Source organism: Rosa rugosa, chromosome 6 (assembly GCF_958449725.1).
Source record: "Rosa rugosa chromosome 6, drRosRugo1.1, whole genome shotgun sequence".
NCBI lineage: Eukaryota > Viridiplantae > Streptophyta > Magnoliopsida > Rosales > Rosaceae > Rosa > Rosa rugosa.
The window spans coordinates 29,352,366-29,417,501 of NC_084825.1; the positions used below are offsets into that span (position 1 = coordinate 29,352,366).

The window sequence follows — 65,136 nt, forward strand, 5'->3', positions numbered from 1 at the left end:
GTGCCTCTTGAGTGAGCATTCAGTTCAAGTCTAGACGAACAAATTGAACCTAGCGATTCAAGGATTTTCACCTCAAAAATATTGGTAGCTTCCGCTGTGTTTTACGAAAAGTTTTTCAAACTAAATGCCTAGCGGTTCTCTAGAATGTAAATCGAGCGTTCGGTTTATGTTTTAGAGGCTCGCGGCACTGTGACGTGCTTAAGCTGGTGAGGTGCAGCTTGGGGCGTTACAGGGGGCATAGGCAATTTTAGGCATAAAGTCCAAGGCGGTAAAATGAATTTATCTCTTTACATTTCTATAAGACTATAACCCTTCTTTTCTTTTCTAATTTATGAAAAAAACTTCTTGACCTAGCGCGGCGTTGCTAGGGTTTACTTTCTAGAGATGTAGAAAGCAAAATTTCTACTACCATGGATTTGGAAATTCTTAGTTGGAATTGTAGAGGGATCTGCAATGACACAACAACGAGAGCATTGAAAGATTTGATTGCTCAGAACCGTCCTCAAGTTGTTTTCATCTGTGAAACAAAAATCAGTCGTCTCTCTGATTTTAACGCTTTGTCTACTGCCTTAGGGTTTCCCAATTCACGGGAAGTCTTGAGTGATGGGCAGGCTGGGGGTTTGGGTATGTTTTGGAGTGACGAAGTCCAGGCGAAGATTGGAACAGTCTCACAACATCATATGGATCTGTTTATTGACAGCGGTGTTGGCAATCCACACTGGAGATTGACTGGCTTTTACGGCTATGCCCGGACGTCAGAGCGTGATCGTTCCTGGCAGCTGTTACGGGATTTGAGAGATTAGGATGTACTGCCATGGGTTGTTATTGGGGATTTCAACGAGATCCTCAATAATGATGAGAAGAAAGACGGTCCGACAAGGGCAGAGAGACAAATGCGGGGGTTTCGTGATGCTCTAGGTTATGGGGATTTAATAGACCTAGGGTTTCATGGCCCTCAATCTACATGGTGGAACTCGGAAACCCAGCTCCGTCTGGACAGAGCAGTTTGCACACCTTCCTGGTTTGATATCTATGGCCATGCGAGACTACAACATCTGCCGCCTAGCGATTCAGATCACGTCCCTATCCTGCTTCATGCCAGCACGGTCCCATTGCCTAAGAGAAGGATCCATCGTAGATTCAAGTTTGAATCTCACTGGTTGCAGAATAGTGAGTGTGATGATGTTGTGAAGACGGCATGGGCTATTGATGTTCCTGGTTCACCCATGTTTCGTGTAACGCAGAAGATTACCTATACAAGGTTAGAGCTAGATAAATGGCAGAAAAGGGCGTATAAGGGTAGACAATTGCAGATGCTTGGCATTAGAGCGAGAATGGAGGAATTGCTTGATGTTCAGTTGTCTGAGGCTGTGACGAGGGAGAAGAAACAATTGACGGAAAAGCTGCAGTGTCTTCTTTCACAAGAAGAAAGCTTTTGGAAGCAACGTTCCAAAGTGCATTGGTTGAAAGAGGGAGACCGAAATACAAGTTATTTTCATAGGAAGACTGCTAATAGAAGGAGAAAAAATACTCTTTGTGGTTTGTATAATGAAGATGGCGAATGGTGTGAGGAGGATGAGGAAGTGGAGAAGGTGATAACTTCTTATTTCTCTACTATGTTTACTGCCTCCGAGATTGATATGGAAGCTATGAACACTACCTTGGAAGCAATCCAGCCTTGCGTTTCTCAATAGATGAATATTCAGTTATGTGCACAATATTCTCAGGAAGAGGTGAGGTGTGCTTTATTTCAGATGTATCCAACCAAGTCCCCTGGGCCGGATGGTATGCCTCCCCTATTTTTCCAACACTATTGGGAAACTATTGGAAGCGACATTACTGCGGCAGTACAAAATTGTTTACAAACAGGTCAGTTTTTGAAGCAGATTAATTTTACACACATATGCCTTATTCCAAAAGTGCCTAATCCGGAACATATGGCTGATTTGAGGCCTATTGCATTATGTAATGTAATCTACAAGATATGTTCGAAGGTTATTGCCAACAGATTGAAGCTTTTTCTCCCAAATTTGATATCTCCATTTCAAAGTGCATTTGTACCAGGCAGGCTGATTACAGACAATATACTTGTCGCTAACGAAGTAGCTCATTTTGTGCATAATAAAAGGGATGGAAATGAGGGCTTTATGGCTCTAAAGCTCGACTTTAGTAAGGCCTATGACAGGATGGAGTGGACTTTCCTTCGGAGGGTGATGGAGAGATTTGGTTTTGCTTCTAGCTGGATTGATACGGTAATGCAGTGTGTTTGCTATGTAAGGTACTCTTTCTTGATCCGTGGTAAACCTCGGGGGTTGGTTATCCCTAGCAGAGGACTAAGGCAAGGTGATCCTTTATCACCTTATTTATTTCTCATTGGAGCAGAGGGTTTTTCTGCTTTACTTCGACAAAAACAGGAGTTAGGGGCTCTATCCGGCATTGAGGTTTGTCATGAAGCCCCAGCAATTAACCATTTATTGTTTGCTGATGACAGCATGCTTTATGGCCACGCCTCTTTAGAGGATTGTTATCAGATTCAAGAAATGCTTGAGACTTATGGTAGAGCCTCTGGTCGATCAGTTGGTTAATTTTAACAAGAGTTCTGTTGTTTTTAGCAAAAATGTTTCAGAGTTCATGAGAGATGAAATTGCTAGCCTTTTGGGGGTTGAGGAAGTGGAGTCTCATGAGAAATATTTGGGTTTGCCAACTTACGTGGGTAGGAACAAAACTTCTACCTTTCATTACATCAAAGATAATTTGTCAAGGAAGCTAGCAAATTGGCAAGGAAAGTTGTTGAGTGGAGCTGGGAAGGACATTCTTATTCGGGTGGTTGCTCAAGCTCTACCTACTTATGCTATGAGTGTTTTCCAACTCACTAAGAATTTTTGTGATGATCTTGAGCAAATGTGTGCTCGGTTTTGGTGGGGTAGTACACTGAATGAGAGAAAAATTCATTGGAAATCTTGGAAAGCTTTATGCAACCCTAAGGAGGAAGGGGGTCTAGGGTTTCGAAGTTTATCTAATTTCAACTCTGCATTGTTAGCCAAACAAGCTTGGCGTGTGGTAAACAATCCGGATTCATTGGTAGCTCGGATCTACAAAGCAAAATACTTTCCAGATTCTAACTTCTGGTTGGCTGAACCTTCTACTTCTCCTTCTTACTCATGGAGAAGTTTGTTTTCTACTAGGGAGTTTCTACGACGGAGCTCTTATTGGCAAATTGGTAATGGCTTGTCTGTAAACATATGGTCAGATTGTTGGGTGCCTGGGGTTGCAGACTACAAACCGGCTGCTAATGATACTACTTCGTTGGAAGTTAATCAGGTTAGCGATTTGCTTGATCATGCAGGGCAGTGGAATGCTAGCTTGATTAGAAGGGTGTTTACAAGGGAAGAGGCAGAAGCTATTATGAGTATTCCTCTGAGTACACGAGTAGTTGATGATAGAGTAGTGTGGAGGGTGGAGAAGAGCGGTAAATTTACAGTTAAGTCTGCTTATCGTCTTGAGTTTTCCCTCTCACATTCGAGAAGTCCTTTCCAGTTATCCGTGGGTGTGAGTTTTTGGAAGAAGCTTTGGGCAGTTGTCATTCCTAATTCTGCTAAAGTTCACATTTGGAGAGTTTGTCACAATATTTTACCTTCTGTAGAAAGGCTTGCTTCGAAAAGGGTGATCTTGGACTCATATATATGCGTTCTATGCTCTTTTGACTTGGAGACTACAATTCATTTATGCCGAGATTGTCCATTTACCAAACAGGTGCTTCAATCCAATGGTGTGCTATCACAGGTTTGTTATAACCCTCACTCTGCTCATCTTGATATTATTGAGTGGATTAGTTTTTGTGCTCATGAGCTTTCAGTTAAAGACCTGGGTGATTTGATTTATCTACTTTGGGGCATTTGGAAGGAACGGAATTGTCGGATTTGGGACAACAAAAGTGTTACAGCTACTGAGGTACTTATTATGACAATGTCTAGGCTGCATGCTTTTAGGTTTCACAATCTGAAACCATTGGTTGGTCGTGCTGTGAGGACAGTACGCTGGTCTTCTCCTCCTATGGGATGGTGCAAGATCAATATAGATGGTTCATATAATCATGCTACCAAATGTGGGGGTGTTGGCTTTGTAGTAAGAGACATTTTGGGCAGATTTCTTGCTGGTGGATGTAGACCGTTTCAGGGTTTACTTTGCCCAGAGCATGTTGAGTTGTTAGGATGCAAACTGGCCTTGCATTTTGCTGTGGAGCAAGGACTTGCTCCTGCTATATTAGAAACTGATGCACAAGTAGTCCAGAGACAATTGATGCAGCGTGATGACCCTAATACTTCTGCTTTGGGTCGAATATATGATGATCTAGGTTTGATACTTGAATCTCATCCAAACTTAAAGATTGTGCATGTTCATAGAAGTGCAAATAGGGTGGCTCATCTCATGGCTGCACATGCTTGTACTGAAACCCAGGAATGTTTTTATTTTTCTTCTCCCTCCTTTATGCTTGCTGCATTAGCAGCTGAAGCTACCTCTATGTAATACTTTTTCAGATGCAATAAATTTCTGACCTCCTTTCCCTCAAAAAAAAAAAAAAAGTAGTTATAATTTCAAAGCATTCTTATTTTCGTACCAAAACTTCAAATTTTGACAAACTCCTTTAGTGTTTGCAAATTGCCAATAGATTCCTTGTTTTTGTGTTTGCTGAGCAACTTGACTAGGTTACGTTATCAAGGATTAGGCCTTTAATATCTTGGTACGACTTCTTATGTCATAATACTTCCACCATCAAGAACATGCATACAATTGCGCAGTTTGATGCACAACACATGGTCCAATTAAGGGAGAATGTTTATCCATATGCATGTTGGTTCAGTTGTTCTGTTGGTGGTGTATTACGATATGTGAAGCGTGAGTTAGTCATGGTGTCTCTATGAGCTGGTGGAGGCCTGTACTGGTATGATTGAGCTACTTTTTGTAGAGATATGGTTTTTCTTCGCAAAGACTATAGATGTTGAGCTATTTTTGGGTAATTGGTTTTGGTTGTTGCAAATTAAGATTGACGAAAAGCCTTTTTTCATGGGGGATTACTCATGATATGGGTTCTCTCTACATCCGAGGTTGATTGCGACAAGTTATCTCATGTCCTTGTAACCTTCGGACCAATATTTTAGACTTCCTTGATCGGTCATACTTTGCAAATCATAGCCCGAAGCATTCAGGTCAAACTCTCAAAACCTGCATTCTTCTTGAGCATGTATGACCTCGTGAAAATAAGATTCAAGGGCTAGCTCTTGGAGATATTTATTTTTGAATTTAGATATGTGGGAGATGAGCTCTTATAGCTTATCTTCTATGTTTAGTTGATAGCGACACATAAAAATCCACACTTTGAGTTCACGGTTTTTTAACTGTCTGTTCTAGGCATTTTAAACCGTTCTATATTAGTGAAAACTTCACATAAAGTTATGTCTATTTTTGTAGTATTAAAAAATGATGAGACTTGTAATCTTTCAATTCCCCTTAATATATTGTCGTTTTTCACTCGAAAAAAAATTGTCTTTGACTTTGTAAGCTCCATTCCAACTAAGTCTCGTAGTGGATAATACAAATAATCTAATTGATTTTGTTTTATGTAATTAGATTCACATTATATTTTGACCGCATATGAATATACTAGCGAAATAGTAAAATTCAGCAATGACCAGCTACCTAGATTAGCTAGAATTTGTTCACTTCAATCAACTTGCTTTGAACTTTAGTTTCAGTTACAAATAGGTTCTTTTGTTATCTAAATTAATATTCCGACCATATGACATGAAATTCTTATCAAAAGCTTACATTGAGCAACAACATTGCAGCTTGCTTAAAAAAAAAATACATAAAGGATTAAATACTCGTTACTCCTCATACTTTTGTATGAAAAACAGTTTAGTTCAAATTTTTAAAATTAAACAGTTTAGTCCTTATTCTTTCTAATTCTCACACAACATGTCCTAAAATGACTATTATACCCCTCACTTTTTATTTCTCTCTCTCTCTACATATATATATATATATACACACACACACACACACACACTATATATATATATATATATATGTAGAGAGAGAGAGAGAGAGAGAGAGAGAGAAATAAAAAGTGAGGGGTATAATATATATATATATCTCTCTCTCTCTCTATATATATATATATACACACACACACACACACACACATATATATATATACACACACACACTAGAGGTGGCAAACGGGCCGGCCCGGCCCATTTTAAGCGGGCCTAGTCGTGTTTCGTGCCGTGCTTGGACCGGCCCATTTATTATCGTGCCGGGCTCGTGCCGGCCCATTTACTTAAACATTAAGCCCGGCCCGGCCCATGGCCCGAGCCCATATCGTGCCGGGTCGTGCTCGTGCCGGGTCAATAACGGGCCGTGATCGTGCCTACCCACTATAAAGCACGATTTTAAAATCTTAATTTGAACAAATAAAAATTAATTTTATTTAACTATTTAGAAAATTAAAATAAATTAAGTTCTACAACGTTTTTCTTAATCTTAGCTTTTTAAGATTAGATTTCTAATAATTTTTTATATTCCACTATAAGAAAGAAAGAAAAAAAAAACTCAAAATATATTGTTTTTAGTATATTATTGTGAGATTAATCTTTATTAATATAATGAAGATTTAGTATCTATTATTCTTTCCTTCATTCTATAGTTGTATTATTATGAGATTAGTCTTTATTAATAAACATATATTTAATATTTAGAAAAAATGCTTATGTCAAAATAAGGATATAATGTTTTGTTTCATTATTTTGACAATATAAAAGAAAGCATTGGTGGAATTGTCATGAGATTTTAAATAAAAAGGTCTCATATTCAAATCTTATCATTGTAGTTTTTTAATATTTTTAAAAACAAAATGAAAATTTGTGTTTGTAACGGGCCGGCCCACAATATGTCATGCTCGGGCCGTGCCGGGCCCATTACGGGCTCCGGCCGGGCCGGGCCAATGGGTCAATATTCTTAGGCTCAGCCCGACCCGTTATTCTAACGTGCTCGGGTAGTGCCAGGCCACTAACAGGCTTGGGCCGTGCCGGGCCGCTTTTAAGCTTGCCGGGCCCGTGCCGTGCTCGTGCTTAGTGGCCCGTTTGCCACCTCTAACACACACACACACACACACATATATATATATATATGTGTGTGTGTGTGTGTGTGTGTAGAGAGAGAGAGAGGCAGAAAAAATAAAAAATAAAAAATAAAAAGAGAGAAAAATAAAAAAAATAAAAAGTGAGGGGTATAATAGTTTTTTTGGGACCTGTTGTGTGAGAATTAGAAAGAATAAGGACTAAACTGTTTAATTTTAAAATTTTGGACTAAACTGTTTTTCATGCAAAAGTATGAGAAGTAACGAGTATTTAGTCCATACATAAATTAGCTTAGGCTTCGCTCTACAGCTTTAGGGTTTAGAAAATTTATCCTCTCTCCATTCGACGACGCGCCTTAGAGGTGTTGTCATCGGATGGGCTGTGTTCTCTGAACTTTTTGTGAGGTAGTGTTGTCCTCAGTCATAAGGGATTCGTCCTGAACTGTTGCGATTTGAGGGAGGTGGTGGAGGAGGGTGTGGTCGTTGTTGGGTGATGGTCCGATTCACGTTGGTGGGATTGGAGACTGGCGCCGTAGCGGGTCTACCTAAGTCGTCAGATTTTGCTTGGTGGGTTGGTGGAACATTGCTCTGATTTGGTGTCGTCGAGGGTTAACCTGTGTTTTTCGGTTGCGGATCCAGATCCAATTTGGATCTGGTGGACACCGGCCGTGAAGCGCTGAAGGTGGACATGGGCGGTGGAGCGTTAGAAGTGGTGCGGCAGGGATCGGAGAACGCCGGTGGTGGAGAAACCTGACGCAGTTGATGCCTGGCATGTGCAATGCGATAGGGATAGTGGGTTGGTCACTAGTGTATATGAATTGGGCTAGGCCATATGTGGCTGTGATCTTCTCTTGAGGTTGGGCTCACCTCTTGGGCCCTTCCTTGACTTTTACTTTATTTATACTTATTTCTTTATGTTATTTAGTTTTATTGCGCACTTTGCTTGGAATTAGTCCCTGCATTAGTATTTAGCTGTGTAGGGCTAGTCAGGCTTTTTGCCGGTGTGTGCACTCTAAGTGCATTGTCTGCTCTATATAGGCGGCTAGTTCCTTGTTTCGTCAAATGGTCATTGCTGCCTAGTGGCAGGGTGAAGCTAAGTATTGTCGGATTTACCCTCTGGCGGCAACATAGTAGGAAAGCTGTGCGTATGGTAATTATGCTACATTATAATCGAGTTACATATCAAGTTATGTTTCCGTTATGTCACCTCTATGTCAAAGCAAATAGAGTCATCAATGGAGCGCACTTTGCTAGTTGTGTCTAGTTGAATACAGTTATTTGGTAGAGACTCATGATAGTATTTCAGGACGTTTTCTAGATGTTTATTGTAATCAGAGGTTTAGGTTTAATGTCCCCCCTTGCATTCAACAGTTTCATTAATTAAGACTTGAGGGCAGCTGCACAAGCCCTTAATTCAAAAAAAAAAAAAAAAAGTAAAAACACATGGAAATCATGGGTTCCCCTTGAGTGCCTTAATGTATTACTACATTAAAATTTGTAATTGCATATGGACCGTCTGTTTTACATGAATAGTTTCAACGGACGCGCATATGCGGATGCAGATGCGCATCCACCGTACGTGATTGCGGGGTACTGTGTATAACAGGTTTCAACGATGCGATTTCAAAATTTTGAAATCAAACACTGTTCCTTCACCTCTTCTTCTTAATTTAACAAAATCATCTAAAAAAGTTGTCTTATTCACAACCTCATTCTCACCACATTCCAATTCATACCTAACATAAACCTAACTCAATTGAATTTCTCTACTAACAAATGATTCTTCTACCTTCTTGAAAACCCCTCGAAGTCTCTCACAAAACCCATTCAAATTTCCCAAACAATCATCACCCACTCCGACATTCAAGAACCCAGTCACAAAATTCAAAAGAATCCATACACAAAATTCAACGACCCACACACCGCCGGAAACATAACAATCAAATTAGACCTCAAAGCATCATAATTCGAAAACGTAGTCGTGCACGAGCTGGGTTATATTCAAATCGGGTTCTTCTGAATATAATCGTTAGATTCATAACGATAATATTACCTACATAGCAGGTAGCTAGTCTATTATGTAATTGCTTTGGTCTTTTTACAACCGTTAAATTTACCCGTGTAAAACCGACGATTGAAATGCGATTACAAATTTTAATGTACGGATACACTAATGCATGTCAAAACTTTCCGAAAATCGTAATGAAAAGAGAAAACGTGACGCCAGTCTATTGTGTAATTGCTTTGATCTTTTTACAACTATTAAATTTACTCATACAAAACCGACTTACAAATTTTAATGTACTGATGCACTAATGCACGTCGGATCTTTTCGGAATTCGTATTTCATTACGAAAAACGTGAGATAAAAACCCAATGGTCCAACCATTGCTCTAAGCCAAAACGGACTTGTTGTTTGTCAAAAAACCCAAGTATTGCATATAAAGGGCGATTGTTGCTCCCTTTGATGAGTTGTAGTTCCACACCATTCTTCTCCTCTCAGCTTCCTTACACCTCAATGCTGTAAATCTTTTCTCCTCTTTTTTTTATCTCCTCATTTAGTGCACAAAAACAAGAAGAAGAAGCAAAGCCTTGATAGGGGAGAGGGGTAGACATAGGCTTTGAGGGTTTGGCTTTGCTCTCCTCTCTCTCTCTCTCTTTTGTCTCCCCATCAAAACACACCAGAATTCTCTTCCCTACCTTCCTCAGCTTTGTCTCCTCTCTCCCTCTCCCCCACTCTCTCTCTCTCCTCAATTCAAAAGCTTCAATTTTGAGCAAGAGGCCTGTGATTTAGTCCCAAAAGCTTGAAGATTTTAAGGCTCTCGGCTATCAGGTTTGGCAAAACCCCGTTTGATTTCATCCCCCCCTAATGCATTTGTGGTTGGGTATTTGAAATCGCTGGACTTGGATTCGTGTGATTGTGCTTGATGTGGGTGTTCAATTTTGTAGCTTGTTCTGTGCATTAGGGTTTTTGGGTGGGATTAGTATTGGTTTGCTGGGCTTGTTGCGTTGGGTTTACTGGTTTTAGGACTTGGGCATTTGAGTTCAGAGGCTTTATGTTCATCGCTGATTGTAAGGATTGTGTGTGTGTGTTCTGAAGTTGGATGCTTTTGGAGTATTGAATTTGTGGGTCTGTGTATATTGATTAGATATGAGTCGTAGGGTAAGGAGGAAGGTGGGTAGGAAGGGGAAGGAGAAGGTGGTTTTGCCGAGTTATCCTGAGATTGAGGATGAAGTTTCGGGTTCAGTGTACAATGGGTTTGTTGATTGGACTGGTTTGCCTGATGATACAGTAATTCAGTTGTTTTCGTGTCTGAATGATCGGGACCGGGCGAGTCTAGCATCAACTTGCAAGACATGGAGGGTTCTTGGGATTTCTCCTTGTTTGTGGACCTCTTTGGATCTTCGCGCGCACAAATGTAATGATGCCATGGCAACTTCACTTGCTTCGAGATGTGTGAATCTTAAGAAGCTTAGGTTTCGTGGGGCAGAATCCGCTGATGCTGTACTGCATCTTCAGGCGAGGAATTTACTTGAGATAAGTGGCGATTACTGCAGAAAAATAACCGATGCAACTCTTTCTGTGATTGTGGCTCGGCACGAGGCACTTGAAAGCCTCCAGCTTGGGCCAGATTTCTGTGAAAGGATCAGCAGTGATGCCATAAAAGCCGTAGCTTTTTGCTGTCCTAAATTGAAGAAGCTTCGACTATCTGGAATTAGGGATGTTCACGCTGATGCTATTAATGCTCTAACCAAGCATTGCCCAAATTTGACTGATATTGGGTTCATAGACTGTCTGAACGTTGACGAGATGGCATTGGGAAATGTTGTGTCAGTTCGTTTCCTCTCTGTCGCAGGGACATCAAATATGAAATGGGGTGCGGTTTCACATCTTTGGCATAAGCTGCCTAACTTGACTGGTCTCGATGTTTCAAGAACTGATATTAGTTCTGCTGCTGTTTCACGATTGTTGTCATCATCACAGAGCCTGAAGGTTTTATGTGCCTTGAATTGTCCCGAGCTTGAAGGAGACACCAACTTTGCTCCCCGTAAATATAAAAGTAAATTGTTACTTGCCCTTTTTACAGATATTTTGAAAGAACTAGCTTTATTATTTGTCGATATTACAAAGAAAGGGAAGAATGTGTTTTTGGATTGGAGGAACTCAGTGAACAAGGATAAGAACTTGGATGACATTATGACGTGGCTTGAGTGGATTCTGTCTCATACTCTTTTGCGCATTGCCGAGAGCAATCAGCAAGGTTTGGATGCTTTTTGGCTCAAGCAAGGTGCAACATTGTTGCTCAATTTAATGCAGAGCTCACAAGAGGATGTCCAGGAAAGGGCAGCTACAGGACTTGCAACTTTTGTTGTTATTGATGATGAAAATGCTAGCATCGATTGTGGGAGGGCGGAAGCTGTTATGCGAGATGGTGGCATACGTCTTCTCCTAAACCTAGCAAGATCTTGGCGGGAAGGGCTTCAGTCAGAGGCTGCAAAGGTAAAATTTCCTGATGGAATTATGAATATCCATTTTTTGAAAGTAATTATTGTTGCATTTGGTCTATATAATATAGGGACGAGTTCTTTGGTGATATACATTTAAGAATAGAACCATGCACATAGCTGCGGAAATTGATTGACTTTTTCTTTTTCATATTAACTATTTGAGTAGGCTATAGCAAATTTGTCTGTGAATGCCAATGTTGCAAAAGCTGTTGCTGAAGAAGGAGGAATCGATATTCTGGCTGGTTTGGCAAGGTCTATGAATAGGCTGGTTGCTGAAGAGGCTGCTGGAGGACTATGGAATCTTTCTGTTGGAGAAGAACACAAGGTTTGATATTTTACAATTTTGATTTTTTTTTTTATATAGATCCTATACCCCATATAGTTCTAACAAATTAGATTTTCTAATCAGAGTGCCATCGCCGAAGCCGGTGGTGTAAAAGCTTTAGTTGATCTTATATTCAAGTGGTCCTCTGGTGGTGATGGAGTTCTGGTACATTACCTTTTTATGATTTGTTTTTTCCAAAATTTATGTTCACTGCCATATATGATGTGCAATACACCCGCTGCTGCATGATGATTAAAGTTATGACTTGCTTTCCATATGTCTCAACTCAGGAACGTGCAGCTGGTGCACTGGCGAATTTGGCTGCTGATGACAAGTGTAGCACAGAGGTTGCAGTGGCAGGTGGTGTGCATGCTTTAGTGATGCTTGCTCGTAACTGCAAATTTGAGGGAGTGCAAGAGCAGGTAGTAAAACTTTCCATCATTTGGATATGGTTTCCTGCATCTGCATATTGAGATCTTTAGGAGCATTATATGTCCATCTAGTGATTTGTAAATAAAATTTCAGATTTTAATGTTGCTTGCTTTCTTGCTTCCTGCTTGTCTATTTCTTCGGAATAAAGCCTATAGGTTTCTTATTTGGAAGTATTGCTTGGATGTTGCTTTTGCGTTTTGAATTGGTTTATTGATCTTCCATAATTATAACTGAACAAACTCCAGCTGAGTATAATTTATTGCAATGCTATAGACGGTTGAAACTACAGGAAAATTTTATTTAGGAAACCTTCAAAACTCGTCTCGTTCCTTGTTGTATTCACCTTGACCCTCACCTCTTCAGGTTGTGGTGACTGAGTTGTCCTTTATAAGAATCTCATTTTATTTTGTTAAGACTCAAAAAGCATGTCCAGGTCTGAGGCTGGTATGGTATGGCTGGTATGGTATACCACCTTATCCAAGTGCTAATTAGGGTATGGACATATGGCAGACAGTATAACATTAAATCAACAAAAAAGTTAGCTTATTTCTTACATTCTATGGCTTTGTAGAGGACTTTCTTTTTGTTCTCTATCGTATTCAATTCACTCTCATTCAGCCTCATGGATAGTAAATAGCCTAAAGATAAACAACTTGGCTAAATTTTTTTTTTTTTTTTCTTCTTTCTTTTTTTAGGCTATTTACTTTTTAATGAACAATAAAAGTTATGGATATGGTCAAGTAGTTGCTTAGTTAGTATCTATTTTCAAATGTAAGATTATCTAGCTAGTAGTGCATCTACTGTGGGTCCTCGCTGGTGCTTATTTGCTCCCCGTCTCTTTGGGTATACACTGTACATTTGCACTTGCACTTACTTGGTACATGCTTTTGTGCACATTATTGTTGCTTTCTGCAAGTTATTTAATGCTTTTCATGTATTCCAGGCTGCCCGTGCGTTGGCTAATTTAGCTGCTCATGGAGATAGTAATAGTAATAATGCTGCAGTGGGACAAGAGGCTGGTGCTCTTGAAGCACTTGTTCAGCTTACACAATCTCCTCATGAAGGAGTCAGGTAGTTTCCTTTGGTTTCTATATTTCAATATTACTTAAGCAACTCTGGTTTGTGGAAAACTTATGTATATTAATCTGATATAATTGTGTCATCTACATTTATATTTCATTCTATAAATTTTTATAACATCTAAATGAAATCAGTTTTGTATAAACATCAATGAAACAAGTTATCTCTGTAGCCTTTTCCCCCCTCCAATCAATAACACAAGGAAAGGAGAAAAATGCAGCTAAGGAAGAAAGTTATAGGAACAATTTCATTGCAATGATGTCTTAGAATGTTCATCTATGAAAGTGGTGCTTTTGCTTCGATTTTATAAAATAATCTTGTGTTTAAAGATCCAATGGTTGCGCAGTAGGCTACATCCTAATTGGAATTATGTACTCATAATATTTTGATTAGCTTCCTCAACTTCCATCTCTGTGACCATGGTATACTTAATACCTTATTTTACTGTCGAACACTTGAACAGGCAAGAGGCAGCTGGCGCATTGTGGAATCTGTCATTTGATGACAGAAATCGAGAAGCAATTGCTGCAGCGGGTGGTGTCGAGGCCTTGGTATGATATTGCTCTCAATGAACTCAACCTTATTATGTCATTATAGGCTGTTAACTCATTAAATAAGAAAAAGTTTAGGGATAAATATATTTACTCTATGCTTTAGAGTGGAAATGATCCTATGCAGGAAGAGCTTATTATCTCTTAATGCTTTCATTGTCATAGATGGCTGTTAGTTTTGGTAGATTTCTTTGCATGGAGCTGAAGTTTCAGTTTGACCAAAAGTCTTTATTCACTATTATTTTTTACTGTATAACTGTGCTGCAATAAAAATTACTATGTTTTTATGAAAGAGTCTTTATTAAGTGCTATAGCACATATATGGTTTGACCAACACTCCCTACTCTCCTGGTCACGATCATAAAAAATATTAATGAAAATTGATTGAAATAGATGGTTTTAGAGGTTTCTTGCTGTGAAACATTGCCATGACTATATTAATCATTTTGATAATTGGAATGACCTTTGAACTTTTAAAAGATTCTAGGATAGATAAAATTTTCTAGCATATACGTTTCATGATTTTTTTTTTTATACAAGACTTACAATTTAGTCCAGAAGTATAATGCCTAGGTCAGTTTGACTTATCAATGTGAATTTTGGTAAAGCATGAACAATGACCCCTTTTATCCTTGCTATACTCTGAGATACATGTAGACATACAAAAAAATTGGTAACTATTTTTGTATCTGCCAGCTTAGATGAGGAACTGTCGATATCAAGTTATATATGGAATTTATCTCCTTTTAAAGTTTTGAAACAATTTGAGAGTTTACCTTCCCTGATATCCTTCATAGCTAAGTAGTGATACTTTCATGTATCCTTTGGCAATTGTTTTATTTTTTAATATATATATATATATATATATATATATATATATATATATTTTAATATATGTATATATATATATTTTTTTTTTTTTTTTGAAGAAATGTAATCTTGATTATGTACTATAGAGTATCACTGTATGTTTACGTTACCTTATGTGGGTTATTTAGGTTGCTCTTGCACAAGGCTGCTCAAATGCCTCCCCGGGTCTTCAAGAAAGGGCTGCTGGTGCTCTTTGGGGATTGTCAGTCTCTGAAGCCAATAGGTATGTGCTTTCTCTGTTATGCAACTAGGATTTAGCTAATTCAAACTATACGGGCCTTTTGGCTCGTCTAACTATATTCTTATTAGGGAGAGAAGACATATAACTCATTACAAAAAAAAAGAGAAGAAGCAGAGTTATAGAGTCATAGAACTGGCACTTTTGATTTTGCTAGATAATGACGCTTGGCTTTTTGAAATTCCGGAAAACATGTATACAATGGGAAATAAGGAAGACAAGAAAGAAGAAAAGAATACATGCAATTGACGGATGTCAGTAGGTTGACATTAATTAATTGTTACGGTGCTTTTATCCAATTAAGTGTGGGTTCTAGTAAGAGTTTAACATGATATAAACTATAGATTTGATGCAAATCAGACTCGGTAAGTTGCAGTGCTGTCAGAATACACACACACACACAGAGTATTGTTGATTATGTGCTCACGATATGGTATATTCCTAATAGACTATTAAAATAAGATATCCTTACACTAGTTTAGACATATATAATGACTAACATTGTGTTTAAAAGTTATGTTTGGGAAATATCGATATTATTTTGATACCATGTCATATTGGTATTGATTGTAGTTTATGACTGTCGAGAACTGTACTATTACTATTATCATTATTTTATAAGACTTCAAATTTACGGTTTCCCAACTTCATTGCATTTAACTAATCTTTAAAGACACGACATACTTTGTTTGCTTAACGTCTTGTCAAGTCACAGCTCTTGAATGGACCTTTAGTCATTGTGCTAAACAGTGGATATCTGATTTTCAAGGTGTTTGAGTTTCTTAGTTATAATCAAAGAGGACTAGGTCCTAAAGTTGGACAATTCTATATTTTTCAATGTTGGATTGTTACTACCCTTAGACTTTGTCATAAGGTATTGATTTCCATTTGGTGTACGACTAGCAGTCGTACACTACTCCTAATCAGTCACAGATTTTCCAGTTTAACTTTTCAACTTTTTAGTTAACAATCCCCTTTCTCTATATGTCATTGGTTTACAAGATTAAACAAATAACAATGAGTGTTGAAGATTTTGAGGTTGAAGTACAGACTGCATATTAACACCTCCTCAACAGTCAAACACAGACTTTCAGTTCCAGAACCTCAGTAACCACTCCCAAAGAGAAAATGTGAGTTTTGGTGACAGAAATGGAATGGGTTCCCGGTTTGCATTCATCTTCTCCTCACTATTTCTAAGATCTGCAACTCTCAGTTCCCATGTCAATCCTTGATCAGAGCAAACCATTCCTCCACTCAACTCTGCTCCCACTAAACCACATTGTCCCTCCTTGTCTCAATCAACTCCGATACGATTCTTAAATTTATTTTGTCTTAACAATTAAAAAAAAAATATTGATTAATACATGTACAGACATGGAGACTACAGAAGCCAGGTTCCTCAATAACGTTCTGGTGCATTGTTTCGTGTTTGGTGGCTTAATCGTACTTTTCTAGTTCGCCTTGTGTCACCATTGTAGGTGAGTTTTCTGAAGTCAGAAACTTCTGCTTCTTTATTTACCCATCCATAGTCTCAACCTCATCAGAACTTGCATGGGAGATTCGGCCAAAGCCGACGTCTCTACCAAATGGATAGGGTCCACATGCAACGCAATGTATCGAGAAAGGACTGGATCAAGGCCATCCATTTCTATTCCGCTCTTGTCCAAGATCTGATCTCTCAAGGTTCTCTCGCCAACTGCCAAGTCCCTCTCAGTAGAGATCCAACCTTAAAGGAGAGGGTATGCTTTGAAACAGACCAGTGTCAAGAACATGGTTGGTATTTTCAAGAAAGCCTCGTTGCCTTTGGTAATTTACGGCAAGCCACACCATATTGCCGTTGCCAACAATACCTTTGATTGTGTTCTTCCGGAGCAGTCTACTCAACAAGTTTCTTAATGTGGTGAGTTTCACTTTTGAGATCTTACGGAAACTCAAGCCCAAAGGGTTGTGATGGTCCGACATCAGAGAAAAATACGCACTGCTTTGTTCTTTTAGTGTTTTGTTCAATTGCTGCATGTGGCATTGACGGATCAAATCCAGGCCACATATCCACAAAATGGTTTGAAGGAGCATAACATTGAGATTCTTAATCATGAGAACCCTGCAATTCAGGTAATAAGTGCCTGGTTTTCAGCATAAGCTAGAGTTGGTCTGGAATGCTGAGCCTCTGATTCAAACAGAAGCATTGAAGCAATATATTACTTTAAAGAGAAATATAGCTCCCATCACTGGTGGGTGTAAGCTTTAAGAGGTGTATGCCTATGTTGAGTTATGGTTTTAGAATATGCAGCTGGTTGTAGAAGTAACACCTAGTAGAACAAGGTCTTTGAAGTTTGGTATGCAGACCCAGAGAATTCATGACCACTACAAATCAAACACTGGGTTACTTTGCTGCCATAGGGGCATAGATGGGGAAGGAAACCTTGTCCTTTGGGATTAAAGGAGACCTAGGTGAGAAAGTAAAGGAAAAGGTACATAAGGGCAGAATTCAGCCGCCGATGGTGGATTTGATGGCAAGGTGGATGAGGTTGATGGGTTCAATTTTGTGGATTGGTTAACAAACTGAGAAAGTTGTCATGTTAATGAAGATCACATGGAAGGGACAGAATTCAAGATTTGAAGGCTGTTTGAGACCGGAGTGATTTGTTTTATAGATGGGATTTAATGGAATGCCATTAAAATAGGTGGCAGAAGTGTTGCCCTGGTGTGAAAAGTTCAAAGTATACGTGGCAATGCTTGAACCTGTTTACTTCACTAAGTCAAAGTAGGGTTCTTGTTCATCTTTGCTGGTGACATTACAAGGTTCTTTGATTCTAGTCATACTTCTCTTCCTTTCCCAAAAGTAGAGATTGCATAAGCACCTGAAATAGTTATCTTTCTCCAATGACCACAACCATAGTTTATTTTAATATTTTAATATTTTAAAAATAACTGTTAGGAGTAGAAGGGGAGTAATACACATGATAACCTCAAGGAGCTGCTAATATCTGAACAATATAAGTCACGTAAGCAGATTCCATCTAAAGACCTTACCAGCTTGAAGTTTCAAATTCTAGTAATCAATGCCTACAATTACTTGATCATGATTTTTTTTTTTTTTTTTCTGGTGGGTAATTATCATGATCCATATTTCTTATTTGCATCAAGCAAACCGGACTACTGCTTTTCAAAGTCCAGTTAGATACAATTGGTTAGGAGGCACTCTTGAAAGTACTCACCTGTTATGCTTTTGAAGATATCAATCACTTATGCTGTTTATTATGAAACCAATAACTAGTGATGTACTAAATATCTTTGCTCCAGTCATAAGTTGTTTCTTGAAATCTCTAGTACTAAGAATGTTAATAATACTTCCACATTCTTTCGTTGAGGATATATGTTGACTGTTCCTTTTACTGACATTGTTCACTTTGTGCTGGTTGTTAGCATTGCCATTGGACGAGAAGGAGGTGTTGTGCCTTTGATTGCTTTGGCACGCTCTGAAGCTGCCGTAAGTATTATTATTATTTTTTCATTGCTGTTCTGCATCAATGCAATGTTCTCAATTTAGCTAGGTTTGTTGATAAATGCAATAGAACTATGCTCAAGTTAGTAGAAAAAAGTAATTTCCGTTTTACGGAACAAATATAACCGAAATTATCCAAATTGGTGGAAAGTTCTTTCTTTTCATTCTTTCGACTTTTATATTCTTTTATTATGAGAGGATTAATACGAATAAAATTTTGCTGCTATTGAATATATGGTCTTGTTTGTCAGAACCTGTAACACCATTTCAAGTGCTTATTTGACCAACACGCGAATCCCTTCTTGTGTCCTAATTGGAAATTAGAAGTTACTCAACATATGTTCAATATTTGTCGGTATAGTCCTTCCGGGCTAATATTTAAGATAGTCCATGTAATTACCAATATCTGCTGATGTTTACTATCATCTCTCTCTCTCTCTCTCTATATATATATATATATATATTTTTTTTTTTTTTCATTTTGGAACCTAATATGATATATTTTCTTTCTTCAACTTTCAGGATGTCCATGAAACAGCTGCAGGTGCTCTTTGGAATCTTGCTTTTAATCCGGGTAATGCTCTCCGTATAGTAGAGGAAGGAGGTGTTCCTGCACTTGTTCATCTTTGTTCTTCATCGGTGTCAAAAATGGCTCGCTTCATGGCTGCATTGGCATTGGCGTACATGTTTGATGGCAGGTACTTGCTGCAAGTTGGTTTGTATTGGATAATACTTGTTCATATGTTTCAAGTAAGTTTGAAATTCATAGAATGTTTGGTCGTATATGTAATGGGGAGCCTAAATGTCCTTGTGTGCATGGTGGCTTATGCTTCCTTCAAGTGACCTAGTTTTGGCACCAATCTCAACTGCCAAGTTCTGGGTGATTACTGTCAGTTTTGGGGAGTCTCTATGATAGATTGTTTGGTTCAACTTCACTGAAATTGGAATATTTACCTGCATCCTTGTGCTACTACATTTTGGTGAAATCTAATTAGATTCAAACATTTCTTCTTTTTATTGATTCTCTTGGGGAATCTCTAATTTACCATGATCACAAGATTATGCTGCACTTTGGCCCGTGTGAGATTCAATTTGCTGGTCATGCTTATTTTTTGAGACATACTTGAGAAGTGACTGTCTCCTAGGGGACGGCAATGTGTTAATAGTTAGTTATATCATGCATGGGCAGTAAGTTTATCATTTATTCTATAAATGGGATGAAAATAATTTCTTGCATCTTTACATGCTAAAGAGAGTTAATACTTTGTGCAGAATGGATGAATACGCCTTGGTAGGTATTTCTTCGGAAAGCATATCAAAGGGTGTGAGCTTAGATGGGGCTAGAAGGATGGCTCTGAAGCACATTGAGACCTTTGTCCTCACATTTTCTGATCCACAGACATTTTCTGCTGCTGCTGCATCATCAGCCCCTGCAGCATTGGCACAAGTTACAGAAGGAGCTCGCATTCAAGAAGCAGGACATCTCAGATGCAGGTTTCTCTCTCTGTCTCTCTGTCTCCCTGTCTCTGTCTCTGTGTCTGTCTCTTTCTGTACAAATAATGTCTTACTGATTCTCTGCAGTGGGGCTGAAATCGGAAGATTTGTTGCTATGCTACGAAATCCATCATCTGTTCTCAAGTCATGTGCTGCATTTGCTCTTCTCCAGGTAATTTTGCATATTGAGACTCTTCCTCTTTGAGAGACTGTTTTTGCATGAATGGTTCTCGCCATTGTTAATATTATGTATATCTTTCACGGGGAATGATCTTTCATGTATAACCTATTCAACTGCAGTTTACCATTCCTGGTGGTCGGCATGCTATGCACCATGCAAGCCTTATGCAAAATGGAGGAGCAGCACGGGTTCTGCGGGCCGCAGCTGCTGCAGCAACTGCTCCTCTTGAAGCCAAAATCTTTGCTAAAATCGTGCTTCGCAATCTTGAGCATCACCACATGGAACCATCACTATAAATCGTTTGTCTGCATAATATCTCTGTTTAGGGTGGTGATTGATGGAGGCTGAATTCATGCCTTAGTTATGAGCTCCTTGAAAGCAGTATATTGCAGCATCAGGACACATGCTGCTCTCTGTAATCTTCATGTAAAAGAACTAAACCTTGCCCCGTAACAAATCTGCTCGGTTTCATTTTTTATTTTGTCCACAATTTGTTAGGCATAAAGATGGTTGATTTAGGTTCAAGTAACTTTTACCCCTTTGTACCATCGTCAAAGAAAATAGGTTCTTTAGATGGGGGTTTAATCTAAGAGCTAAGAGCTTGTACCTTGAACCATTTTCGTCTTTGGTTTGTATTCATTGTATGTTGTCTTCTATCTAATAGATATAAAAAATTTGTTTGAGACATAGAGCCAACATTTTGGTGAAAACAATTTACATTTATTGAATTCTAGTAGTCTATTATCATATTTCACTTGAGCGCGTGATCGGATGCAATACAATGATGCCTCTCATGTCACTCTGTAGTTTGCCATCCTCATCTCAGAATGCAACAAAGAATATGAGAAAGTTGGAGTTGGGTTTGATGGCTTCTGTTTGAGAGCTGCGCATTGTGGTGGAGGGAGTTTCCAACGGGTTATTTTCTGGCCTCTATAGCCAAGTGAGGCGGGGGCATGTAATCTGTTCAGCACGTTGAAGCAGTCTGCCTTATGAGGGTGTTTTTCATGTTTGTTTTGCTCTGCTACGTGATCGTACTGGTGCACATTTTCGTGAGGACTCCATGCAAGCTGCTTGTGCTGTCCTTTAGGAATAATCTCACATATCTTCCATAGAGGATTATTGATGAGGCTAGTCACTTTCTCTTGCACTCGAGAGGCATGCGACTTTCTCGTGTTCCAGCTAGCGCAAGGTTTAAGGTTAACGGAGTTGCTTATCGATTTGCTAGATGTTTTGAACTTATTGAACGTTATGATCAATCACATGAACTCCGGACGAGTGTGGGAGTGGAGTGATTCATATGAACCTTTTGTATGCTTTATTTGTACTTCAACATATGTTGTCAATATCAACTATCAGGGTAAAAAAATCTAAATACCTGGATTGTTGCGAAACACTTTTTTGGCACTTAATCTGGCAGCTAAAATGTAGTACAAGACCCAACTGATAAAAGAATTTAATTAAATGACGTGGTTGTGCCTTGTGTCACATCAACTATCACAAAAGGTGAGATGCATATGGTACCTAAAAAGATAGCTCACCTAGCGTTATTCTGTTTCAAGTGACCATATGAGGATTCTACCTATTATCAAACTGTTTTTAATACCAGTTTTTCAGATAGATTGACAGTAAGTTGTCTTCAATTGCCATCATTACGTCAGTTCTGGAGAAATTGTTATCCGTCCTGTTCGGCATTGGCCTTGGCGTGGTGTTATACTGTTGTCGATAGTGAAATTGAACAAGTCATGAGGAACTGAAAGCGAGAGATAATGCCATACATCACCTTGAAGAAAAAGAACCTAATTGTAGAATTTTGTATGCCTGGAGTAACCAATGTTTAATATTATCTAGAGATTATGTTGGTATTAAGAGGTGATGACCATTTATCGACTTGAGTTTCAATGTTCTTCATAGAATGTAAAAATAGTCGAACCAATAAGCCCATGTGTTCCTGCTCTCAATTCTCAGTGATGCATATAAACAGACATGACAAGTCGCATTGAACCCTACAACATTTCCAAACGAGCAGCGTGTATACGTGTTATCAATCACTCAACAACCCTTATATTGTGGAAATTTTGTATTTCTTATTCACACATATATTATGCCTCTCAACGCTAAACCACGGTCGGCACCAATTGTCGATCCTCTTTGAGCCCGGCAAATTCCAAGAGGAAGTTCCAAGCTGATGAAAGTAATTTTCGTAATGAGGGCTCTGCTATCATCGTTTGCATTGATGTTCCATCTTCCAAGTACGGCACAACATATTTTTTCATGTCACTTCTCGTGATGGCCAGATGATTACCTGACACGTTTATGAACTTGACTTTACCAGCTTCGTCCAAGGTTTTCAAACCAATCCAGTCTTCAATGTACAGCTCGGTCTGCAGGATGGAAACATCAAACATGTCTGATTAGATTTCTACAAGCTTCATAGATTATTGACAGCAACAGAGCACTACCAACATCAATCATCGTTTTTGATTACAAAGCACAAGCATTCATTATAAGAACAAATATTGTGCTTTCTAGCTATCCTGATTGTACCAGTACTTGAGCAGGAAGTTTGGAATAGATAAGTTACCTCTTGTGCAGGCAATATAGGATCATAGGCCCCATCTGGGAAATATCCAAACCAGGAGGTCTCCTTGGGTATCAATATGGTGTCTTGCTCAAACTAATCACAAACAGAAGGAAAAGAAAATTTATATTTGAATACTAATGAGCTTCGAGTGGCCATAGAAAAATAGAATTCTAAAGCTCACCATAATAAGCACCAAATTCTCTAAGCTTGCAAATCGTTCCTTATATGTGGAATTTCTCGTAAAATTGATTTCATTGTTCAGCTTTGGAAGAAATGTACACCCTTTTAGATAGGCAGCAATATCCTGTTGAATGGAAAATTTGATTAACTTTAGCTTTTGGCAATGGGAAAAGGTAACCAAGAATTCAAGCAATCAGCTGAAATGTAATGGTTGCAGTGGAAAATAAAAAATATGGTTGCTATTGAAATTCACAAATATGATTCAGGTTCATATTATACTACAAAAAGTAGGAACGAAGTAGACTTCAAATCCTACTTTTACTAATTCCTGCTTCCTAGTACCCCATTCTCTGGGATTGCAGTATCATAAAAATCTTGTAGCAAACCTTAAAATGAAAGAACCAAAACATCGTAATCTTTCTAGCGGAACTGAAGTATTATACTTACTGTAGGGATTTTAACATAACCACTTGGAGCCAAATGTTCCTGCAAACACATCAAAGATAGAAAATTTAAATGCTAGGAATTGCTAGCAGAGATAAATAACAAGAGACAAACAGGACAAATATGTCAACTTAAAAACCATTTTACTGTGGCCCATTGTTACTGACATTGTGTTTAACCATTGTATTTAATTTTATCCAGAAAATATGCATTTCACATTCTCAAGCATGCAACTTACATACAAACAAATAAATATTTGAAGGCTCAATAAAGTAAAACCTGGATAAAGCTGCTGTAGATCTCTGACTTGATTAAGTCGTCCAGAAGAACACAAAGCCACTCGGACTGCTAAAAGTAAGCAAGTCAAACCATGCTGCACAGACCCAATTCATAACTGTGTTCTATCTCAAAATAGTCTAATGAAAACATTATACAGACTAGCTGAACTAAATCCTAAAGTCCTAACTCCCAGAGATAATATCACTCCAAAACTCTTAACCTTTTTCATCATTAAGGATGGTTCGAGTAAACATATGGAATTCCATACTGAAAAATGTACTTTTGTTAACAATATGTGTATCTCACATATGAGGAAACAATTAAGTCTATTATTTACCAGTCTAGCATGATTTGTGTTTTAGCTAATCACCAAGTATATTTTCTAGATACAAGAAAAACCTCAATAATATTTTCTAGATACAAGAATAACCTCAATAATATCTGAATTTTACTTTACAAGTCAAAACTAGATTTTGTAGAAACCAGAACAAAGTGGAAGAAGCACATACTCCACAAAATGGAATAGAAGCGGTACCGGCGTGGGGACCTGCTAGTGATACAAAATTTCTGACCTGTTTCACATATATAACAATATATTAGTGATTCTCAAAATTGACAACCAGACAAAATAAGTCGGCACAACATTATAACAACGGTGAAAATGAATGATTATAATCATGCCAGGGGGGAGAAGTAGGGGATCAGGCAGTGGGGAGAAGAAAAGTCACAAAGAAAGACATATGGAACTAATCAAAAGTAAACTATATTGTGTTAGGTACAGAAAAAAAAAATCTCTCTAAAATCGACACACTGATCTTTTGGTCTGTGTTATCATAAATTATTGTTAAAACAGTGTATCAGCAGCACTCATGAAATAATGTATGGTTTTGTTGAGTTTTTAGAAAGTACTTGGCAGCATGGATACTAAAATGTACAACAAGAGAAGTGAAAGGTGAAAGAAGATCTAACATAAATACAGCAACAGTTCGATGTCTAGAAACCGTCTTTGGGTTTGGCTGGGCGGTAACAGTACTACCAGATTATTTTAATATACAGGACAACCTATTAATGTTCATGCATGTGCATCAGCTGAGCGTTTTCCTGGATAAAGAATAAGTATGTTCAAGGGAAAAAGAATAGATGAGGCAATATCATATATACTGTCAAATTAATTCTTACAGGAGGTCCACCATCACAAAATTCAACTACTCCTCTACCAACCATGTTACCCTGCAGAACAGGAGGAATGTGGAATGTGTTATCAACAATGAAAAACATCCAAATAGATACAAATTATGTATAGTACAGACAATTAAATTCCCAAACAAAATTAACTGAATTCTAATCATAAAAATTCATACAAGGCGACCAAACTCCTATAACTTTTAAAAGACGGCTCCACCATTCACAAAGGCAATCGAACAATCATTGAACCACCCTAAAACTGAGAAGACAGTTACAACTATATGTGCGGGTGTGTTCTTCATTTTTGTGACCTGGCAGTGTATGTGCAATAAAAGAGAATGTCAAGAGACCATGAGCAATACAGCAAAGTCTAGTTAGAAACGAAGTCATTATATCCTATCCTTGCTATTTTCCTTTCTTTTTTCTTTCTAAAGAAAATAAAAACATATAATTGTTGCATATGCAGAATAACTTTGGAACTGATAAAGCTTATGAATTTTCACAGGGGTGCATAGATGGAGAAGAAATATGGCATTGCTGCAGAGGAAAGACATGAATGGGGAAACAAATAAGTTTTACAATCCTTGTCAATCACCTGAGAAAGTCCAACTATGTTGTAACCGTCACTTAATTCACTCATATTTTTAACCTGTAATTGACATCAAAACTGTCAGTAAAAGTGATAACATAATTTCCATAATGGTGAATTAAAATGTATTACCAAACTATTTCACCACCTTCTCACAAGCAATAGCCGTCTGCAAAAACAAGTCTAATTAATTATTTTGAGAAACTATAGATGAAACATAATTCTAAAAAACTGTTGACTCAATAGTCACCTGTTCCAGTAAAGGCATTGTCCAGGAATCCCATGATCCATCCCCAATTTCTCTATAGAGAAGAAGGAAACAAGTACATTCAGAAACAAGGCTTATGTTATTCATGAACTAGAAGCTAACTTGATAAGAAGTGCACTGTTTCACTTTGAATAAGAAGAAATAATAATGTATAAAGGGAAGTTCTACAGTACATCAATGTAAATTTCAAACTTTTCAAACAGCACAAACTTTGCAAAACATAGCTACATCTCAAAATTTCTGACAGTGTTCCCGTTGTAAACAGTATAGTTCACCAAATAATTGTTGAAAACTTCTCCACAGAGAGTCCAAGTTTTGATCTTGTTGATGCCAAAAGCGTTGAGTTCGGAAAATTTTGAAGGAAGAGACAAAAATCATGACCTAGAGTTCTGTCCTAAAAAAAAAAAATAATAATAATAATAATAATAAAAAATCCCCAAATGCCGCCCTGACCTCTTTGAGTTGGAATATAAGCAGTAGAGAAAACGCTGTTCATATTCATCATAAATATACTGAAACAAATATTGCTTACACGCAATATCCTTGAGAACCAGACCATTTGCTTAAGAGCTCCGTAAAGTGTGTGACTCCTTTATTGCTGCATTTATCTCCAATGCCTGTCATAAATTATGAATAAAATATCACTTTATAGTTTATAATAATTGAACTACCTCTTCCTGTTCCTAAATCCTATATAAGTTCTTTTAAAAATAACCTAAATAACTGACATACAAGTATATCATAAGGGTGTGAGAGCCAAAGACCATATGTTTAGAAGCACAAACAAATTTGAAAAAAAAAATAATAATAATAACTGATTTTTTTCAGAATCCTGAACAAGAAGACTCTAAAAGTAATTATATATAGCAGTTCTATAGTGATAAGGATTATGGTTTTTTTAAGTGAAAGGGACAAGCAAAGAACAAAATCACTGGCAGAGTAATTAGACAAATGGTTATTCTCTATCGCCTTGTAGTAAACTAAAATCTAAGATATATTTTTTATCAGGCTAAGCAGTGATTGTATTTAAACGCTCAAGCATGCATATGAGAGAGATTACTTCTGACAAATACCAACTTTTTCCATCTATCCGCAATATTTTTGCCTTTTTAAGATAAATTTGCACATGATAGCTACCTAGCTCATATATGCACTTCTAAAGAACACCCATTCTTGAACAAGTTTACAGCTTTACAGTTATGTTGGACAAAAGCAAGGCCTAATATGTATACTCTCTTGCTTGCCCATTGTTTCTTCGCAACCAAATACGATGAAACCGAAAAGCCAATTTTGCACAAATGTAATTTCCTAAACTGTTCACATAAATTCAGAAATGGATGATGAAATCACGACATTACGTTACCAAAGTTTCTGAGAAAATGCAAGGAGTAAACAAAATACTGACAAAAGAGCATTGCACAGTCAAAGCCTAGTAAGTAAACAAAGTACTGACGAGAGAGCATTGCATAGTCAAAACCTAGTAATACCAAAGAATAGAAGTATAACTAAATGCAGCAAATTATCATTTTTCTCATAAAGATTCAAACTTTAGCATTGCATTGTTTGTTCTTATCCACATTACAGTCTACTTTCTATTTCAGGAAAGCTTCAGAACCCATGAAATTATAAGGAAGAACAAGATGATGAGAGAAATTACCATGAAAAACAATGAAAGGAACAGAGCATGTAAGTGGGATGAGAGTGATGGTGAAGAAGAAGATGAAAATGAACGGGAACAGTGGAAAAGCCATTGGGGTTTAAATGGGTTTTGGTTCAAGTTGCTAAAAATAGCTTTCTGGGATTTCAGAGGGGACAAAGGTTGGAACTTGGGAGTCCTAGGATTTTGGGTAGTGAGGGACTACTGAGAAAAATGGTAGATGACATGTTTACAGAGACAGAAGAGGATTAGTTTTGGCTTGATGGTCGCGCCAACTACCCTTCTTAGTTGTTGCAGCTGACTCTTTGGACTAAATAAGAGACTCGCACTTGTCTCTGTCGGCTTCCTCTCAACCTCCAAATGTCATCTGAACTTGGATCACTAGTTTAAAGTTAAACGTGTTTTAAGTTCCAGATCAATATTAATATTTTTATTTTTATTTTACAGCAGAGACAACGAAAAATAAAATGATAATCATATGGTTTACGTTTTATATTTGACCAGGTGATAAAGTCAAAAAACACCACTCGGATAGGATTCACACATTTCTTCAATAGTATTACATCAATAAAAAAATTGAATCTTTTGTTTTAACACTCTTGAAACGAACCTCTTTCGTTTATATTTTGCTTTCTCTATTTTTTTTTTTTTTTGTAGAGGTTTAGGGGGGGTGGTGTATTGTATTTGGATTTGTACAGACTTTTTGAAAAGTCCACAGACATAGACTATTATAAATTTCTTAAAACCATTGATTTTAGCAACAGACTTTTATTGATTCATGAAAATCTATATACTTTATTATGAATGACTTCTACAGATTTCCTAACATGTACAGAATATAAAAACAAAAAACAAAACAAATGCAGCCCAAACACAAAACAAGATAATAACTCGTTGCTTCTTCAATGCTCAAGTATCTTCTAATAAAAATGGACTCAAATGAATGATTGTTAGTCTGTCTAGCGAGTTTGTTCTCATTCCTAATCTCCCAACAACATAAATATACAATATAGATCACTTGATGTTTATGGTTAATTATTCTCATCAATTTTGTTTTCGCCGATTAACATATATTGTAGCAATATTGGTCACTGTCTTGATCTATAATCAATCAATTGAAATTCAATTGTTCAATCTTTCTTTGAACCATAATATAAATTCAAATTAATGAGAATAATTAATTAATAAGATAAAATTTAGTATGCCATAGCAACACTGTTCAAGGTCTTAGGGTAGACCACAATATTTGGGTTTTAAGGTTTCATAAATCATTTTTATTGCTATTAGGGGTCAAAGTATCACAATTGACAAAAAAAAAAAAAAATCACATTCAACAACTACAATGAACATGTTGGGTATCAAAAAACGTTGATATCATAAAAGATTAGAGAAAAGACAAAAAATTAAGAAAGAGAGATGATGAAGGACCAACTTCTTCGTGCGTAGAGAGAAGAACTTTGATAGACCTTTTTTTTTTTTTTTTTTTTTTTTTTTTTTTTTAAGAGGAAACTTTGATAGACTTTTTCAAATCTTTGGTCTGGAGGCTGGAAAATTATTGGAATTTGGTATGTATAGTTAACACTACAAAATCCATGATTATCCATGATTTTCTAATTCCATAAGTATGAATGATATTTTGAATACCTCTGTACTTTTATTCATTTTTAAAAGTCCTAATTGAATACCCCTAGATTTTGGTGGAATTCATGAAGTCTTTACAAATCTTAATTGAATACCTCAAGACTTTCTCCATCTGCTAAAAGTCTATATTGAATACACCCAAACTTTTATATTCCATAGATTTCTTTAAAAGTTCCACTAATTCCATATACAATACACCCCCCTTAAGTATGTATGATGTCATCAATCTCGGATAACGTAATTTTTTGCTGGTTTTAAAAATTTGGTGGTTCAAGAGAAATTAAGTCCACTTTTCTGATTAATTTTCACTACTTTTCTTTAACAAACTAATATAATTATTAAATGAACCAAAAGTGAAGATTGCATGGCATTGTAACCAGTACATGAGAGAAAAGCTCTACTAGGATTTCTTCTAGGGTTTTCTTTTTTTCTTTGCATCCTGCCGTACGTCGCTGAACATTGGTGGACAAGGTTTCAGCAAGGCTAACAGCGTTTTTGGCTATCTTTGAAAACGGGAAGGTGACTTTCGCTGGCGGTGGCGTGGCGGCGCTCTCGAACAACCATTTTGTAGTGGGGAGGCTGTTGTATTCCAAATGCAGGCTCGATGTAGGGCTTTCATGGGTACTATCTCCTCCATTTGAAACCTGAAAAATAGGCTATCTGCACGCAAGCAGGGAGAGAGGTTTTTGATGAAATTCAAGGGTAGAGAAAGAGAAATATCAATCGCCAATAGAGGGCCTTAGTTTTATGGTAGTCTCTTCTTACCCTAACTGCTTTTGATGGGCTAGCTTGCTTATCTGGCTAGGGTTCTGATCCCCACTCTCTCGGTTTGGGGTTGAAATCCTGGGGCTTCCACATACGTTGATTATTGAGGAAGTCGTGTATATGGTCGGGCACGAGGTCCTTTTCCTCAATAAGACTGGAATCCGCAAGGGTCTGCAAACTAGGGTTAGAATTTGGCATGATATCAGTGCATCGGTGTGGCAAGCTTTCCCGACGATGAAGTTTGAGTTTGTGCCAAGAGTCTTTGCCATGCTTCGTTTCAAGTATGAGCGATTTGTCGAGAAAGCGGGCTGTTGGAGCACTCTGCTCGTGGTTGTAAAGGGCCGCAAGAAACTGGGGAGACTAATATTGCGGCGACCGGTTCATCTTCTGCAAACCCTAACCCTAGATCTGCTAGGGTCTGGAGGAGCAGATTGTGGTAATCCGATGAACCTATTCAAGATAGCGCAGATGCTGGCTAGGCAGGTTGCACACTACAGGGCTGCTAGTGCTCAATCTGATGCAGGACATTATGCTGACGCTGATGAAAGCGCAATGGTGACAACGCTAGCGGAGGTGCCACATGTGACTGGTGTTAAACGAAGGGCAGAGGCAGAGTTATTGATCTATGCTAAACTCTCCAAACAGGTGGTGCCTTTCAAACATATTCAATTGGATTTTGAGCACTCCTTTGTTAACTTTGCTTCACAGGTTGGAGGCATTATTGTTTCACTGGCTAAAAAACGCCAATTGGGGAGGTCGCGCCCTCGGGGCAGTAAGAATAAGCCTGCTGGTAATGTTTCTCTAGATAAGGCTTGCAAGCTTCCTAAGAAGACTAAGAGAAAGTTGAAATTTCAGTCTGAGGCTTCGAGTGAGTTGGTCGTTGTTGGATCATAATTCATATACATATTTGTGCCCTAAAATATGGAAATTACTTGTTCTAAAGTCCAATTTAATGTTGACTAATCCAATTCCATGTTTTGTAGAAAATCTTGACAAGAGGAGAAAAAAAGTAAAATTCCGGCAAATTTTCCGTGCACCACCACTTTTGGAGGCACAATTGGCGGTGCACCACCACTCACGGTGGTGCCATGTATTTGTTGAGAATATATACATCCCACATGGAAAAAATGGGACCTTGCCTATGGGTTTATAAGGGTTTGGGCCACTCCATCCATTGCCAATTGGTTTTGGATGTGAACCCCAGATTACTTTTTCAGTATTTTCCGGCCATATTCATGGAGGTACAAGGAGGATGAGTACCATAACATCTATTCCATTACATCCATTTACCATCATTCTATCTTAACCAAATTCCAAACCTTTTGGTTCCAATTCAACCAAATACTCCCTATTACCCAAAAGTCCACCATCATCATTACTTCAATATCTATCATGTTTTAGGCTTAATCACCATCCCTCACTAGAGCTGGGTTCAGTTCGGTACCGGAGTTGCAGGCCCAAAACCAGCTACCGTATAGGACTAGTTTTGTGATGACCTGGATTTTCGTTATTTAATTTTAGTAATTAATAATGGATCAGTTGTACGAATTATTATTATTATGCTTTATTCGTATGTCGTATATGAAGTGGAATTGTTTTGGACAATTAATTAATCGAAAAGTGTGGATTTAGGGGGGGTTCAAGGTTGACTTTTGATACGTTGAGATTCTCCGAAAACTTCATTCATAAAAGTTGTAGAGGGCATCGATACGAGTTCGTATGAGAAAGTTATGAGCGTTTGAAAATTTGGAAAGTTCTATATATAGGGGTTTCTGTTTTCGGAAATTTCCATTTTTATTTTTGGAAGTTTCCAAAACCGGAAAGCTTTCAAACTCTCTGTTCTCTCTCTTCAGCGCGCGACCCGACCCGGCTTTTTCTCCAATCTCCGGTGACCTCTACCGGTGCAGCAAGCCCAGACCAACTCGCCTCCACCGTGCGCTCCTCCCTGTGACGTCCTCTATCGACGATCCTCACTGTGTATGGTGCTGGAAGGCAGTAACTTTTGGGTGCAGTCGGACCCGATCGGAATTCCTAGCTCCGGCGACGTCGTGGCTTCAAGTTTTCTGTTTTGAGTTCGTAGGAGCCTCCTCAAGTGATCCATGGTGTTAGTTTTGATCGATTCACGTTGGAATCGGATGAACTCACAGTGAATAGTTCACGGTGGCTTGTAGCGGCGATAGGCGGCGATCTAGGCTAAGTTGGCTTGAACCCCAGGTATTAAAGTTGTTCTATTTGGTGTTCTTGACATTTTGGACGGTTGGATTAATCTAGTTTTGAGTTTTGGCTGGTGGTGGTTGTGCCACCGACTGTGGCGGCCTTCTGGCCATGTAATGGATAGTTTCTAGTTTTATATATCATCTACTCGTCGATACGAGCGTTGCGATATATAATACGTAATTTTTGGAGATCGTATGAATATGTTGTGATTTTTTTAAGGTTTCGGACCGTTCGATGATTCGATCTGTGAGGATTTGAGCGTTCGATCGACTTGTGGTTTTGACATATCGATCGTAAAAATATTCCGGAGACATTGAGTGGTCTCGGATGTGGTTTCATCTCGATTGGCGTCACTTTTGGGGATTTTAGTTCAAAACGGGGGTTTCAGACTTAAATCGTTTGTGATTCGTTACTAAGTTGAGACTGTATGTGATTAGGTACTTGACGAAGTATTCTTGGACGAATATTTTGTGGTTGTGCTGCTTTGTTCTGTATTGAAGATGTAGCGGGAATTTTGAGGTGAGTAATCTCACAATGTTCATTTACGAACGGAATTACATTTATCGTTTTGAGAGTTATTTATTTAACTGCAAACTATAGTTGGTATTAGTAGGCATTCTTGAGCGGATGACTACGTATATATATATTTACGTGAAATATATATGTATTGGTGGTTTTTGGTGATTGATGAAAACAATATGCATGAATGGTGCTTTTTATTGTTTTGTGTTGTGGCTTTTCGAAAAACAAATGATTGTGAAATGATGATTTCTATTGTTTTGAAAAGCATTGAGATTTGTGTAACATTTTGAGTCCTGTGTGACTCCTTTAATGTTTTATTCCGAGGCACTGAGAAGTCCGAGGAATTAAGGTCGAATGATGACCTTAGGCAGTATATCGAGTAATCACGTCTTTGGCCGGACGAGTGGTTACGATTTCAGTTAGAGCTCTAGTCTGTCTGCCAATGTAATTCATAGGGTAACAGAGCGAGGTTATATCTAACTCATGAGTTTGTGTTTTAAGGAAACAAGGTGTGAGTTGCTTTCCTTATATACGATTTGTAGGAAATCAAGGTGTGAGTTGCTTTCCTTATTTCGTGATTTGAAAGAAAACAAGGTGTGAGTTGCTTTCTTTAGTTGGTGTTTAAGGAATCAAGGAGTGAGTTGTTTTCCTTATTTACGATTAAGAAGAAATCAAGGTGTGAGTTGCTTTCTTTGTTTCGTGTTGATATAAATCAAGGAGTGAGTTGCTTTCTGTTGTTATGTTTTGAAAGGAACCAAGGAGTGAGTTGTTTTCCTTTATTCGTGTTAGTAAGGAGATCAAGGCGTGAGTTGTTTTCCTTAGTTTTGGTGTGAGTTGTTTAGTGGTGGTTTTGAGTTACTTATACGAGCTTTCATAAGCTTACTGGGTTTGTTGTGTGGCAACCTGGTGCACTATTGAATGGTGTAGGGGTTAATCCTGCAGGTCAGGATAATCGTGGCTGAAGCTGAGGAAGCGTCTTTGCAGATTTACGGTAGGAAGCCATTTTTGTGACTTTACCGTTGATAAAGACTTCTGTTGTGTAGTAAGCTCCGATGAGCATTTACGTTTTATTTTGTGGTGACAATTTAATTCGTAAGCATTTGTAATATATGACTCTGTGGAGCGGGTCAATATTGACATAGTGGGTTCAGGGCATCAGTATGTACTTGGTTTAAAGGGAAAAAGTTTCCACGTATTTTGTATTGATGGCTGAACCATCACGCATGTATAATTATGGGATTATATATCGATTTTTATTTGTGTTAAAAATCAGGGGCGTGACAAGTTTGGTACACAAAATTTTCTCCCATTACCGGCAACAGAAGTCGGTATACCAACATATCGGTATACCGAGAGGCTCGGTTGGTATCGGTTGGTTGGGCCTCCAACCGAGTTTTTAACAAGAGTAAAGAGTTGAAGAATCACTAAATCCAAAACCCAAAAATCGAGCTTGAAGAATCACCGAGCTTGAACCCATAAATCGAACCCAAAATTTCTGCTTTGCTACTAAAAAGTGTAAAACCCAGAAATTGTGAGATTGTGAGAATCGTGAGAGTTAGAAATTCGATTGAACTACTAAAAACCAAAAATTCGACTTACCACTTTTACTACTGAACCCAGAAACCCTGAGTCATGGGAGAGCTGGAAGAGTGGAAGTCCAGTTTAACCAGAGCTACTGAAATCCCATCATGGCCGCAGAGAGAGAGAGAGAGAGGAAAGAGAGGAGAGACGGCGTTTCTTTGAAGAGTTTGAGAGGCTCAGAGAAGAGAGAGTCCAGAAAGAAGAAAGAAGAAATAAGACAGAGGAGAGAAGAAGAAGAGAGAGTCCAAGAAAAGAATAAGAGAGAGACCAGGATCGAAGAAGAAGAGAGAAGAATAAAAAAAACTAAAAAAATATGAGTAATTAACTAATTATACATGACTTCAGTATGGTACGGTATACCGTGTATATATGAAAATTAAAACCATTACCGTACCGTGTATGTGGAGTCGATACGGTTGTACCATACCAAGAGTTCGGTTACCAGCAGTGTCTGTTACCAACTTCTTTGGTTCGGCTCGGATTCGGTTGGTTGGTTTGTCTCGGCTAAAAATGTCAGCCCTATCCCTCACTCATCATTTCCTACTCTAACCTACACCATCACTCTCATACTCTTTTCCCCTTATTTTTGGGATCTATTACCACTCCAACACTCTTTCTTTTTGCTCCATTCATGAAGCTAGCTGCTCCCTTTGCCTTTCTTCATCATTTAACACCTCTTTCTTCCCTATATAAGCATCCCTTCATTACACTTTTCAACCATCACCCATTACATCTTCTTTCTCTCTTCATCTCCTCTATAAAACCTCCCAAAATCCAAATCCATAAAATCCATACTCCCCTTACCACTCCATCACCACTACCACAATTACCATCTTCCACTACCAAAAACTCCATCACCACCACCACTACTCCATCACTACCACTTAAAGTTAGCCAAAGAAGCATCATATCTTCATCACCATTTCATTAATCATCAATAAGAAGTTCATCATCCATCCATTCCATCATCAAGGAGGATTCAAGAAGCATTGAAGAAGGAAAACAAAGGAGGAGCTAGCCATTGATTTGTCAAGCTTCAACTAGTTCATTCTTTCCTTAACTCTTTAATTTATCTTGATGTACTTTATAGATTTGATGCTAATTTGTACGATTATGAGTGAGTAATTACTTTGTTGGGGCTAGGGTTGAAAGCCTTAGCCAAACTTGTATGAATTGTTGTTTTAATTTACATTTGATGTTATTTGTGATTTCATCTTCATATGCTAATTCAAGAAGTGAATGCATTCATTCAAACATAACTACTTTGAATGTGTTGTGTTTGTCGTCTCATGAAAAAATATTTGGGAGTAGTTAACCTTGAGCATTTATAGCATGATAGCATCCTCTATGTGCATATGAAGGTTGTGAGTTAAAATCACCTAGATCTAGGATTGGTTTGCTTGCAGGATTATCTAAACTCAAAGCTTTATGCATCTAGGAACAATGAATTGAGACTTAACCGGTAATAGGATTTGTTCTTAGGTAGTTAATTCTAGACTTATCCGGTTGGAATTGATAACATTAAAGAAGTTTAAGTTAAAATGGTGAGCCACTCAGAAGTTTGGTCCATCTGCCAAAATTGATAAAAAACTAGACATGTTTTCCAAAATAGAGAGCCAAAATAGAGTCTGCTAAAAATGCTCTAACTTGTGCAAATTTGACTGGTCACCAAAGTATTGACTGGTCTTATGTTTTTGGGTCCTTGACCCAAAGCACCAAAATGAGTAAAAATTAGAGGTTTTTCGATCCAAGTCATTTTTGTTATATAAAAGTTGGATGTAGTCCGCGCATCTTCTCTTGTTAATTGCCGTCCATTTGCTTTTTTTAATAGTCTATTTTACCCTTAGAACCAAATAAGGTAAATAATTTCAAATTCACTGATTAAATCACAATTTTAGCTCAATTTTAAATTTCAAATTCAAATTCCAAAATCTAGAATTCATCAATGAGTAATTTTCAGACATATAAGATTAAATGCATTCCTATGAAATCAATATACCTAAGATGTAGGTATCGAATACTTATATACCTACATTATAGGATGAAAAACATTAGAACAAAAATTCAAAAATTATTACTTCAATTGTATCTATATAGTAGGTATTTAAAGTTGTATAGTAGAGATTTGACCTACCTAGACATACGAAGCAGGAAAAGAAACATAGAATATATTACCAATCTAATCAAAAGGTACAAATATATACATATAAAACCTATACCTAATTAAAAGATAAAGGTATGAAAGAGAAAGTGAGAGATAATGAGAGAACCTTAGATATAGAGATATAGAGAAACTTGGAAATTTTTTAAAGGGCAAATTACTGGTCACTCCCTCAACTTTTGGGGAGTCGACAGTTCAGTCCCTCGTATCATAATTTTAACAAATAACTCCCTATACATTCAAATCTCACACAATTTGGTCCAAAATGACCATTTTACCCCTAACTTTTTTTTTCTTTTCTTTTTTTTCTATCCTCTCTCTCACTTCCTCTTTTTTTTTTTAATTATTTATTTATTTTTTGTTTATCTCTTCTTCTTCCCCATCTTTCTCCTCCTTCTACTTATCCCTCCTCTCTCCTTCTGTTTATCTCTTCTTCTTCCCCATCTTTCTCCTCCTTCTGCTTATCCCTCCTCTCTCCTTCTGTTTATCTCCCTCCTCTCTCAAATGATCATCCCCAAACTCTATTTACTGCTACTTCTTCGATTTCGCCACCATGAGGCCGCCTCTGCCTCCGCCCCTACACTACTCGTTCTCTGACTTCGCCATTTGCTACTCGTTCTCCGATCTCCTAGCCCACCAAATACTCCGCCGCCATGAGGCCGCCTATGAAAGTAGCTGAAACATCCCCCTTCAACTCGGAGCCCTCACGGGCCCAAACAAACACCAAATTCAATATCTCCTCATCCCTATGAATCTACACAATCACAATTTCACAATCCCAATTTTAAAATCAGATTAGAACAGAAAAATAAGCACCACGGCCATGGTGGTCTGAGGATCTCATCCACGACTAACAAATACTCCGTTGACTCGTGCAGCCACTCCTCGCAAGGTACAACACTCCTCATTGCGTCGTGATCAGCCTCCCACCAGAAAATCACCTTCTTCTCCTCCTTGAATCGGTCGTCCTCCTCCTTCGATTCATCATTGATCATATTGGTCAAATTCGACTGCCGGTTATCAAAGCTGGAGAAGATCAACAACATATCCTCCCTCACCTCCTTCGACGTGTTGCCCAGGCTCTTCATTATATGTTGCGCCGCCGCGAGCACCCGATCCTCGCCTCCTCCACCGCACGCAGCGGCCACTATGCTCGTCATCGTCGTCATCATGAAAGGCTCTGATAAGGTTTGGGAGAGAGAAAATAGAGATCAGACAAGTAAAGAAGATTGGGATTGGAGATATGGGTGTGAGGCGGAGCGAGGGTTTCGATCTGGGCGTAGAGGACAACAAGAAGAGAAAGGAGGAACAAGAGGGCACGACATTGAGCCAGTGAATGAGGAGAGAGAGAGAGGACGAAGAAGAAAAGATAAACAGAGAAAAAATAAATAATTAAAAAAAAAAAGAGGAAGTGAGAGAGAGGATAGAAAAAAAAAAGAAAAAAAAAAAGTTAGGGGTAAAATGGTCATTTTAGACCAAATTGTGTGAGATTTGAATGTATAGGGAGTTATTTGTTAAAATTATAATACGAGGGACTGAACTGTCGACTCCCCAAAAGTTGAGGGAGTGACCAGTAATTTGCCCTTTTTTAAACTTGTGAAATCTTACTTATAAGTAAGGCATGTAAATGTGAAATAAAAATATCTGATCAAATTCTATGACAAATGTTACATATAACACCATAATCGATTCTATATCAAACGTAAACGAAAACTTCTTACCAAGTTTATAATAAAGGTAGCTGCGAATTGAAGAAATCACGTTAGTAAGACCTAAAAACGAATTAAGAAGGGAGAAGCCACACAAAAAATACAAATATGAGAGAAAAAAAAATAAACGAAAAAATGAGAAGTATGTGTTAGAAAGAAGATATGTATGGAAGAATGAGAGGAAAAAAGAGATAATTCGGTAGAAAAGAAGAAGAAGAAGAATAAGAAGGAGAAGGAGAAAGAGACAATATGTAATAGGCAATAGCAAGGAAAAATAATGTCTTAATATATAATGATTCCTCTTTTGAATTCAATCAAGGATCTCATAATGTTAATTAAAGTCAATAATTAAAATTGCTAATTTTATATTAACAAGATTGCAATAATTTAGGATTACAATTAATATATTGATTTTTACTGTTTATTGTGTAGAACATATTAAATAAGGGTATGTTAGGAATGAAAAATTTAGGTGTTGAGTCAGTAAGATAGAAAAGGAAACAAATCCAACGTGGCAGCTGAGTCATAGGACCACGATTAATAAAAAAATTCATCCGGACTACATCCAATATGGGGTGTGAATTTTGGACTTAAATCAAATTAACTCTAAAAATTATCCCACTCACCTCAGCAACAGATTTTTATTCCCACTAACCCAATTGGAAGCCAAATGACTATTCTACCCTCAACTTAATTACTAAACTACAGCCACTGCCACACTCTCTTTCTCTCTCATCCCACCGATGTATGATCTCTCTATTATGGCGGGGTTCGATTAGAGGAGGGGCTTGGGATGGACCGGCTGTTGTGGTGGTGGGTGAACCCGGTACAGTTTGCCCTTTTTATGTTTCCCCCAACAGAGAATGAATGAGCTGCTACTCTTCTTCTGTCTCTACCTCTCTAATTTTGTTACGCAGATTTTGGCTCAATCAATTCAATAGGGTTTAATTGCGTTTGTAAGTTCAACTTTTGACTTTTTTTTTGTTAAATCCGGAAATTACTTACTTTTTACTCTAGGTATCTATAACTCATGAATAAATATTTTTCCATTTTGATTAGTGTTCATTGCATTATATTTCATACATTTGGTTCAAAATTAAACCAAAACGAGGGAAAAAAAATAGACCATTGGTGAGGTTGGTAAGCATAAACTGGATTTCACAAAATTTTGTAGGTGTTGTATTTGACGAATAAATCGTGTTAAGTTTGTTTCGTGTAAACGGGATATGCAATAATTATTACAAAATTGAACGGGATTATCTCTTAAACCTGTTAAGACAAACACACAACTCTAAGTCATTTCTTTTCCTTGCTCTTCTTCACCATTTCTCTCTCACAACCTCTTTTGGTCCTTCAATTTGAGTTTTTAACCTTTTTTAAAAACTATTTAGAAAATAATCATATATAAGGGTATAAAAGGTCGTGATTATCCTTATGTTTAATCTAGGTTCCAAAAATCCATTTCTTTTCTCCTACTTTTCAGTTCCCTCACTTCTCCTATTATTATTACAGTATTATCTTCTTCTTCTTTTTTCACCCTTCTCATATATACATTTGTGGCCATTTCCTTCAATTGTTAAATAATCTGCTATGTTGTAATACCAGTTTCAATATCATTGATATTGAAAACTCATTAGTGCCTCTGTTTTGCTTTATTTGGCCATAGATGTATATAGATCGAGCATATGGATTCCATTTCAAGAGTCTTGAGTCCATTTTAGGTATGACGTTGGACTAGAAGAGCTAAAATTTTCATCGTGTTAAGAACTGTTAAGATGACTACTTTTAGAATGTGTCCATCTCATTGGATTTACGACTATATATATTCTCTATACTAGGGGATGTCAAACAACATAATCATTTTAGGCCCTATTGGAAAGATAATTTGGATTTGGATTTCAATTCCAAATCTCAATGGTTCAAAATCTGTGTAACTGAAATCAGTGTCACTACCACAGGGGAATTTCAAAGTAGAGATTTAAAAATTGTGTCACCCACCACTACTTAATGCAATTGTTGTGAATCTTCAACCTTGTTACAAAAATCATCCCAAGCATTTCTATAACTACATTTGATTATTTGATTTGTTACTTGGATGGTGGGAGGAGAATGAGAGAGAAAGCTCCAAAGAGAGGAGAGAGAAGAAGATATAAAACAATGGTTTCTTGGATTTAGGAGAAAGTATTTCCTTTGTGTGAAGAAGACGATCCAGAAGGGAGAGGAGAAACTCTTTCATCTCTTTTGTGAGCCAATGAACTACAAGTTTTTGGTTATTGGTTTCTGAGGAGTTTGGAGATATAAAAAGTTAATGAGGCTAACTAAGACTTTTAATCACTCCATATGGTCATTTTTCAACAATTTTAAAAAACAAGGTCATAATTCAACTTAAAGGCTCAAATTTGGGTATTTTTCAAAATTTATCTTGTTGGATGAGAATTGAAAGAAATGAAAAATAAATTGATGGAAGAAGAAGATGAAGAGGTCAAACTTTTGAAAAATTTAGTGTGAGAAATGAAAGGGAGAGGATGAATATTTATAGAAACTTTAGAAATATATTTAGGTAATTTTTTTAACTTTCAAATTAATGTTTGGGTGAAAAATAGAAAAAGTTACTGTTGGTATTTAATTACAGCCGTTGGATTGAGATCAAACTACTATGATTAAATAACCGTTACACACATTTGGGCTTTCAAAATATGGCCGTTGTGAAGCAGGTGTGGAGCCCACCCAAATCAGTCGGGCAAAACGTTGGGCAAGAATCAGTCATTGAACTGCCCAGGCAGGTGGTCCCCACTCGAGTCCCACCAATTGGTCAGACAATTAATAGGCAGTGCATTGACGAATCCTTCTGAGTCACCTGACTATAGTTGATTGGTGCATATGCTCTTCCTAGGGCTAGCAACCATCTTTAGACTAATTTGGAGCTCTTAAGTCTCAAATTCAATAAGTTGACTTAATGCGAAGTACTTTGTAGGCCCAATGACAAAGAGAGTCTTGAAATCAAGGAAATTATGTCTATAAATCATGCTCTTCTTACCAAACTTTACAAATTAATTCAAGATGATGAAGGTATATGGAACCTAGTTTTAAAGAGTTGGAAACAAGATTCTATTTTGATTTTTGAATCACTCTTATATATAAATCCCCCTATGAGTGTTCTGGCACTTAGAAAAATGTTATCAGCCGGTGGATTGGTGATGACACTTCTTAAGTTTTGGAGAGATAAATAAAAAAATAAAATAAAACCAACGCAAGAAGGAATGGAACTTTGAATTACGTGATATGTGCGGATAGTTCTAAATTTTTTTTGAACTTTCTTATAGATTTCCCCACAGTCAAACGTGTTTGGAACTCTAATATATTGTTTTTAAGGATTAATGTCTCAAAATTCCAATTCTATCACATTTGTTCCTCCTAAGTATTTTGTTCCTTCTAAGTTGTACTTATATAGAAAATTCCCAATAAATCTATATTAATTTCAGTTTACCCCCCTGAGGTTTGGGGGTGTCATCATTTCACCCCCCAAACTCTCAATTTCACTTTTTTACCCCCTGAACTTTCTAATTTCAATCAGTCGTGTCCAATTTCTCCTATTCCGTCCAAATTGGACTTTAACTCTGACTTTTGAGGGATAAAATGGTCATTTCAAGACAAAAAAATAAAAATAAAAATAAAAAAATTCGTTTTTTTTTTTTTTTTTTTTCTGTTTTTTCGTTTTTTTTTTTTTTTTATGTTTCTTCGCTTTTTTTTTTATTTTGTCTTCAACCTATACACCACAAGTTTTATAATAGGTTTATAAAAATAAAAAAAATACTCTAGGTGGTTAAAAGCCGCTCGCTGGTCTACGATATTTGTTATATATCTCCGATAAAGTGAAGAATTTTAGGATATATCCCCAATAAAGTGAAGAAATATCTGTAAAAATAATTTTACACTTTATCTGTAAATAAATATCTGTATATCCCCAATAAAGTGAAGAAATATCTGTGTAAAATCATTTTTGGTCTACGATATTTGTGATATATCTCCAATAAAGTGAAGAATTTTAGGATATATCCCCAATAAAGTGAAGAAATATCTGTAAAAAATGATTTTACACTTTATCTGTAAATATCTGTATATCCCCAATAAATGAAGAAATATCTGTTTAAAATCATTTTTTACAGATATTTATTTACAGATAAAGTGTAAAATTATTTTTTATAGATATTTCTTCACTTTATTGGGAATATATCCTAAAATTCTTCACTTTATCAGAGATATATCACAAATATCGTAGACCAGCGAGTGTGTAAAATCATTTTTTACAGATATTTATTTACAGATAAAGTGTAAAATTATTTTTTACAGATATTTCTTCACTTTATTGGGGATATATCCTAAAATTCTTCACTTTATCGGAGATATATCACAAATATCGTAGACCAGCGAGCAGCTTTTAACCACCTAGAGTATTTTTTTGTTTTTATAAACCTATTATAACTTGTGGTGTATAGGTTGAAGACAAAAAAAAAAAAAACAAAAAAAAAAAGAAGAAACATAAAAAAAAAAAAAAAAACGAAAAAACAGAAAAAAAAAAATGATTTTTTTTTATTTTATTATTTTTTTTGTCTTGAAATGACCATTTTACCCCTTAAAAGTCAGAGTTAAAGTCCAATTTGGACGGAATAGGAGAAATTGGACACGACTGATTGAAATTGGAAAGTTCAGGGGGTAAAAAAGTGAAATTGAGAGTTTGGGGGGTGAAATGATGACACCCCCAAACCTCAGGGGGGTAAACTGTAATTAATCCATCTATATATATATATATATATATATATATATCCTTTTTCAGTGTTTTTTGTTTTGACTGTTTTACCCCCTCCTTCACTGTCTACCCACAAAATCACCGCCATTCTCGAAGCCACAAAATCTGCAACGACTCTGTCCTTACTATCACCCTCTATAAGACTACCGACCACGCCCTCGGCAACCTCTGCTTCATTATCATCACCGATCTATCCGGGAGCAAAGTCGGCTCTAACTCAGATCCAAGCTTGACTTTAACTACAACAAATCCTTTAAGCAGATTTCATACAACATCTTTGTCCACAGAGGGAGAGAGAGGAACAAGTTTCAAGGTTACCAAGAAGGCGCGCTTAAGGTCCTGAAGAGAGCCTGCTTAGACGACGACTACGGCGAGGTTGGCAACAACGAGAGATTATTGACCCTCATTATAATTTTACTAAGGGTCAATAAAATTCTTTTCATTGAGGATTTAATAAAATTTTTATTGAGGGTTAATAAAACTTTAGTAACCTAGAAGCAACAGCAATGTGAAAATATGGACAGGACCAATAACCACAGCTCCAAAATCACCTCTAAATTTGATTTTTTCTCCTCTTCTTCCTCTATAAATTTTTTATTGAACGGTCAATAAAATTTTTATTGAGGGCCACAAGGCCACCGGTGAAGAAGAAGAAGACTCCGATAAGAATTATGCTTCTAATTCAACCTGGGACATTGACCTCTTCTAATTCAAATTGACTAATGTTTGAGTAGTTATTTGTAATTAGGGCATTGAAAATTATTACATGATTGATTGCCACCTCTATTTCTTGTCAATCTTGATGAATTGTATCAATAGACCTGCGTCAAGTGCTTTTGCTTCCATGTGCAGTGCTGATTGAGCATGGTTGCAAGGCCTCGGCAAAGCAGCAAGGCACTCGCCATGATCATTCTAGACTACTATTGCAATGCCCCTTGCCCAATATTAGTTCTAAAGATTCCATCAATGTTAATTTTCAGTCTCCCACCCGAGGGGGGGGGGGGGGGGGCAACACTTCCACTTGGTAATTAAAAGCAGCCTTTTTTCTCTTCTTCACTACCCTTGGATGTATATTCTTGTAGTTATTAAGCAATATGCTTGCCGAAGTTGACATAATATATAACCGAAAAAAATTCCTACATTTTTCGATTCTTGTTTGCCCTATGAAAACAAGAACATCGTATTTTCTTTCTTAAACATTGTTCTCCTATCCCCTTTCTCCCCAAATTCTTATTGTAGTGGTGCTCCTTATCATAATTAGTTCGATCCTAATAAGTGATGTTTTCCACAGCGACTCTCGATTATGCACTGAAGTTCGAACTCATAATGAAAAATCACTCGAACCCACAATCTCACAAAATTTCTTTATAAAATTGAATCTAATGTGTCGCACACAAATATATGTATTAAATACAAAAGTAGAAATTATAACAACTTAAAACTGCGCATTTATTTTCAGACATCAAATTCACTTATTCCTCACAGTCCCTTAAAAACTGTTTTTAAGTGAGCAGTACATTTTATTTATACTACTTAATATTAGGTTAGGTCGCATTTATGTCGATTCCACCATGCCTAAATTATTTCCACAAGCTTTGGGTCGTAACTGCTCCACTCAGATCCTGTCGTGCCTCGCAAGAAAACGTGGAGAAGAAAATCAATAAATTCTTTTCCATTTATAACAAAATTAAATTATAATATATGGGAACATTGGGAACCTAGTACAGCCAAAACCACGCTGGACAGTTTAAAAAAAGGAAAAAAAAAAAAAATCAAAATCTTATATCACTGGGCCCCACGAGTGGGCCATAGCTTAACCAAATCCGACCAAATTGGTGATTGGATTGGATTGGATTGGACCGGACCGGCCTAGATAGCGAAGAGAAAAGAAGAGAGAGAGAGAGAGAGAGTCCAACTGTGTCTGGGAGAGAGCGACAGAAGAGAGTCCCACCTAAGAACCCAAGAAGAGCTTTTCTTCTTCTCTTCAACTCGGTCAGAGAGTTCATCAGTCCACCGGGGCCGACGATAAGTTGCGCCGCCGTGGACATGCACCTCGCCCACCGACGGAGGTTTTCTCAATCGCAGGTTGGTTTTGAAGTTTGATTCTCTCTCGTCCTCTTCTGAAATTTGCGTTTTTGATTTCAGTGGGCTGAGGGTTCTCTCTGGGTTGCATTGAAGATTAGGGTTGTGCTATTGCGATCGATTTGTTTTGTTTTGGTTTGATGAATTTTGGGGGTTTTGACACTTGAGAAAAGATAAAAAAAAAAAAAAAAATTGTGGGTTTCTCATGATCGTTTGAAAAGTTTGAAACTTGAGGGGATTTCTTTGGTTTTTTAGGGTTGAATGAAGAATCGTGTTATTTTGAGTAGTGTTGGATTTTTCAGTTCAAAAGTCAAGGGATTTTGTTTAATTTATTTGGTTCCAGGAAGAGTGTACATTTTTTAAGTTTCTTTGGCTGAAGACTTGATTTTGATTTTTTTGGTTTTTGTTTTTGTTATTTTTATTTTTGTCGGCTGCATTAATTAGCTAAATATAGAAAAGGGTAGGCAAGTAGTATGCTTTTTTGTGTAATTTATATGTCATGGGAATTGATAAGGCTGCAATTGTTGTTAGATTGAATCGGGCATTGACATGAATAGTTTTCTGATTGCCAGAAGGAAGGAATCTAGAGTGGGATGGGCCCTGAATTGGAGCTGAAACCAAGGTCAGAAGCTGCAATGGAAGTTTCAGCTGTAAAGGAGACTGGTGTAATTCATATAGAACCAGAAGAGAAGATTATGCCTTGTGTGAGTAACTACAAAGATAATATTTTTAACATGGAAGCATCATTTGCGGAACAAGCTACTACATCAAATAGAAGTGAGAATCAGGAGATAAATATTACCGATTGTGCAAGTCCGAGTGACGTTCGGATGGTTGAAAATGAATGCCAGGACTTGACAGAGAGCTCGAGTTCTTTCGGTAATACAGTATCTGGGACAGAGAATGGTTTGATGTTGGATGGTGGTGATGAAGTTGAATCACGGTATTGTGAAAATCCATCGGTGTCATTATATGATGGATATTCTGATGCATTTCATACAAGGTACACTGGTTTGAATTATTTTACAGATTATTCACTCTCTCTTTATTTTATTTATTTATTTATAGTTTTTAATTTGCTTAGGGTTTTTGGGTGGTTGGAAGTATTTGCGGGCGGCATTTGTTGATGTTGAGGATGGTAGTGGTAGCTCTGGAATAGTTGGTTATATTTTGGGATGATTAACTATAGTGGTTGTGTTTTGCCATGCTTAAACATGCTTAATCTGTATGTTTGACTTACGTTTCTAGTGGACTAATTTTATTAATTTGATTTCAGTGCTAATTTGCGGTGTTGGGTTGCTATAACTTTTTCTGTTTTAGTTATTTTATATTGCTAGTTGAACTTAGAGTTTATCAATTACAGTTTTTAAAAAAAATTATATGTATTTTCTCGATATCTTTGTGTATACTGTATAGGAAAATAAAAATAAAATAAAATGAAGCAATCAAAATAATACATGGTTAGGGGGTTAGGGATGGGGATTAATTTTTTTCCCTTGAGGCAACAAGGATTCATGCTCAGTTCCAAATTGGTGACGTGGTGTGAGAGGCGGCATATTATTCTAGCCGCAAGGAGGACAACGAATGGAAACTGGATCTTAATAGTCCCCATTGCCATTCCTAATGAATCTTCTCATGCCTCAAGTTCTTAGGTTTAGAGATGAATTGACTTGGTTCAGAAGTTTCCTTGTCAACTTGCTTGCATGTTAGTTTCTAGACTTGATAAGTTTGCATTCTCATATCTGAACTTGGATCTGATGCGATGCTTTTTCTAACCTGGAACATGGAATGACTTGAAGGTAACTTGCAGTATTTGGTGATATATTTGTTTGTAGTTACTTTGGTGTGAATGGTTTAGTTTATCCACAGTTATCGGAAACCATTCATCTTCAGATATTGCTGTGAAAACATGGGTAACTATTAAATGGGTAGATGTTTTTGGCATCAAGCACTTGTGTTCAGTCTTCATCAACTGCTTGTGTTGAATTGAACATTAGTTCTGTTATGCATCAACAAAGGCACAGTTAAAAACATTGTGATCCAAAGAACTTACTTTCCTCACCTATTTTGATGTTTGACCCCTTACTGTTGTCATGTGTCATGAGTGTATGTATGATTGTCTTGCTTAACTGTGTTATATATGTCACATTCACGTGGCTTTATTTGTGTGTCTAATTTCTAGGAAGAAAAAGTTGACTGGTCATTGGAGGAAATTTATACGTCCTCTTATGTGGCGCTGTAAATGGCTCGAACTGCAGATTAAGGAACTTCAGTCCCAGACCCTGAAATATGATGCGGAACTTGCAGAATATGATAAAGTAAAGCAGTTTGAATTTGGAGGGTACACAGCTGAAGGTTTTGATGGAAAGTCAATACCATTTTCAAGTCAAATTCAAAGAAACAAATTCATGAAAAGGAAGAAAAGAAAGAGAATTGAAGATACTACTGATATAGTGTCATTTACGTCAAACCATAAACTGTTTTCCTATTATGGTAAGAAGTTCACAAATTTGCTTCTTGGATTTTTGCCAACTAAAGTCTGCATGTTCATGTGCTTTCTGCTTTTCAGAAAATAAAAATTCTGGTGCTAATGGTGGTTCCATGGAAGAGGATTGTGGTAATTTAGGTAAGTACGAATATCAATTTTACTAAAAATCTTCTGGTTGCGTACCTTGATTGTGCAGTTAAATTTCCCTTATTTGGTGTGCATAAAGCATACATATACATATCTCCGTCTATTTCTGTATCTTGTTTTAAATTTGATTTCTTTATTTTTATGAAAGTGTAGAAGAGTTATTATAGTTGTTTTTTGCTTGGTTTAAGGCAGATGATCAACATCTTTTCAATGTGATTTTATTTGTCAAAGGCCCTATCAAAGGAAGTTACAATATTCTGTGGCCTAGCCACTCCTAACAGATCATCTAATATACAGTCAAAGCCAAGATATTGAAGTCAATTTTGTTGCATATATTGCGACATTAACATCCCGATTGAAATTGCAAATATTTTAGTGTTGTCTTAGGTGATAAAGTCCTCTTCTTTTCGCTCTGATATCATCTTCATAAAATAGTGATTTCATTGGATATGTAACCCAATTTTAGTTTAATTTCTCTCTCTCTCTCTCTCGTTGGGCTCTTTCCCTATATTTACATGGTTCGTCCCTGGTTGAAAATGAACCCTTTTGGTAATTAAAATGTCCTTCTAATCTGGACCAGCTGCGTGCTGCATGTTTTCTTATCTAGAGATCAGTGGAAACCTTTCTCTAAATATCAATACTTATAGTAAAAGATCTCAAATTGCTATTTGTCTTTCCTTTTTTTACATTGCTTGCACTCTGGTTTTTTCATTGCACTTATCCTAGGTGACAAACTTTATTCTACCTAATTATTTGGCTAGTACACGAGTTTTGATTCTTTAAGGTTTTATCTGCAATTGTCTTCTCATATATATTTACAAGAACATTCCCTCTGTCAACTGTTTCTGATATTGAAAAAGGCTAGGCTTTGTCATGGGAACAAGTTATAGTCAAGAATTTAATATTTCAATGTAAATAGTTGATACATATGCAAATTTAAGCTCATTGCCATATAATTCTGTAGAACATGCTATTTTTGTTTCCTGGAACTTCAAATGATTTGTTTAGTTAGTATAAATTTTGAGGCGTCAAATTGTCTTTTGGTGTAATGGATGAATTGTTGTAATTTATGTCGTTTTGTTTTTATCTATTATCTGATGACTTACCATGTGTAAAGTGGTAAGTTTGTTGTTTATCTTTTAAATTTTTTTATTGATGAAGCAGCAGGTAAAAGTAGTCATGGCATAAATGAGTTCGACATTGAGTTCAGAGATGGTGATAGTACCTTGGAAGATACTCTTCGGAAGATTGAAGTGGTACATTCACAAGTCTGCCGGTTAAAGACCCGAATTGACAAGGTGGTCAAGGAAAATCCCGCATTGTTTGGCTTTGCTCAAAGTCCTGCTCTTGAAAATGGGAATGATTCACTAGCTGAAACTCTACCAAATGCATTTCAGCATAGTTCTGAGTGTAACATGGGACCTTTACTTTTGCCTGGGAGTGCAGTTTCAAGTCATGAAGGGTTAACCCCTCTCCCTGGTATGATTGGGAACACAGATCAGCCTTGGATTGGCACTGAACAGGAAAATGTAAGTTTTTCTTTTATGAAATGATTTTAATGCGCCTTTTCCTTTTTTTGGTTTAAAAGTAAGCAATTGTAATAAATAAAATTGACCATGCTTATGGATTTAGATTGAGTCTTGGTGCCAATAGTTTTTCATTTTCTTGGTTCAGTGTTAATGTTGCATGTTGTTATTCTAGAGGTTTAACTTTTTCATTTATTGATTTTCGTTTCCCCCATTAAGCTTGAATAATCTAAGGAAATTTTTTTGGTATGATGTGATCTTGGTACTATCGAAAAATGATCTGTCACCTCTTGCTGTGTACGAGCTGACATAAATCCAATCCACCCAGTAGACTCATATTATTTCTGTAACCTAGGGGACATATCTTTTGTATTCATACTAGTCTTGGTCCTCCAAAGTTATAACTATAAATAACTCACTGCAATTATCCAGCCCTTCTTCCAGTGTGATACCGATTCGTGTCTGTTATTTTTGGCTTGTTCAAGTGAAATTGAGTCTTGAAAATATTTATTCGGGTCCCGACTTCCATGCTGATTCAATGATGAAGAGGGACTGATTTTGCCTTAATGTATTCAGGCCGAGGATGGATACCTTGTACCTAATGCAGCTGTCAAGAAAGAGCAACATGATTTTGAAAACAATAAAGATCAGGTCATACAGCAGCCTCTCCTATCGAGTGCACAGCAGAAAACTAATTTCTCAGTTCCAGCTTCAAAAACTGTGCCAAAAAAATCCAGCTTACCTAATGCAACTCAACAACCCGATTCCACTACGAGGACTGAATTCCCTTGGAATACAAGAAATCGTGGGAAGCGTAAACCTGGTTCGTATAGGTGGAGCCGGAAATCCTAGAGTTAGATGGACTAGAAGTGACTGAATATCATTTGTTATGATATTATTGTATATGATGCTTATTCTGCTGTACATGCTCAACTCTCTCACATGCAAATATGATTTCAACTGTACATGCTGCTTAATTAGGCAGACACACACTAGCCTCATGGAAAGGTTGACAACCTGTTGATGTTTTTGTTCAAATGATTTTGGGCATTATACCTCGGTCATCCTTGTGTTTTGTTATGGAGCAATTTAGAGTGTTTATATTGACTTTTGAACTTTATGTTGTATACTTGTATAGAGCAGAGAGGAGGATTGCATTGAACCTTCTGGTTGTTTGAACACCGATCCTGGATACCCCCTCTGCAGATACCATTTATAACAATTTTTTTTTTCGGATACATTTCCAACAAATAATTTACATTGATAAAGAATTTATAAAGAATTTGCACAATTGCCATAATCTTATACATAGTTCATTGGACGTCTGTTTTGGGGTAAATAAAGGATTTGGGGAGAGCAACCTCAGGTCTTACTCAAAGGAGAAGGGGGCATCATGTTTCTAATCTATGTAGGTTGTTTTTCTGTTGCTAGTTTCGCATGAAAAGTCTTTTGGAGAACCTTACGGTAATGAGTGCTACTACTGTTGCCGACGGCACGAAAAGGACGTCTGGGACGTTCTTGATCATTTTCAGCTGGGGAAGACTCTCCCCAGCTTTTTTAGCAGCCATGGCCGCTGGAGGCGCTAGTACTCCTGTCAACAAGGTAGCAGTATCAGCCTGGTTAACTTTCACATTGTCGTTCACAAATTTGACGAATTTCTCCTTTTTTTCAGTCAGGTCAGCGTTTTTCCATTCTTCGTAAAAAACCTGTTAAAGTTGAATGTGTTAGAAAGAGAATTGATAAAAAAAAAAAAAAAAAGGTTTGTTAAGAGTGAGTTTGGCAAGTGAAGTTGCATGCGCAATTTTAACTAACCTTTACTTCCTCCAGTCCGGGTGCATTGTAGTGTTTACCGGGCATAGCAGCATTTAAAGCGCTGGATACGATTGTGTTAGACGCAAGAATTAGATGCTTTAATGTGGTAATCGTAAAAATGGAGTATAACATACATAAGACGATAAGAAAACAATTGTGGTTACACACTTACCTGCAAACACCAAGCATGGCAGCGTGAAACTCGTCTAAATCTGTAACTGACTTCTGTATAAACTTGTCGTACACCGGTTCCATTGCATAATTGATCATCTTTGCGGACCCTGTAATGGAAATGAACAACTCAAGATTGTTATAGGTCCAATATGAAGTCACTCAGAGTTCTTTAACCAAATAAATAATTTTTTTGAAATAAGAACAGTATGTTACGAATGGAAAAACCCAAAAATATAAATCTGAAGGTCAACCACCATAAGATGAGAAAAGGAGACGAAAAGAAAAATAACCTAGGGACATGGAACTCATTAACAATCCCATTCTTAACCAGTTTCGTCACAACAGGTCCAACAACAATATGTAAACGTACTTATAAGTGAGACAAGGTTGGAAAGTAATATGGAATGACCTGTTTATTGATTGCAAAGCAAGGTATTGATCCTTACTTGAAATCTGGTTATTCGCTTGGAAGAAACTTCAGCTTGGGAAGGCATCAGGCATGCATGTGAAACTGTGTCTTCATACTGTATCTGATATGGAAATGGTTCCTTGCAGTTGTTGCCCACGTATATTCCTTTCTTTTTTGTTTGTGAAGTACCTATATTACAATATACCACCGTACAAGTCAAGAAGCAATCAAATTCTTTATATAGATCGATATGGTACCATTCTCCAAAATGTGCAGTAAGACAGGAATGGAAGTTCACAGGAAATCTAGTTACAAGTGTTCAATTTTCCCACGCATTGAACATAGTAGCAATCTTAAGGTTCCAATTGGCATTGCTAAGTATCTATATGCGGGCTGCCATTTGAAAAAGATCCCCCAAAGGGACTGCAAGTATAACCCATCCTTTGAAGTGTACAAGCAGTTTCTTGAAACATAAACCAAGATTGATGAACACTGAAATTGTACGCTGTGGCTGTTTTATAAAGAATCTCTTTCCCCAGACTCATGCAACTCACACCTTAGCTATAGAACATGGGACTTGTCCCATCATGTGCTTCCAACTCTGTAGCAAGGTCAAATGTATAGCTTCTGAAGATGTGTACATCCTGTCCCCAGCCACAAACTGCTTGATTCTACCATCAACCTCTATAACACTACAACCAACCTCTTTATCCGCTTGATTCTTCCGCATCGAACTCTTAATATTATCTGCATCACTCCACCTTCTGTTTCTGGCATACAAATTTCTCAACATAACATAATTTCCATAATTCCATGGCTCCAGTTTGACAGCCTGCTCTAAAGTTTTGTTGGCTCTCGTGACATCCTCACAATACCCACATGCAAAAAGAAAGGAACTCAAAATTATCCCATTAACATCGTAAGGCATGCTCTTGATCAACTTCTCAGCTTCCTCCAAGCACCCTGCCCTTCCTAAAAGATCTACCATACAACCATAATGCTCAATCTGTGGAATGAGCCCAAAGTTTTCCATTTTCCTAAACCAAAATTTCCCTTCCTCTACCAGACCACAATGGTTACAAGCGGACAGAACACCGACAAAGGTTATATTGTTAGGCTTAAACTTTTCTCGTTGCATCTCTAAAAATACCTCTAGTGCCTCCTTTCCATAGCCATTGACTGCAAACCCATTTATCAAAGCATTCCAAGAAGCCGTTTCTTTTTCAGGCATCTCATCAAAGAGTCTTTTGGCCTTTTTTATTTCACCACATTTTGCATACATATCCACAAGCGCAGTGCATATATTGGTTAGCCTATCAAGCTTCTTCCTCTGTACAAACTCGTGAACCCAATGCCCTAAATCCAAAGCACCCAAATCAGCTATAGCCGGAAGAATGCTCACAACCGTTACAGCATCTGGTTCAAGCGATGTAGTTGACTGCATTTCATGAAACAATCTCACGGCTTCATGGGGACGTTTGTTTTGGCAATAACCACCAATCATCACATTCCAAGAAATAAGATTCTTCTTGGGCATAGAATCAAAGAGTGATTTAGCGGCCTCTACATCACCTTGATGGCAGTAACCGTATATCATACTAGTCCAAGTCACCACATTCCTATCCCTCATCTCATCAAACAAACTTTGAGCCGAGCCCATTTCCCCCAACTTGACATATCCATCAATCAACGCATTAAACGCGGCCGAGTCCCTCTCAGGCATTTCATCAAAAAGCCTCCTCGCACTACCCATATCTCCCGTCCTCGCATACCCGCAAACAAGAGCCGTCCACGACACTATATTTCTCTCAGTCATTTCATCAAACACCTTCCTTGCACAACCCATCGTCCCAAACTTCACATACATGTCAACCAAAGACGTCGAAACGTACAAATCCAAACACAGCCCAGTCTTAACAGCATGACAATGAATCTCTTCTCCTTCTGATCTCGCCCCATCTAACCCGCACGACTTGGCCAGAGCCGTGAACGTGTACCCATCCGGCTCGAAACCCGTGTCCTGTCTAAGATCTCTATAAAGAGCGAAAGACTCGGCGAACTGGGCCATGAGGGCTCTGATCACGGCATTGCAGAGAAACGTGTCGTGCTTATTGGGTTGGTGATCGAAGACGCGGCGGGCGTGTTTGATCAGGTGTGAGGGCGGGGAGGAGGAGGAGGAGGAGCAGGTGGTGATGAATTTGGTGAGGAGATTGAGGTTGGTTTCGAGGGCGTTTCGGAGGATGAAGGCGTGGATTTGGAGAAGAGAGGGTGGTGTTGTGTTGGCTTGTTGGAGAAGGAATAAGCATTTTCTTTCCAAGGAGCTCCATCTCCATAGTTGGTCTTTCATTGTATTGTTATGCCCCTTGCGCGCGCGCTTTTTTGTAATTTGAATTTCGGTTATTTCCGTTATCAGTTATTTACAAAAACACAAATGCTTAATATATGAAAATTTTACTGGCGGAGTGGAACGTTGAAGCCCGACCCAACTAGGGTTGTTGACCCGACTTGTGAGCTTTTTAGTTTTAATTTGTTTATATGTTGTTGGCATTCCAGTACTGAATGTGAGAGAATGAGAAGTCTACTTTGGATCAATGTTTATCATTATTCAAGTGCTGGTTACTTGGTTATTTATATATATTAGTTACTCGATCCTCATTTTGACTATACTTTCATACATTTCAATTTTTTATTTTTTTATTCTTTGCGAATCTTTTGAACATGTTATTGATTGCTCAATTTTCCGATACTTTTGAAATTCGAATTAATTAGTTTGTGAATAACATCTTCTTACAGCAAAGCTGCAAAAGCTCTTTACCCTTTTGTTGTGCCATGCATATATGCTTAATGCTAGCTTGACTATCTTTTTGCACAGAGTATTCTTTGGAGCTACTGCATTGATCTAATCAATTAAACAGTGAATTTTATGGGATTAGTTTGTGCATAAGAAGATGTAAATTGTTGGTTACAACTTGGGATACATGAAAGTCGAACAAGTATCTCTTTTGGTCTGCATAGGATTAAATGTAGCCAATTCTTGTAGTTTCAAGAAATGTATGCAATCGAAATTTGAGGATGCTTTTACCTCTGTTTCGGAAAGTGAAGAGGTTGCAAACAATTTTTCTGTACCTTTTATTTTCTTCAGTTTCATTCGTATATAGCTTTGTCAAGACAAAAGTGGTCTCATACAAGTGCCAATTATGTTCTGTTATGATGTGAGCAATAATCATTGGAATTGTTTTAGTTCATATTAGTCACTGTCACTCAAAAAATTTGTGCTCCGCAAAAGAGCTAATTTACAACTGCATGGAGTTGGTCTACATCTATAAAAGAGGTAGCGTATTACAATAACAGAGTTATGTATAGTATTGATACATTAACGTGTGTTAGACTTAATTTCTCTATTTGATCTAGCTAGTTGTCCTAGATCTTCATCCATTCACTAAACCTTTCTCCGCTAAATCCAATTTAACCAAAGTTATTTTAATATGCATCTTCCTTTCATATATTTCTGTGTGGATGTGTATGGAGTTGGTCTGCCTATATAAAAGAGCAGAGAGCTAGCCTATTACAATAAGAGAGCTACGTGTTGTATTGATACACGCACTTAGACGTAGTCTAGTTATTTAGATCTTCATCCATTCACTAAATCTTTCGCCGCTAAATCCAATTTAATCAAGATTAGATTAATATACACTTTCCTTTCATATATGTAGATCATATCAAAATTTTCAAAGCAGATGATCTGTAATCTTTGTCCGGACTAAGGGTGGAATTCTACGTAAACATATTCTGAATTGACAACTATGATTCCTAATTCTAAATCTGAGCAAATAATGTGGCCTTCAATGTGAATACTCGTGGCATTGTGTTGGAGGGAGGTGCTTAAATATATCATAAACTCTTAAACCATTGACCTTGCTAGATCAGATGGTAAGAAACCAAGTGAAGAAACCGATTTTTCTACAGTCGGGGATGGAAATAAATCTGATATGACCGGCCGGCCACAATATACTAAATTAGCCATGAACAAAGTTGACATGCATGTTAAATATATATTGTGATATTATTGCACAAGAGTTGACCATACTAATGCTTATATACAGCTCCTTTGTATAGGCTTATCTAGCTAAGAGTGCAGATTAAGCTAAGCTATCAAAACAGATACAATGGGGTTAAACCGGTGCTTATCTAAAGTCTCCAACACTCACATGCTTTCGAAACTAGTGATTATTATATTGTTATTTCAAGTTTCTGTTGCCATTTCTCTGCGGCAGCCTGCAGATTGCAAGGATGAGGAGAGCTCTGCCTTGCTGCAATTCAAGGAAAGCTTTATTATTGACAGATCTGCTTCTGGTTATGATGGTGCTTATCCAAAGGTTTTGTCGTGGAAACAAAACAACAGCTGCTGTTCATGGGATGGTATCGAGTGTGATCAGAGTACGGGTCACGTGATTGGCCTTGATCTCAGTAGCAGTTGTCTATATGGCTCCATCAACTCCAACAGCACCCTCTTCCGCCTTGTTAATCTTCAGAGCCTGAACCTTGCTGACAATAACTTCAACTACTCTGAAATTCCTACAACCATTAGGAATCTCCCAAAGCTCAGGTACCTCAACCTCTCTGCCTCTGTATTTTCTGGCCAAGTCCCATCTGAAGTTTCACAGTTGTCCAAGTTGTCATCCCTTGACTTATCTCTGAATCTTGATGGTGTTTCTATTGACGGGTTATTGACCCTTAACCCATCCTATCTGGCAAGCCTTGTTCATAACTTAACTAGACTTGAAAATCTTTATCTAGGCTACATTACCATATCATCAAAAATTCCTGAATCCGTTGCGAATTTGTCATTTCTGACATCCCTCTCTCTGAGGAATTGTCAATTGTTTGGGGAATTTCCAGTAAGAATTTTCCAGTTACAAAACTTGAAACTTCTTAGTGTGAGAAACAACCCAGATCTTACTGGTTATCTGCCTGAATTCAATCAAAGTAGTCCTCTGTCATCACTCGTACTTGCTGGAACTAGGTTCTTCGGAAACCTACCTTCTTCAATCCAAAAGCTTGATTCTTTGGTAGAGTTGAATGTGGGTGGATGCAATTTTTCAGAAGGGTTGGTTCCCTCTTTTCTTGGTAAGCTTAGACAGCTTACTTATCTCGACATTTCAAAAAACAATTATGGCGGTCCAATTCCTGATTCGTTGGCAAATCTTACACAATTGACTGTGTTTAGGATTGGTACGAGTCACTTAACAGGTCCAATACCATCTTGGTTAGGAAACTTCAGCATACTGATTTACCTAGACTTTTCTTATAATAGATTGAATGGTTCAATTCCACAGACATTTTCCAATCTCATAAATCTTGAGATTCTTTATCTTCAGTACAATGACCTGAGTGGTACAGTGGAGTTTCAAATGTTTGAAAATCTACAAAATCTCTACCAACTCCATCTAAATGGTAATAATCTGCAATTTCTCACTGAATCCACAATTGTGAATGCATCTCTTCCCCAATTTACAATTCTAGGATTGAGTTCGTGCAACATAAGAGAGTTCCCATCTTTCTTAAGATATCAAAAGAATTTGCAGAAGTTGTACCTTGCTGAAAACAAACTCTATGGTCAAGTACCGAAATGGATGTGGAATATGAGCATAGATACTTTGATGTACTTGGACATTGATCAAAACTTCCTTACAGGCTTTGAGCAACCTCCAGTTGTCCTTCCTTGGGTTAACCTTCGATTTTTAAAGCTCTCTTCCAACATGTTCCATGGACCACTGCCGATACCTCCACCATCAATCCTAGGCTATGAAATTCAGGACAATAAACTGAAAGGAGAAGTTTCACCAGAGATTTGCAACCTGAGTTCTATTCAGGCCCTTGATTTGTCCAACAACAACTTGAGTGGCGTGCTTCCACACTGTATCGGAAACTTCAGTGACCGTCTGATACTTTTACTTCTAGCAAATAACTCCTTCCAAGGGATTCTTCCACAAACATACAGTAAGAAAAGCAACTTGAGGATGATTGATGTTAGTTATAACCAATTGCAGGGGCAATTACCAAGGTCGCTGGCTAACTGTGTGATGCTTGAGACTTTAATTCTGTCAGACAACAAATTCCAAGATGTCTTCCCCTCTTGGTTGGTGACTCTTCCAGAGTTAAAAGTGTTGGCAATGCGCCATAATGGTTTCCATGGAGTTATCGGAAAGCCTGAAAACAATAATGGTTTCCTGAACTTGCGCATTTTAGATCTATCTTACAATAATTTCACAGGTGAGTTTCTTTCTGAATACATCTTCTCTGAGTATGCCATGAGATCAAATATCACAGTCAACCAGTCAACTTATATGAAGACTAACATAACCTATGATGCTGGTGGTGGTGCTATTACTTTGGATTACGGTTACACGATCACAATAGCGAATAAAGGTGTGGACAGATACTATTCAAAAATTCAAGAAGCCTTTGCAGCCATTGATATCTCAAGCAATAAATTTGAAGGGAAGATTGATGAACTGATTGGGAATCTAAAAGGGCTTCGCTCGCTCAATGTTTCCAATAACATTTTCACCGGTGAGATCCCATCATCTTTGGAAAACTTAACACTGCTGGAGGCATTGGACCTTTCACAGAACAAGCTCTCAGGAGAGATCCCCCAACAGCTGGTGCAGCTGACATTCCTTTCACAATTCAATGCTGCTCACAACAGGCTCACAGGTCCTATACCCGAAGGAAACCAACTTGCTACATTCAATAGCACTTCCTATGAGGGAAACCCTGGATTATGTGGAGATCCGTTGCCAACCAAATGTGGAAACCCAATGGCCCATCAACTGCGTCCTCCAACTGTACAAGATGCTTATTCTTCTGAGTCCAGAATTGAATGGATATTTGTTGTGGCAGGATTTGGAAGTGGTTTGGTGCAGGGAATAATTCTTGCAGATCTTATGATCAGAAGGAGGTATGCATTGTTTCTTAAAATTGTTGACATGCTTGTCAGAACAGTGAAAAGGAGAAGGTAGAGTAGGAGAGGTGGAATTGAATGCATCTATTGTTGGTTATGAATCTCTATTAAAACAGTAATGTACATTGAAGTTTTCTAAAATCATTCTCTAGCTATCTAGATTAGTCTAGAACATGTTCTGAAGTACTTAGTCTAGATTAATCCATAATGATCATGTAATCATACCTCTAGTGAAGTTCTAGTGTTGTGTATCAGTGTGTGGTTAATAATTAACCACATAAGCTTACCACAGACATTAGCTTATGTGGTTATGAATCTTTGTATCTCTCAGTTTTTCCCTGTGCTTGGTAGTCTATCACTCTATCTCTATCGTGGGTTAAATAATGTGCAATGATGATTACTTTAGTTACAACTTACAATAAAGTGATTTAAATCGCAATGTCTTGGTGTTTAATGTGACTCCCACCTTTCCGCTGAAGTACAGAGTCACAAACACCTCTGCAAGATATGGAAAAAACCAAAATCTGTACATATATTTCCAAGACTAAATCTAATTGTCTTATTCTGTTAGAGTTGTTTGTGGGGGTACTTTCTTGGCCTATCTTTTTCTTTATTTCTTCTGGTTTAGTATAGAGTCGATCTGTTTTTTCACGCTGTTCTGGAGTACGTTCTACATTAAGCTTGTATCATTTTAAGGATTGGAATATGCTCCGAGCATGAAGCTTATGAATGGTAATACTGTAATAGATATCAAAACGAATAATGTTCCCAAAAGAAAAAATGCAGCTACCTATTGCTCGAAGAAAGTTTTTAATAAAATCGAAAGTAACAATGAGAGAAACAGTAAATTTGGAGAAATGTGAGAACAAATCAATTTCTTAAGATGGCAGCTATACAAATGTACAAAAGAAAATGAACCAACTGTAAGATATTGAATACATAAAGCCAAGATCTAGAACTTACATGATCTCACAACATTAATCGTAAGGCGGAAACATAAACTACATACCTTGTTCCATTAGAGCAATATGTAGTATACCAATATGTAGGAACTTGGCGAGATCGTCAATCCAAAAGAAATGGTTTCTCTCTTAGCCCTTGCACCTTAAGCTCTCATACGTGTTTTAGTACTTCTATGTGTACACACTGATGAAATTGTGCACTTGGTATTTATAGGGTGAGAGAGGACCAATTTCTATTAATAACTTAAGTTATTTCCATCCATCATGGGAATAGAATTGACCAAATTAATTAGGATTCAACAATTAGTCTATTAAATCATATATGGAAAACACATAAGCATATATGGAAAACACATAAGCCCCAATTACTTCATATGATCCATAATTAATTGTTAGTGTGAGTAGTGTTGGAGACCAACACATTAATGGCTAATCCACCAAATTAATGGTTAAACCACTATTAGGAATACCTAACAAGTTAATGGCTATTCCACTATTAATTAGGAATACCATAATATTCTTTTAATTCTTACACCAACCTCTTTCAGTGGAACTCCTCAACATTCCTATTCTTTAGAAGCCTTGTCATAGCAGCCCATCAACAATGCGAAAATGCATTGATAATTTGCCCAGTTATTCTGTGCAAGCAAGGTACATAGTACATTACCCACTTCGTAGATGTAATTGATTGCATTTCATGAAGTAACTAATTTTCAAGAGTTCACAGGAGTTCGTTGTTTCATGATAACTACCTGTCCTGGCTTTTATATCACCGGATTATTGCAGTATCATAAGTCAGCCAGGTCACCACATCACTAATGGAAATTGATTCTTTGTGACACGGCAATCAAATTTGTTTTTGGCATTTTATCGAACAACTTTGGTGCACAAAACAATATCCAAGACTCATCAATCAAGGACGTTGACCCATACAAGCATAACCTACTCTTTAACAGGAGAGTGGAATATTGGCGCATATCCATTTGGGCTAGCTGTGATCATAGCATTAGAGAGGAACTGGGAGCTCGTTTGGAACAAAAGGAAATGGAGGTTGTGCCGCTCTGATGCTTTACATTGCTTTCCGTCTTTAGAGGGCGTTTTGGAGCCTACACGTACTAGATCGCTAGATTTTCATACTACAACTTATGAGAGAGAGAACGAAATGCGAGTATCTATCCAATAGGAGAAGTTATGTTTGTAAATACCAGATGGAATAAGAACTAGATGGTTTTAAGTAGTAAACAAGGTTTTGTGATTAAACTACTCAAGAATGAAGAGCACAAGAATTTGCTGACGCAGTGTAAACCTCACCTTTGAGGAAACTTCACTGCGTGGCTTTTAACGTAGCCAACACGAGGAACAAATCTAATATGAATCAAATTGTTACAGATCACAAGTCGTGGTATTCAACACAACCACGTTACAAGAAACAATGCTAACTTGTATACAATTTGAATAACCTATACTGCAAACTCAAATCTCTCAAAGTCAGGTGAGCTTTACAAAATCAATCTTTCTCTTTCACCTTGTATCAAGGACACACCGATCTCAAATACGATATGAGAGAAATAATGCAGTGATATGAATAAGTAAATATGAGAGGGAGAGTTTTTCCAGAAATCAATTTGTGAAGACTATGCAACACATAAGAAAACAAAACACCGAAAAACCCTACATGTAGAATGTAGTTTGAAAGACCTTTTATAGGGGAGCAAAACTCCCCCTAAATCAAATCTTTTCTTGTCACCAAAAACAAGATCAAAATGGGAAGGTTTTCAAACTGATTTTGATAAACATTCAAAACATTCTAACTTTATGAAAAACCAATCTATGATCGATATGCATATCAAAAACGTTTAATGCAGATGTGAATATTCAATCACTCTAATTGATATGCATATCAATTCAGAATCATGCAGACTGATATGGTATGAATACCATCTTTAACTCAAGATCACGTGAGATGATTCTCCTTGATCTTCTCCTCATGATTCTGCGATCTCACTCTTTGTTTCCTTGAACCACCGGGAAGACAGAAGAATTTTTCTCCAAGTCCACTGCATCTTCTGTTTTTCTTGTGATCATGGGAAATCATGTATTGAATGGTAATAGCCCAATTTACTTACAATGTTTGCTACTAGGTTTATATTTTCTTCATCAAAAAGTCTGTTACGTCTCGAACCTCAATTTACTATGTCATTTGGACGGTAAACGATAATTACTTTTACCTTTTTACTTTCTTTCGATACTTTTAGTGGACCAAAAAGTTGACTTTTTGTTTGAGTCAGTTTTTGAGAAATTTTTTTTCACGGAAGTTGTAAAGGACGTCAAACCGAGTCCATGGACATGTGGCACGCTTAAATTGGAGTTCGTATGCTAAAGTTATGGTCAAAAAACTAAAGTTACTGCCCATGGTAATTTTTCTATAAAAGGAGGAGTTACTGTGGTAAGTTTCTAACTTACCCCGTCAGTTTCTCTCTCTCCTCCCCCCCCCCCCTGACCCCGTCAACTTTCGCCGACGATTTCTCCTTCGTCCGGTGATGGATTTTGATGTCACAGGTATCGTTGAAAAGCTCTCGCTGTCCTATTCAATTTTAGGGTGGTTTCGTGGCTTGGCTTGGACCATGGAAGGTGCAGCAAGGAGAAGAAGATCACTACGTCGCCGTTTTTCAGGTTTTGGTCGGAACTCGAGTTTTCGACCACCTCCGGCGACGATTCTTGTTAGGTCTTTGAGCTCTTAGATCATACAGCCATACCTCAAAGTCTCTTGGTCCAATTGGAAGTGTGGAGCACAAATCGAAGGATTGAAATTCTAGGGTTTCAAAATCTCTATTTTGCTTTCAAGGTAAATTCTGGCCTTTAGACTTAAAATTGATCAATGTTGTAGTTGAGAAAATTATTGGGGATGTTGTAAGGAACATTTTGGTATAGGTGTTGATACCTAGTTCGGGGGTTGGCCGGCGGCCGGTGGGGCCCATGCGCCGCCACTGTTGGTGGCTCATGGGGGCGCGTGGGGCTCGATTCTATCCTCTGAAATTGGCTGGTTGCGTTCCTTGTAACTTATGGAGCTTGTTGGTGTGTGTTTGGTTAAGTATGGAAAACGTTTAGTATCAATTGTGATTTTTTCCGATGTGTGGAGTTTTGATTATCGATTTACTAGAATACGACCATCAGATTTCTCTCAGTTCTACCTTAGAACTTTTAAATTGAGGATTATCGATGTTTGGTTATTGAATGGCTTCTAATTACAATGAGCCGATCAACAAGTAATTTGGGCCGGTAGCCAGAAATGTTGGCCAATGAGTAATTGGATACTTCGTTTGGTCCAAGACGAGTCAGACAAAGCTAGGCTTTTAGTTATCGGCCGGCCCGTAATCATTAATTCGGAAAAGAGATTTATTGTCTAAAAGACAATCGGCCAATTGCTCAAATCACTTAAGTCAGTTTCCAACTTGGACTCTGCAACTTGGAAAGAAAGCAGCCGATTGACAGAGAAGGCCGATAAGCGATAAAGATGAAATTTGATCAAGTTAGTGTTTCAGTCGAATTGAAGTTCGTTAGCCGATAAGGAGAGTTCAATCCAAGATAGTCTACTTCAAGGTTAATTACAACCGTTGATGACGACCATCAGAGCCGATCAAGATAGAATCCAGCGTCAAGTCAGCCGACGATAAGTATTGGAGCCAAATCAAGATAGAGTAACTAAGCCAAGACGATGCCGAATTCCACTCAACTTCAAAGAGCCAAGAGATCAGTTCAAGTCACAAAGCAGCCAATATATAAAGAAGCATCGACAGAAGACAAAACACACACAACTCCAGAAACTCAAGCCATCAAGCTTTTCTTGTTTTCGTCTTATCTTTTGCTTAGGTAGAATTTCCGTCTGTTTCCTTAGTTGGTTTGCTCTGCTAGTTACAATCTCAGTTACTTTACTTTCCTTGTAGCCTAGTATCGATTTTGAATTGTTCTCTTTGTTTTCTTTCAAACAATAGTTAATAATTTTCAGCCGTTCCAGATTTTAGTTTCGTTGTTATTATATTTTATTTGCTCCTTATTGTCTTTATGCTTTATTTGTTTGATAATGTTATTTACTGTTCGTAGTCGCATAGTAGCTATCAATCTTGAAGATTTCATTCGTTACGAGTTCACTTTTACTGTTACTTGCTATTTCTTGGATCCAATTGACTTAAGCCCTGTGACCAAACAATTCATATTCACTCACACTCTCACAACCACACCCAATCCACCCGACCTTCAGCCATCAAGTCCTTGATCCAAAGGCAGCGAACTATCGGCCGAGAATCAGTTCCTTCCTCGGCCAACAATTGCTTGATAAGTTAGAGCACGCGCACTTCATCTACTACATCTACAATTGCACACTTGGCCTTCTGGCCGTGTGCTGGCACGCCCCGCAAACTATTCTTCGAGAAGGACATTTGTTCCTTGATCTCTCGGCTATCTAGGGCGCCGAGGTGATTTTTAGAGGCAACACAAGGTCAAGTGCCAAAATGGATGTGGAACACAAGCACAAAAACTCTTCGGTCCTTGAACATTTCTCATAACTTTTTGTCAGGCTTTGACCAAGCTCCAGCTGTCCTTCCCTGGGTCAACCTGAAAGGCTTATATCTTACATCCAACAATCTACATGGGCTGTTGCCAATACCTCAAACGACCATCCTAAGTTATAGAATTGGAGATAACAAATTGGTTGGGGAAATTCCATCATTGATTTGCAATATGAGTACTTTGTTCAACCTTGATTTGTCGAATAACAAGTTGAGTGGTGTGCTTCAGTATGCCTCGGGAATTTGAGTAATGATTTCGAAGGTCTAAATCTTCGAAACAACAATTTGACTGGAAAAGTATCACCACCAATTTGCAATCTGAGTCGTCTTCGTTACCTCGACTTGTCAAACAACAAGTTGAATGGCATGTTACATCAATGTGTCGGAAACTTTAGTTTTTATCTGGAATATCTAAATCTTGGAAACAACTCATTTCATGGCATTCTTCCTCAAACATACCCCGCCGGAAGCTGCATACTGAACATGTTTGATGTCAGTCATAACCGATTGCAGGGGCAATTACCAAGGTTTCTAGAAAATTGTGCATGGCTCGAGTTTCTTGTTCTGTCAAACAATCAATTTGATGATGTTTTCCCCTTTTGGTTGGGAACTTTTCATAATCTAAAAATTTTGGCAATGCGCCATAATGGGTTCTATGGTGTGATAGGGCGACTTAAAAAGAATGTTCATTTCCCCGAGTTGCGCATTCTTGATTTGTCTTACAATAGTTCCATAGGCGAGTTTCCAACTGAATAAATGTTCTCTGGATATGCCATGAGAGGCATCTCTCCCACACATGAGAAAAGTTCTTATGATAGCTATGACTATTACTTACGATGTTCCATCTCGATAACATGCAAATAAGGGTATTGAGATATATTATAGCCATGCATCCATATCTCTAGCAACAAATTCCAAGGGAATATTCATGAATTCATTGGGAAACTCAAAGGGCTTCGCTTGCTGAATATTTCCAATAATTCTTTCACCGGTTACATCCCATCATCGTTTGGTAACTTGACCCTGCTGAATCATTGGACCTTTCAGAGAACAAACTCTCAGGACAGATTCCTCAGCAACTCTCACAGCTTTCATTCT

General features: G+C 37.6%; 7 protein-coding genes across 10 annotated transcripts; 4 read left to right on the forward strand and 3 right to left on the reverse strand.

The window, feature by feature from the left end:
- Positions 1-893: 893 nt before the first annotated feature.
- LOC133716556 (uncharacterized) lies at positions 894-1,694 on the forward strand. Its single transcript, XM_062143253.1, has one exon. It carries the CDS (start codon positions 894-896, stop codon positions 1,692-1,694), a length of 801 nt encoding a protein of 266 aa, XP_061999237.1.
- A 7,879-nt stretch (positions 1,695-9,573) lies between these two features.
- Positions 9,574-21,010, forward strand: LOC133718196 (protein ARABIDILLO 1). Its single transcript, XM_062145007.1, has 12 exons — positions 9,574-11,639; positions 11,814-11,972; positions 12,057-12,137; positions 12,263-12,394; positions 13,348-13,475; positions 13,948-14,035; positions 15,034-15,128; positions 18,570-18,633; positions 19,171-19,346; positions 19,921-20,142; positions 20,230-20,314; positions 20,443-21,010. Exons 1-12 carry the CDS (start codon positions 10,290-10,292, stop codon positions 20,617-20,619), a joined length of 2,757 nt encoding a protein of 918 aa, XP_062000991.1. The 5' UTR covers positions 9,574-10,289; the 3' UTR covers positions 20,620-21,010.
- Positions 21,011-22,211: 1,201 nt separating this feature from the next.
- On the reverse strand, positions 22,212-27,839 carry LOC133716430 (uncharacterized). Its single transcript, XM_062143144.1, has 12 exons — positions 27,507-27,839; positions 26,382-26,466; positions 25,832-25,883; positions 25,730-25,750; positions 25,588-25,641; positions 24,987-25,037; positions 24,317-24,379; positions 23,808-23,873; positions 23,532-23,570; positions 23,086-23,208; positions 22,905-22,997; positions 22,212-22,704 (listed from the first exon to the last, which is right to left on the reverse strand). Exons 1-12 carry the CDS (start codon positions 27,598-27,600, stop codon positions 22,438-22,440), a joined length of 1,008 nt encoding a protein of 335 aa, XP_061999128.1. The 5' UTR covers positions 27,601-27,839; the 3' UTR covers positions 22,212-22,437.
- Positions 27,840-44,789: 16,950 nt separating this feature from the next.
- On the forward strand, positions 44,790-50,216 carry LOC133714712 (uncharacterized). 3 transcript variants are annotated; one of them, XM_062140926.1, is made up of 6 exons: positions 44,790-44,994; positions 45,523-45,994; positions 47,174-47,484; positions 47,561-47,617; positions 48,791-49,155; positions 49,729-50,216. In XM_062140926.1, exons 2-6 carry the CDS (start codon positions 45,585-45,587, stop codon positions 50,002-50,004), a joined length of 1,419 nt encoding a protein of 472 aa, XP_061996910.1. In that variant the 5' UTR covers positions 44,790-44,994; positions 45,523-45,584; the 3' UTR covers positions 50,005-50,216. The 3 variants fall into 3 exon arrangements, with proteins under 3 accessions (XP_061996910.1, XP_061996911.1, XP_061996909.1); XM_062140927.1 differs by having other exon boundaries at positions 45,564-45,994; positions 48,794-49,155; XM_062140925.1 differs by having other exon boundaries at positions 44,791-44,994; positions 45,564-45,994.
- Positions 50,217-50,364: 148 nt separating this feature from the next.
- Positions 50,365-51,724, reverse strand: LOC133714713 (uncharacterized). 2 transcript variants are annotated; one of them, XM_062140929.1, is made up of 4 exons: positions 51,585-51,724; positions 51,137-51,245; positions 50,965-51,025; positions 50,365-50,858 (listed from the first exon to the last, which is right to left on the reverse strand). In XM_062140929.1, the coding sequence occupies exons 2-4, from the start codon at positions 51,232-51,234 to the stop codon at positions 50,580-50,582; spliced, it is 438 nt and encodes a 145-aa protein (XP_061996913.1). In that variant the 5' UTR covers positions 51,235-51,245; positions 51,585-51,724; the 3' UTR covers positions 50,365-50,579. The 2 variants fall into 2 exon arrangements, with proteins under 2 accessions (XP_061996913.1, XP_061996912.1); XM_062140928.1 differs by lacking the exon at positions 51,585-51,724 and adding an exon at positions 51,429-51,490.
- Positions 51,725-52,097: 373 nt separating this feature from the next.
- LOC133714711 (pentatricopeptide repeat-containing protein At2g44880) lies at positions 52,098-53,936 on the reverse strand. The gene has a single exon (XM_062140924.1). The coding sequence runs from the start codon at positions 53,892-53,894 to the stop codon at positions 52,098-52,100; it is 1,797 nt and encodes a 598-aa protein (XP_061996908.1). The 5' UTR covers positions 53,895-53,936.
- A 1,733-nt stretch (positions 53,937-55,669) lies between these two features.
- On the forward strand, positions 55,670-58,862 carry LOC133716179 (receptor-like protein 7). Its single transcript, XM_062142900.1, has 2 exons — positions 55,670-57,820; positions 57,968-58,862. Exons 1-2 carry the CDS (start codon positions 55,714-55,716, stop codon positions 58,567-58,569), a joined length of 2,709 nt encoding a protein of 902 aa, XP_061998884.1. The 5' UTR covers positions 55,670-55,713; the 3' UTR covers positions 58,570-58,862.
- Positions 58,863-65,136: the final 6,274 nt, after the last annotated feature.

Bases quoted from the DNA above. Each gene is read 5' to 3' on its own strand.
- LOC133716179 (XM_062142900.1), top strand. From the start codon at position 55,714: ATGGGGTTAAACCGGTGCTTATCTAAAGTCTCCAACACTCACATGCTT. The intron at 57,821-57,967 runs GTGAGTTTCTTT...CGATCACAATAG, and splicing joins ATCTTACAATAATTTCACAG to CGAATAAAGGTGTGGACAGA.
- LOC133714711 (XM_062140924.1), bottom strand. From the start codon at position 53,894: ATGAAAGACCAACTATGGAGATGGAGCTCCTTGGAAAGAAAATGCTTA.
- LOC133718196 (XM_062145007.1), top strand. From the start codon at position 10,290: ATGAGTCGTAGGGTAAGGAGGAAGGTGGGTAGGAAGGGGAAGGAGAAG. The intron at 14,036-15,033 runs GTATGATATTGC...TGGGTTATTTAG, and splicing joins CGGGTGGTGTCGAGGCCTTG to GTTGCTCTTGCACAAGGCTG. The intron at 19,347-19,920 runs GTACTTGCTGCA...TACTTTGTGCAG, and splicing joins GCGTACATGTTTGATGGCAG to AATGGATGAATACGCCTTGG.
- LOC133716556 (XM_062143253.1), top strand. From the start codon at position 894: ATGCGGGGGTTTCGTGATGCTCTAGGTTATGGGGATTTAATAGACCTA.
- LOC133714713 (XM_062140928.1), bottom strand. From the start codon at position 51,459: ATGGGATTGTTAATGAGTTCCATGTCCCTAG. The intron at 51,246-51,428 runs GTTATTTTTCTT...TTTCCATTACAG, and splicing joins AATGAGTTCCATGTCCCTAG to GGTCCGCAAAGATGATCAAT. The intron at 51,026-51,136 runs GTAAGTGTGTAA...AATCGTATCCAG, and splicing joins GCCATGCTTGGTGTTTGCAG to CGCTTTAAATGCTGCTATGC.
- LOC133714712 (XM_062140926.1), top strand. From the start codon at position 45,585: ATGGGCCCTGAATTGGAGCTGAAACCAAGGTCAGAAGCTGCAATGGAA. The intron at 47,618-48,790 runs GTAAGTACGAAT...TTGATGAAGCAG, and splicing joins AGAGGATTGTGGTAATTTAG to CAGGTAAAAGTAGTCATGGC. The intron at 49,156-49,728 runs GTAAGTTTTTCT...TAATGTATTCAG, and splicing joins TTGGCACTGAACAGGAAAAT to GCCGAGGATGGATACCTTGT.
- LOC133716430 (XM_062143144.1), bottom strand. From the start codon at position 27,600: ATGGCTTTTCCACTGTTCCCGTTCATTTTCATCTTCTTCTTCACCATC. The intron at 25,751-25,831 runs GTGACTATTGAG...TTGTTTTTGCAG, and splicing joins CAATGCCTTTACTGGAACAG to ACGGCTATTGCTTGTGAGAA. The intron at 23,571-23,807 runs GTTTTACTTTAT...ATGTGTTTGCAG, and splicing joins TCTACAGCAGCTTTATCCAG to GAACATTTGGCTCCAAGTGG.